This window comes from Dasypus novemcinctus, chromosome 17 (genome assembly GCF_030445035.2).
Source record: "Dasypus novemcinctus isolate mDasNov1 chromosome 17, mDasNov1.1.hap2, whole genome shotgun sequence".
Taxonomy (NCBI): Eukaryota; Metazoa; Chordata; class Mammalia; order Cingulata; family Dasypodidae; genus Dasypus; species Dasypus novemcinctus.
This window is the reverse complement of record NC_080689.1, coordinates 78159442-78231530: the sequence shown is the minus strand read 5'-3', so window position 1 is coordinate 78231530 and position 72089 is coordinate 78159442. Positions and strand designations below refer to the sequence as shown.

The window sequence follows — 72089 nt, the reverse complement described above, 5'->3', positions numbered from 1 at the left end:
GGTGTCAGAATTTGTCAGATGCCTTCTCTGAGTCCACTGAGATTTTCATGCATTTTGTCCTTTATTCTATTAATATGATGTATTACATTGATTTTTGTATGTTAAACCACGCTTGCATTCTTATGGCAAATTGCACTTGGTTGTGGTGTGTAATCCTATTAATATGCTGTTGGATATAGTTTGCTAGTATTTTATGAGTATTTTTGCATCAATATTCAAAATATTTGTAGTTTTCTTTTGTTAGGATGGTGGTGGCCTTATAGCATGAGTTAGGAAGTATTCCCTCTTCTTCAAATTTTTGAGAATAGTTTGAGAAAGACCGGCATTAATACTTCCTTGAATGTTCAGTGAATTCACTGGTGAAGTCATATTATCATGGGATTTTTTTTGGTGTGTGGAGGTAGTTTTTAAATAACTAATTAAATGTGATTATTGATGAGGTAAGATTTATGTCTGCCATTCTACTCTTTGCTTTTTTAAGGTCTCATGCATTTTTTGTTCCTCTATTCTTCAATTACTGCCTTCTTTTTTGTTAAGTATGTATTTCTAGTATACCATTTTAATTCCATTGTTTTTTATCTTACTATATGTTGTTCTGCTTTTTCCTAGTGATTGCCCTAACTGTTACAATTACCATCTTATTTTATTAGAATTTAGTTTGGATTAATACTGAGTTAATTCCAAAAATATACATCAGCTTTGCTCCTATATAGAGCCATTCCCTCCCTGCTCCTTCATGCTGTTATTGTTGTACAAATACATATATACCCATTAACACATTTATAATGATTACTCTATGCAATTGTCTTTAAAACAGATTTGAAGAAAAAGTTACATAAATTACATTCATGTTTTCTTTTGTATTTACCTCTGCCGTATGGATTCAAATTATTTTCTAGTGTATTTTCATTTCATCTTGAAGGACTCTCTTTAATATTTCTTACAGGAAATGTCTGCTATTGACAAATTGTTCAGTTTTTGTTTATCTGGGAATGCCTTAATTTCTCCTTCATTTTTGAAGGATAGTTTTGCTGAGCATAGAATTCTTGGTTGACAGACTTTAACTTTCAGTTGCCTCTGATTGTTTTTGACAAGTCCCGGTAGGAAATAGCTATTCTCATGAGAAAGACTCTGAGCCAGTTTAAATAAAGACAGTCTCTTAACTGTGATCATCTAGGGAACCTCAGACATGTCAAAATGTAACAATTCTATGGAAATGGTACTTTCAAGGAGCTCTAGCACTGTTTTCCCACTCCATTAATTGTAAGGCTGCGGATTGCTACTATGGTTGTGGACTCTTCATTTTCAAGTCTATCTGAATTGAAAAGGAGGGGAGGATAACAGGAAAAATGAAAACATCACAAAGTATGCTGTTCTTACCAACATTTAGTCATTTATCGTGAATAAGTGTTTCCTTGAGTGCTGCAAGATTTCATTCAATTTCTGCAATTCTGAAAAAGCTCATATGACTTTTTTGTGCCTTTGTTCTTATTACTTTTATGGAAGAAATAATTTTCAGAGGTACTTACCCTACCATTGCTGCTGACATCTGACATCACAGACTTTTTATACTTAGGCATTTTTCTTTTTTAGATTGTATTGCTTGAATTGATGAATCAGTGACAGCAACATTAAAAGAAAATGGCAAATATATTCTGGATAAAAATGGCAATTTAAATACTTGCATTCCACTAAAATTAAGGTTAAATGATTGAAAAAATAAACCCAGAAGAAGAGAGCACAAAAACAAAACTTTGAAAATTGAAAAGCAATTGAAAAAATGATCACTGACTTGGCATAGCTAAGAAAGGTGACTCTAACCTGGTAATAGAAACATGTGAGCAGCAACCAGATTTACCCAATGAAACACCCCAAAACACAGGAACTGGTGGCAGTAGATATTGCAGGAATCAGGGGTAAAGATCTACTGAAAGCAGGAGTGTTTGAGAAACATTTTAAGAAACTGCTTAAGAAGTAACCATTAGCCACATAGCTCCTCCATTTCTGAGTGAAAGGTCTTTTTTCACCCTGGCAGAAGACTGGAGGTTTATCTTCTGGGGGGGACAAAAGGGAATGTTTCACATCTGGGGAAACCAATGACAGTTGAAGATAGAGACTTTGTAAGTAAAAGTTTACCTACTGAATGTGGTAAATCTCTAGCTCCCCCTACCAATGTGGACTTCCAGGATTAGATTTTCCAATTGGTATACTGTTGGAAACTTCTCTGGTGATTCTGACCACCCAAGAGGAAAGAAATTAAGATGCTGAAATCCAGAGTTACTTATGAAAATATCCCAGCCCTATAATATACACTGAAGCTCTTGAACAGATCATAAACAATGGGTTGGGAATCCACATTGACTTTATACTTCTCCAGAACAGTGCTGGGAACTTGAAGACAATGGAGGAAAGCCTTAGAAAATTATGTCTTGGAAAATTATTAAGAAATTAGTCAAATTATTAAGAATAGAACAAAAACTTTGAGGCATGTAAGGTCTGAAAACTGTTATTTTCCATGCACACTTTGTCTGGACACTATGAGAAAGATGAGTTTAATCAAAATGTGAGAGTAAACCAAAAAGAGATAATTGGTGAAGGGAATTCCAGGATGATTGTGAGGGAAAGTCTAAGACAACAGCTGTGGAGCAGGCCGAGAGATCAGCCTGTCCAAATTGGAACTTGACAAAAGGCTCCAGGGAGAGGCTTTATCAAGAAGATGAACTTGAACATACGGAGAGGGGTGACAGAGAGGATCAAAGTTTGGGGATAAACCAGTGACAACAACATGAAAAATAAGAAAAGAAGAGTGGAGTTATTGATTTTTTCATGGCAAACAAAATGTTATGCAGGAAAGGAAAATTTATATTACTTTAATTTAGCTCTTCACACAGTTTACTAAGTTATAATAATGTTAACACTAAATACTGACATAACGAAAATTGTAAAGATCTGTTTGGGGCAAGTGGGGAAATGTGCATGTATGTGTTTAGGAAGGGAAGCAATGGTGTGAAAGAGAGAACTCTTCACCTTCAAATGTGGGAAGCCAGTAGCTAATGACCAAAAGATAAGCCAAAAATTCTTAACATAAGGATATTCTTTAGTAAAATGGAGGGAAACATTATAATACATATTCCGTGATAAACACTGAAAGTAGTTGCCCATAGGAGCAGGAAATTTGGGGAAGTGTAAGTCAAATGGCTATTTAGTAATTAAAAAAAAAACTCATTGAACTATTTGACTCTTCAAGCTGTCTATAATTAACTTTGATAAAAATCATAATTAATTTCATTAAAGAAAGATCATAAACATGAGTTTTTTCATCTTTCACTGGAAAAGTTAAAAAAAATTGACAGTTTTTCCATCTGGCTCTTTGCCAATACACATTAAAAATTTAAACCATGTCAAATTGGAAGATTGATATGCACTCATTACCTTAAAAAGAAGTAGATTTTCCAGTTAAAAAAGTAGACCAGCAGCAGTGGTAGTTTCAGCAGCAGGAATTTTTTGCTCATCAATAACTCTCATGTGTGTTTTTAGTACCCAGACTTTCATCAGTTTTTACTTTTATCCACTGAGATAACTAGATCTTAAAGGGTTGCTGATTCCATGTCTTGCACAGAAAAATGTGGGATGGGTGTGGAACATCTTGGTATTATTTGAAAGGATGCTGTAAAGGTGTCCAGGTCTACTAGTCAAAGGCCGTCTGGAATATATTTCAAATATTTAGCTTGCTGAAGCCAAGTACACACTCTAGGGGAATCTTGTGGTGCCTGGATAAAAGGGAGTTGGAAGGGGCATATCATAGGTTTTGTGATTTTGCTGGGTGATTTCATGGAGAGATTGGGGAAGCAGGGACCTGCTCTGGATTGGACGATGTCAGGAAGCTAGGAACCATTCAGCAATTGGGTGTGTCAGGGTATTAGGGTTCTCTAGAGAAACAGAACCAACAAGAATGTATGTATATGTATATGCACATATATTCCTTCACTATAAGGAATTGACTCTTGCGGTTTTGGAGGCTGGCAAGTCTGAATTCTGTGTGTCAGATGGGAGGCTGGGCATTCTGGGAGAAGTGATGTTAAAGTCTTTAGTTCAAATCTGCAAGGGAGGCAAGGGTGGAGTGGAAGGTGTTGTCTCAAGTCAGAATTCCTTCTAATTCTTGAAACCTTCAGTTCTCCCCTTTTAAGGCCTCCAACTAATTGGATGTGGCTCACTCACATTGCTGACAGTAATCTCTTTTACTTAAAGTGAACTGATTTTAGATGCTAATCTCATCTGCAAAATACCTCCATAGTAACAACTAAGCCAGTGTTTGATCAAACATCTGGACACATTAACCTAGCCAAGTTGCCAAGTAAAATTAATCATCACACTCAGTAGTCCTTGTTCAAGGAAGGTAGATGGGATATCATGGGTAAGAAAAGAAAAATCATTCAGGTTATTTTTTCTTCAAGCTGCATCTTGGCCTTGACTATGTTTGTTAGAAATATTACAGTTTGACAGCTAGCAGGGCTGACTTTCACTTTCTCAAGATATTCAAGACAATGCTAAAAGAATATAGGAACCAACTCAAAGGGACACGTAATGGCTAAATTGGTAAAACTTGAACATTAAAAAGAGAATGATAATTATGATTATTTCAAGCAACTTGAGTCTGTTTATGGCTATCATGAAGATAAAATGAAAAGTTAAGGTAAGTATATAAAAGTAAATTTAATACAAAGAAAAGTGAAACTGATGAAATATGTTTAATTTTATTGATTATAATAAAAAGGGATCTTTTTATAGATAGGCATTTATTTCTTAAGATTATGTTAAATTATAAAACATGTATATACAGTTCTGTATTTTTATCTGTAAGCAGTATCTATAGCCAAATAATAGGTCAAATAAAAATTTTTGAGTCAAGTTTTCTAGAAAAATATAGAACTCTAATCTAAAAATAGTTAGGACTTGCTGACTGAGGTGGTCATATAAAATAAAGAAAAGGTAGAAGGAGAGTCCTACAGTGCACCAGCACCCATGGGTTCCTACAGTCACCAGAAAGAAGCAGAATCAAATGTAAGAGCCAATTAAAAGGAGTGTCCTACATTGTGCATCAAGATAGTAAATTATCTAAATATCTGCAAGAGGAAACTTTCAAAGTCCATCCTTACTCTTCAAAGCTCCTAAATCAAATTCTCTAGGAAAGGGGCCAGGGAATTAGTACTTTAACAAACCTCAGGTAATTCTTATCTTCAGGAACTGTGAGACATGAAGATCACCATGATAATTGTATACTGATATATTAAGAAATCACATATAAGTTTCTAAGTAATATCAACAGACATTTAATACCTGACTGTTAAGAAATGTCAGCCATCCAAAGGTTAAATAATCCTTCATTTCTGGGAAGCCAACACATTTCAACAATTTAAGGCCTATCTGAAAGAAACTTAAAAGACTCATTATGTAGCGAGGAAAACTTTATTGTATAAAGGGCTTAGCCTAATGCTGCAAGGCTTGGGTTTATTTATTAATTTCTCTTACAATTTCTTTTCAACCCACTGATTGTTAAGGAGTGTATTGTTTAGCCTCCACACATTTGTAAATTTCCCTCTTCCCTGAATATTACTGATTTCCAGCTTCATTCCATTATGGTCTGAGAAGGTGCTTTTTATAATTTCAATCTTTTTATATTTATTGAGACTTGCTTTGTGACCCAGTATGTGGTCTATCCTTGAGAAAGATCCATGAGCACTTGAGAATGTATAACCCACTGATATGGAATGCAACATTCTGTATATGACTGTTAGGTCTAGCTCATTTATCATATTGTTCAAGTTCTCTGTTTCCTTGTTGACATTCTGTGCAGTTTTTCTATCTAATAATATGAGTAGTATGTTGAAGTCTCCAACTATTATTGTAGAGATGTCTATTTCTCCCTTCAATTTTGCCAGAATTTGCCTCATGTATTTTGGGGCACCCTGGATAGTTATGACTGTTACTTCTTCCTGGTGGATTGTCCCTTTTATTAATATATAATGGCCTTCTGCATCTCTTGAACTTTTTTGCATTTAAAGTCTGTTTTGTCCAATGTAAGTATAGCTACCCCTGCTCTTTTTTGGTTACTATTTGCATGGCTTATCTTTCCCAATCTTTTACTTTCAGCCAATTTGTATCCCTGGATCTAAGGTGAGTCTGTTGTAAGCAGCATATGGAGGGCTCATCTTTTTTTAATCCATTGTCAGTCTATATCTTTTCATTGGGGAGTTTAATCCATTCACATTCAATATATTACTTTAAATGCATTATTTACTTCCACCAATTTATTCCTTGGCTTCATATGTCATATCTTACTTTTGTTTGTGTTTTTACTCCTTTTGTTATCCTTTCTGATAGTCTTTCCTTCTACACTCTCCTCCAAGCCTCTCTCTTGTGCCTTTTCCTTTTAGGATGTAGGGCTCCCTTTAATGCTTCCTGCAAAGCCAGGTTCTTTTTCACAAACACTCTTAGTTTCTGTTTGTGAGTATTTTAAACTACCTTCATATATGAAGGACAATTTTGCTGGATAAAGAATTCATGGCTGGCCAATTTTTTCTTTCAGTATCCTAATTTTACCACTGTTTTCTCACTTCCATGGTTACTGATGAGAAATCTGCACTAAGTCTTACTAGGTATCCCTTGTGTGTGATGGTTTGCTTCTCTATTGCTGCTTTCAGAATTTTCTCTTTATCTTTGGCATTTGACATTCTGAGTAGTATGTGTCTTGGAGTAGGCCTATTAGAATTTATTCTGATTGGAGTATGTTGTGCTTCTTGGGCATGTAAATTTGTTTCTTTCAGGAGAGTTAGGAAATTTTAAACCATTATTTCCTCAAATACTGTATCTGCCCCTTTTCCTGTCTCTTCTTTTTCTGGATCTGCTGTGACACATTGTTGTGCTTCATGTTCTCATTCAACTCCCTGAATCCCTGCTCAATTTTTTCCCATTCTTTTCTCTCTGTTCTCTCTTCCATTTGAGCTGTTCTGTCTTCTGCATCACTTTTTCTTTCTTCTATCATTTCAAGTCTGCTGTTACATGCCTCTAATTGTTTTTTTTATCTCATCTCTTTTGTCTTTTATCCCCATAAGCTCTGTTATTTTTTATTCAGGTTTTCAGATTCTTCTTTGTGCTCACCCAGTGTGTTCTTGATGCCCTTTATCTCTTTGCCATATTTTCTTTCAACTTATTGATTTGATTTAGGAGATTTGTGTGAACCTCATTTATTAGTTGTCTCAAATCCTGCCTCTCCTCTGGGGCCTTGATATATTCCTTTGCTTGAACCATGTCTTCCTTTTTCTTAGTATGGTTTGCAATTTTTTGCTGATGTCTAGGCATATGATTATGATGGTGAGTTTACTCTGATGCTCATTTCTCTCTCTTACATACAGATTAAATGGTGGGAGGCTATGTGTTACTGCCATTCCTTGTTCTTGGTTCAACCTATTTCTAGCATTTTAGGATTGTCTCTGTTTAGTTGCTCAAATCTGGGCTATGGACCCATTAATGGGTTGCATACCCACTTCCAAGGGCCTTGGGGAGGGTGGTTGTAAAGACTTGAAGAAACCTTTCTTATTTATTTACTTTTAGTTTCCTTGGGTGTACTTTCTTGGTATGCCAGCAAATGGCACTCTTCAGCAGACTTCTTAGTACAAATCCTGGTCAGAATATTTTGCTGTAACCCCTGTAGGAAAATATGACAGAGTTTCCTGCCTCAGGTCTATTCAGAGCATCAGAAATCAAACTTTCTCAGAAGCTGTTTTCTAACCTTTGATGGCTGCCCCCTTCCTTTTCCTGGGTAGGAAATAATTCCACTCTCCCCTGTGTCCTCAATAACCAGTCCTGGTCAGTAGAAAGGCTGTTTCAGAGGGTTGGAGCTTTTTTATCCCCTCTTGGCTCCCAGGGCAAACAGTTGTGCAGTGCCACATAGCCTGGAAGGGCTTGTGGGACACAGCAGGCCAAATTTGTTGACCAAAAGCTGAATCACACATAGGGTGCATCTTTTGCTCTCCCCTTTCCTGGGAAGGTGGACCCCTGCGGCCCCCTCTGTCTGTAGCCATGGGAGAATTCAAAGCTGTCTGCTCTGATGGTGGGGTAATGGGTGCTGGGAGCTGCAGGTGAAGCTTTCACTCACAGAATTTTCCCATCAAGGTTTTTTCCTTTGCCTCTCTCTCTCCTTGGTGGTGTCCAACCTTCACCCGATATTCTAAGCCTTAGAGCATTTTTTCCCAGGCCGTTTATGCCTTTCCTCTAGCTACTTTTCTGGGAGAGAAGTGAGTCCTTTGTCTCTGTAACCCTCCATCTTCCAAGGCCTGGGTTTAAATCACAGTGTCTACACAATCAGAATCCTTGGCCCACCAAGAGTCCATTTGTTGGAAAATTCCAGAACCTACAACTTCAGCTAATCTGGGATAGTATTCTTTTTTTGTGACTGGTAAAACTACTTTGCCCTGGGAAACCTTAGTCAAAGAATGAATTTTAAATCCCAGGAGTGAAGATGCCTGAGAATGGGACTATAAACTTAAAATTTCATTTTGATTTGAGCACCTTTGTAACAGGTTTAAATGACAGTACAATAAAAATTGTTTAAAGGCTGTATTAGTCAGCCAAAGGGGTGCTGATGCAAAATACCAGAAATTGGTTGGTTTTTATAAAGAGTGTTTATTTGGGGTAGGAGCTTACAGATACCAAGCCATAAGCATAAGTTACTTCCCTCACTGAAGTCTATTTTCACATGTTGGAGCAAGATGGCTATGACGTCTGTGAGGGTTCAGGCTTCCTGGGTTCCTTCCTTCCTGGGATTTGCTTCTGTTTCCTCTGTGAGCTTACTTCCTGGGGCTCCAGTTTAAGGCTTCAGCATCAAACTCCAACATCAAAACTCCAACATAAAAAACCCCTCAACTCTGTCCTTTGCCATGCCTTTTATCTCACCCCTTGGTGGCCCAATCAAAGCCCTAATCATAACTTAATCACACCCAGGTACAGACCAGATTACAAACATAATCTGTATCTATTTTTGGAATTCATAACCATATCAAACTGCTACAAAGGCATATTTTATTTTTTGTATTTTATGTTTTTAGAAAATATGAACTATTGGAATAATAATTTTAAATTTATTTATAAAATGTTATTAAATAAGATTGTTAGTAATGAATACATTCGGGGAAATCTAACTTAGCTTCTAAGTTTAGATTTATTAGCTTTCAAAATACTGTATGACTAGTACAGTGATTCTGTTTTCTCTTGGAAAAGGATGTTACTTTTTAGGTGAAATCATACAACTAATAAATTGGTGATTAAATACATAGTAATGAATATTCTTCTTTATGGACAGAAACTTCTCAATCATCAAGATTCTACCAACATAATAGATGTCATAGAATTAAAAAGCAAGGTGTTAAAAAAAAAAAGTAAGGTGTTGGAGAATTATTCATCCATTATCTTCTGAGATGTTCCCAAAACAAAGCACCTTCTCTTGAGATCAGCCCATCCACTGCTGAAGGGATGGACCTAACTCTCACAATTCTGACTCTTATCACTCTGGCTATAAATAATTAGGTTAGAGGGGATGATATCTGTTTCTCTTGGCCTTTCCCTTCTGGTCACAAAATGGCACCCACAGGATCAGGCAGAGAGAAAGGGGAGGGGTGACTAGGCGGATTCTGCTCAGAGCTGTCCATAGATGAGTGCAAATCTGGGGAAACTCCGTCAGTGATATTCATCCAATCCCCATATTGGCTCTGTCTATATGGAAATCATTACATTGCAGTACCCTGAAATTCCCAGCCCCAACATGTGGTACAAGGGAATATCTCTATTTGCCAGCTAAGGCACTAATGGGCTGCCACTTACTCTTGTTCACTAGAAGTGTAAGGGAAGTTGGCAGAGTAAGAATTTATCTTGGTTATTGCCAGCTGCAAAAAAAAAAAAAAAAAAAAAAAGAAAAAACTTGCTATGATGGTTAATTTCATATGTCAACTAGGTTCTGGTGTCCAGTTGTTCAGTCACACAAGAACTGGCCTGATTGTTACTGTGAAGATATTTCATAGATGAAGTTGCAATCAGTTGATTGCACCAATGATTGATTTGTTTTTATAATCAACAAAAGATATTTCTCTCAGCAATGAGGGGTATCTCCTTATCTAATCAGTTGGAGGCCTTAAAAGCCAGAAATGAGGATTCAGAAGTCAGAAAGAAGAATTTCTGCCTCTGCTTCAGCCAGCCAGCTTCTCCTGGGGAATTTAAGTTCACCTTCATCAGAGTTTCCAGCTGGTGGCCTGCCCTATGGAATTCAGACTTGCCAGTCCCCACTGTAACAAGAGCTAATTCCTGTAATAAATCTCTTAATAATTGTACGTATATATCTTGTCATTTCTTTTTCTCTGGAGAACACTAACACACTTGTGTTATTTAATAAGGAAGGCAAGAAAAATGGGTATTGGGTGAGCAACTAGCAGTGTTTGCCTTAGGAGTGATCAATTTTCTGAACCAGATGTAATCTTCCAATTGGAACAAAGGAAAGGAAAATGGTTCACAGAGGGAACAATCCCTGGAAATCCTTACCCAGGTAAGATGCAGACAGAGCAGGTGATGTAAAAGTGAGAAGATGATTCCTTTTGTGATTTTTGACTGGACTGGAGAAGATATAGCGATCAATTGTACACTCTTAAAGCCCTTGAATTTTATCTCCTACCAGCAATTTCCCTTTCTTTATCCTCTCACACTTTCCTTGTCTCAGAGGAAGAAAAGACTTGCTGTCTTAAACCCATCCTTGCAGCCTGCCGCGTGGACCCATCCATTCCATCTCTCCTGGGTCCTTGTAATATCCCTGACTCTATCACTTGCTCTTATTCTCCATCTCTTTTATTCTATTGCATTCAGACATTAGTATATTTCCTTTTGTGAGATATGTACCCCAAGCCTGACATTCAGCTCACCCATATATTTTTTTCTATTCTTTGATACCTTAATCTTGTAGCCCACATCCATGGTTTCCTTTTTCTTTCCAACCCTAGAAATTTGGAGTCTCCCATTTCACTAGAATTCTACCTCGCAAAAGTGCATCCTCCCCTTATATTATCATTTTCCAACTCGCTGTTCTCATGGGTACTTCTGACCTCATGCTCTTCTGGAAAACCTTTCTTCTTTCCTTCCTAACCACTTCCTCATTAGCTCTTTTTTCTTCCCCAACCTGCAGATATCCCTGGGGACTCCTTTTTCTACCTTTTCTCTTTTGTCTTTAGAGAATGATCACCCAAATGTTTTACTGAAAATTCCCAACTAATATGCATCTCTACTTCTATTATCCCTCTTCATACTAGTCCCTCATTCTGAGTTGCTATGGGAGGTTTCCACTTAAAGTCCCACAAATATTTAAAGGTGAATTTGTCTCTTGCCAAACCATTTCCCCTTCCTGATGGTTCCATTTCTAACAGAGTGGCATAATGTTTTTCAGTATGAGCTTTGGAATCAGACAAGTAGAAATCCTCCTGTACCATTTACCTGCCAGGGGACTTGGACAAATTACCTAACCTCTATAAATCTCTGTTTTTTTTTTTTAACCTACAAAATGAGGATACCCATTTCAAAGAAACTGGTGTTTTTTTGTGTAGTCATTACTACTGTTTACAAATATTTAGTTTTTCTCTTCTCCCAGGCAAATGCTAGGGCAGTATCACCCTACTCCACTAAGATCAAGTTGGCTATGTGACTTGCTTTGGTCAATGAAATGTGCTCAGAAGTGATAAGTGCCATTGCCTGGCAGAAACTTTAGGGACCATGATCCCTTTCCCTCTGCCACAGCAAACAGCAACATTCCCAATGGTGACTTATTTGCCACTTTGGAGTGAGAACGACATGGAGTGGAGCCCTGCCAACCCTTCATGGATGTGTAATGTTAGTGAGAAATACATTTTTGTTGTTTCAAGCTACTTTATTATTGTAGCATAACTTAGTCTATACTGACTGTTAGATCTCTGCACCAAGAATAAAAGACAGATGTTGTTCTTGACTTTTGAATTTTATAGCTGATTGGGGACTGTAGATACTGGACAAGTAATTACATTAGACCTTTCTGACTGTGGCACTGGTTGCCTTGTTAATGCCATCATAATTCAACATTTAATACTGTTAAATATTTATTGGGTCTTTGACCAACAGGATACCTTTTATTTAATGTAAGTCTCTTTGAGTTGCCACTAAAAATCTTTCTTTTACAATTGCCTGGAGGGTTTGTTGAAACATTGCTGGACTCCACCCTGAGTCTAATTCAGTAGGTGAGGGTGGGACCCAAGGATGTGCATTTCTCACAAGTTCCCAGGGGATGCTGATGCTGTGGTCTCAGGACCGTGCATGGAGAACCACTATTTTACTGGTTCCTGTTCATAATGAAATGGATCATCATCATCTTTTTTATGCTAGTCTTCATGTACCCACTGGCTACTGTGAGGTCAGGCTTTAATCTTCAAGGGTATTGTCTAGATAATACCAGGGAAGAATATTGAGGGCCACTTGGAAAGACAAACCACAGGAGCAGGAATGGTGACCGCTACATTCCCTGCCAGGGTTTGTGATGACAGAGCAAGGCCAACAAAATCTGGAGCTTTCACCCAGGTGCACAGTTCAGCACTGCTTGAATGGGATGGTAGGAGGGCCACATCATACTTGCCAAGAGCTGATCCTGGCAGAAAAAAACATGGTAACCCCTCACCAAAACATTGACCTCTTACTTCCATTTTCTGTTCACCTGAAAGGAGCTGCCTTGAGGTAGAATTGGATCCAGACAAAAATGAAGAATCTGGTGCAGGCTGTACCATATCGATTTAGCCATAAGATACAGATTTGTGGATTTTCTTGAGAAGAAACTGATGATATTGAAGTAATTTTCATTTAAAGTGCAGATAAAAGCCAACTATATCTTAAATGTTCAACTTTTTCCTTGCTGTTCCTTCAGGGACACTAACCACTGATGTTCTTTAATTCTAATAGCACATTTTTCTTCTAAACTTTGTGGCCCTTTGAACAATAATAAAGAGAACTAGTGTTTACTAAATTCCAGACCCATGTTAAATCCTTTTATTGCTCATTATCTTATTAAATCCTATCTTCAACACTTTGATGTAGGCATTGTTATTCTTGTTTTTATAGTCAAGAAAAACAATGCCTTGGGATGTATGATGAATTGCCCAAAGTCAACTTGTTAGTAAATGGCGGCATTGAGGCTCAAACTCTAGCTGCTGATCCCCTTCAGTTAAGCTCTGTGGCTGATAGGTAACAAGCACAAGTTAGACTTACAATCAAACTTAAAGCCTTCTCCTTCCTTCTAGGCATTTTCAAACTTCTTCTCTGGGGTCCAAAGCACTCAGAAGAGGCTCATTGGGCAACAAGATGATTTGTTTCTAAAATGAACTCTTGTTCCTGACTCTAAAACAAAATGGGGAAATCTCATCTTGGAGCTGTTGGCTGGCATTCCCTGACTCACACTCTTTCTTTAAGTCCTCTTTGAGTTTTTTAAGTTAAGGTCAGAATCCTAACCTGAATCCTAGATTTGCCCAATTTCTTGGTAAGAGACTTTAGCTGCAAATATGAAGCTTACCCAATATCCAGTCTGTGAGGGTGTAAGGGCATTATGTCTTAGGGAAATACTTTTTCCTAAAGGCTGCACCTTTCTTCAAACAATGTCTTACATGGTACCCTGAATATAAAAGGCATATATAAAAGGCATAATAGTGGCACTACTGAAGTCTGGCTACTGCCTCTTCCCTCTACTCTGGGACTCTGAGGAGGTGGAGGTTCAGCTGGTCTTGGTGGCCAGCTATCTCAAGACCATCAGCCTCCAGTCTTTCTCACATTGGGACCACTGACTCCATATTAAATGGATTTCCCATCAGGCTTCCTGCTTTCAGTACCACCTTTTCCTCTGCTTTCGGAGCTACCTGTGCCACCAATTCCTGAGCCTTTTGGGGTTCTTCAATAAAAATAATAAAAAAATTCTCAATTGCCAGATTTTGGCTGTTTTGGGTCTACTAAAACAGCTTCCATGTATCTGTCTGCTTGTCAGCTATTATATGTATATATAGAGAGAGATAGATAGTTGTACAAATATATTTAAGTATATAGTTATTCCTCCCATTATTTTGTGGTGTTAGTGCCTTAAAATTCATTCACAGTAAGAGTTGACAGAAGGCATCAACTCTTTAAATCTTGCCTCTCCTCCCATTCCTTCTATTTTCTGCTTCTGTAATACTTTTTGGGCATTTTGTTGTTAGTAGTCTATTCTGCTATGTATATCAACTTCTAATTTGTATTTTTAAATCTCTTTATTCTCTACACTGATATGTTCTAAATCCATTTCTTAATACCTTCTTCTAATTTAGTAAATTATCCTTTCCTACTGAGATTATTTTACTTCAGTAATTACAATTTAATTTTTAATATTTCTATTTGGTTTTAAAAAAATCTTGATCTGTTCTCGATTCATAATTGCTATTTTTGTTGCATAATTTGTTTTTCTTGCTATATGGACATCAGTCATACTAATTTGAAGTCATCTTTTTCAGAAGAATTGTTTAAAATCTTGTAAAGGGGAATCCCCTTTTTTGTTCAGTTTGTGGCTATTTTTTTCTGCCATTGGTTTTACTCACCTGCTGTGCAATTTTAGTTTGTGAGCTCATTTTGAGAAGGAAGTTTTTTGGAGGGGTGTTTATGTGTATGTTTCTCTCTTCTTGTGCTCGTTCCTGTGGTTTCCTCCACTCTTCTCAAAGGCCCCAATAGGTCCGATCAAGATTTTTACTGATGACTTAGAACTCTTCTTCTCTAGGGACATCGCAGATGCAGGTCTAATTCCCAAGTCCACAGGTGACCTCCTCTGCTTGCTCCCACCTTCCCAAGCAGCACTATCATAGGCAATGGCCCCAGAACTGGTCGTAACTTTGTTTTTCCCTCCAGGTAACTGAAGGAGATACATACCCAAGCCACAGTTTTACACCAGGGACCTGGCGTTGGCCTTCCTACATCCTTGGGGACCATTATCTCTCCCAAGCTATTGCTTCAGCTCTTCAGCTTTTTCGTGTGTGTTGTGCTATAGTTGTTCTGGGTGTATCTTATCTGCTCAACAGTGTAAGCACTGTTCTATTTATATTGTTTGTGAGGAGACTTAAGTCTTTCATGTTGTTTTTGGGGCAGGTGAAGATTCTATATGAAATAATAGTGGTAGCTTGTCCAAAAATTAGGTTAATTTGTATTCCTTGTGAAAATATATAAGGTAAGCCTTCCTCTGGAAAATGTATGTACCTTTTATAATATAACTTCTATAATTTTTGAATGATTGGGCTAACAAAGCCATGTCTCTTTACTGTAGATCCCTTCTAGATTCCTTTCTAGGAATAATGTTTAAAATAAATAGATAGTTAATGAGGAAGAAAACTATTGTGACAGAAAATAAGTAATATATTTTAAAAATATATTCTTATATATTCTGAAACATCAGAAATCGAATTTCTTAAAAGAAGTTAAGAATCTTCAGGATACAGAAGAAAACCACAATAGATAACTACCAAGCTTTCACACACCATTTCAGCTAGATGATTTAAATTTACTTAGTGCATTACATCTAAAAGATAATTTTAAGGATACCATCTCATTGAATTTTCACACCACCACCAAGAAGGTATTATTAGAAATATTTTTACAGGTGAGTAAGTTGAGCCTGGGAGTAGATAAATAACTTGCTGAGCATGCAGTGGCAGAGCCAGGCTCCAAATAGAGATGCTTCTATTTCCCAATTTTGTACTCTTATGTCCTTTAAAAGGCAGGATACTGGACAGGGCAGACCATTGATATGAGTCAGTTCAGTAGTTTTTATGGACGGCGATGCCTCGTTAATCTCATATTACCAGGGAATGAGCTGTTCTACATAAGTGAATATTTCATGTAATGGAAGCTTTAAGCACTAAAGCTAAACATAAAACTTAACCATTTTGCAGGGACTCTTTTTGGCTTGCGCTAGTTATTTTCCTTCTGTAGGTCACTTCCTGTGCCAGCCCCATTTTGTTGTCTCCAATAATGTCTGCCATCTGCAAACTCAACCCAGCTCTGGTTCAGGGCCAGTGAAATCATGCGCCTGAGTCCATATGGGTTGCCCTTACTTCTTTGGAAACTGGATCTGATTTGGGGGCTCCAGTGGCTTATTTAAATGTGGATGGATTTAACCTCCTGGATACTTTTATCATCACTGAGCTTCCCCGTCCCATGCTATCATGTGCCTGGATGGTAAACCTTTTCGGGCTTTTGTAAGACCATTTGCTTCGCAGTTACCCCATTATAGTTTATGGAGTCTGAAGTACAGGGCTGATTATTGTGTAGCAGAACTTGAGGTGAGTCCTGGCTCTCGATGGCTGTTTTTCTTAAGACTGAGTCCTGCTTCCACATTCTTCATATATTTAAATCCTTCAGTTTTAGACTTGGGCCCTCACCTGCTATCAAGAAGCACACTCCTCAGAGTTTTTACAATGTATCATGCTGCACCCATTTGGACATAACCCCTTGGACTTTGGTGATGGCTCAGGTCACCCTTGGGTTTGCGGGTATTATCATTGTTCATTTGATTCCTTACTATGGTCATTTTAACTTAATTGCCACATGCTCCACCCTGAAAGTAAGAAAGTGCAGCATATCCACTGAGTTGGGTCAGGCTATTTATGGTAACAGACTTCATTTTTAATGCCATTTTAAATGGTTACCAAAGTAACATTTTTATCAAAATCAAACAATTAGAAGGCTGCCAAAAGCCACACACATACACACACACACACAACCAACAAAGACAGCAGTCCCCAGCTCCGATCCTTCCTATGCTCTTTTGAATTGAGTGCTATCTCTTGATCAAATTTTTATCATTTTTTCACTGTCTATTAACTTCTTATTATGAAGGTGAGGGTTTGGCATCTTTATATAATCCAACATCCTTGTGTTCTCTCCTGTTCTCCAAATATGTATATCATAATTTTTCATTTAAATCAATGTGAAATGTTTGCCTAATTTTCCTCTAGTATTTTGTAATTACATTTCCTTTATTGTTCAAAATATCTTGCTGCTTGGAGTCAATAATTACCTCATTTTCTCCTACCTGCTTATTTGTCGATGTCACTATCAATCATTCTCTGCATCTCTCCAGTAGAATCGCACAACCCCGTGACTCTCCTTTGGCCCTGCTGGAGGCACCAGCCTTTCCTTTTTCTTGGAGATGCTCCTGCAGTCTGGCTCCCATCTGGCTGGGCTCTGCCCTAGACTCGCAGCTCAGCTGTCCTCCTGGCCCTTCCCTTTGTCTGCTTCCCAGCAGATATCTCCTGTATCCTAAACCCTACCTCTTTCAATTCCTTGGCTTACTCCCAGATTTCAGTAGAGGATCCTTCAGCAGCTTCTTGAGAAAACACACTTGGGAAATGTTTTTTTTTTGAGACACTGAAAGCCTTAATATGTATTATTCTAGCTTCACACTTAATTGATAATTTGGTTGAGTGTAGAATTCTGGGGTGCAAATTTTCATTCAAAATTTGAAGCCATTTTTTCATTGACTTCTTGCTTTGAACAAATTGTTGAGAAGACTTCTTGCTTTGAACAAATTGTTGAGAAGTCTGATGGCATTTGTATGTCTAATCCTTCCTATGTAAACTAGTTATTTATGTCCTGAAAATTTCAGTATTTATTTTTTCTTTATCCTCCCGCTGTTCTAAACTTTTGCAGCCATGTGACTTGATGTAGGAATTTCTTTATTCATTGTGCTATGCATTCAAGAGGCTCTTCTAGTCTGAATATGCATGTTTCTTAGATAGGGGAATTGTTTTGTGCATCATTACTTTAATAATTTCCCCCTCTTATTTTATTCTGCCCTCTTTCTGTAACTCTATTATTCAGTGGTTAGATCTCCCCGGGCTGATTAGCTCTCAAATTTCCTCGTATCTCCTTTTGTTTGTCTCTGTGCCTTTTTGTTCTATTTTCTGAGAGATTCTCTTGACTTTAAATTCCAAACTTTCTACTGATTTTTTTTTTGGCTGTCTTTTATTTTAAATATCTTATTTTCAAATTTGAAGAGTTTGTTTTCTACTTCTTGAAAAAATATGGCATCCTGTTTTTTTCATGGATGAATACTTTCCTTTACCTCTACAGATTCGTCACGTACTTTCAGTTTTCTTCTTTTACTGTCATTGTCTTGATTTCCTCTAAGTAACTTTTGTTACTTTGCTTTGTCTTGGCTTTTCTTGTTAGAGGCTTACTTTCAGTGTTTTTTCTTTTATATGTTTATGGTCAAGAAAATTATATTAGACCTGATCAGATGCCCTTATAGGGGAAAGTCAGGGGCTTGTCAACTATAACGTGACTGGGAAGGGATCCATCGTTCACGGGGAGTTGAAAGCCAATGTTTGCAGGTCTTTTCTCAGGGTCTATTCCATTTTCCCAGAGCAGAGCTTTCCAGGGCCCTGCCTGGGAGGGTGGTGATGGGAGGCCTATAGCCCTCCAGCAGCCCCTGTTCTCAGAGTCCAGAGACGAGGCCAGCTGGGGCCTCCCCATTCTGCGGTGGACTTCCATGCCATGCCCTGGTTTTTAGATGTGTGCCTTTCCCTAACATCTGCTGTGGCTCTGGGGCTGGACTTCCTCTGGGTCTTTTTCTCTGTGGAATACATCTCTAGTCTCCTGTCAGGGTAGAAGAAGCAAACTGAGAATTGAGCCACTCTCTCAACAGACTTGAAACTAATCCTCCTGTCGGCAGCCTCATGCCCTCGGTTGGGTGCCTCTGATTTCTGAGTCTTTCCAGGGATCGGAGGCCTGACCTGGCTGCTTCTCACGGGCTCCCTTCTGCAGGCCTGAGCCATTCAGGTGGATTGGCTCTGATAATTTCATCTGACCCTTTCAAGCCTGCAAATATTGGCTGGCTGTCTTCTGTGCATCCCTTCCTCTCTCTTTGTCCTTGTGGAAAAATCACACACACACGCATGTGTGCCACTTTACTCTCATTTTTAGTAGGGCTTTAGGAGAGAACAGAGATAAATACCCATGTTCAACCCACCATGCTTAACCAGAAATCACCACTTACCAGCTTAGTGAGAGCTGACCATGCATCGTTTAAATTTTCTTTGCTGGGTCTTAGCCACCTACATGAGTATTAATTGCTGTGTGTGAAACCATCCTCAGGAAGCTCTTCAGGTGTATAGGGTTATTGTAACCTGTGCTAAGTGTTCCCAGACCACTGTAGCTAAAAAAAAAATATGTCTGCTTTTTGTAGGCATTGCATTGCACTGCATTCATTCATTCATTTAGCACTTATTGGGCAGATACTCTGTGCCTGGCACTGGTTGTACAGAAGTGAACTAGACAAAGGCCTTGCCCTCTCCAAGAAACTGTCTGCTTTCTCCTCTGGACTTTCACTTCTTATGATTGCCAGTGTTCTTACCCATTTCTTCTAATTTCCTACTTCTGATCTGCTGTGAACCTGGTAAATAGGTTTATTAGACCAGTATATGGAGGAAGAATAGACCGATTCTGAGTATGGGCCTGAGAGGTTCTGGGAGGTATGAAATGCATGGACTTTGCACATCTACTCAGGCTCTTCGTAGGTCCCTTCTTACTTTCTTTTTTTGAGCCACTTTTTAAAATTAGGGGATTGTAGGTTTATAGAAAAATCATGCAGATAATACAGAGTTCCCATATATCCCCCCACTCACTGCTAGTTTTCCCTATTATTAACATTTTGCATTAGTGTGGTACCTTTGTTACAAAGAATGAAACAATATTATTAAAATTATACTCTTACTTATCACTCATAGTTTACATTAGGGTCCACTCTTTGTGTTGTACATTTCTATGTTGCTTTTTGTTTTTGTTGTTGTTGTTGCTTTTATTTTGTTTTCTGAGTTACTGAGGCCAGGGATTGAAACTGGCACCTCGTATGTGGGAAGCCGGCACTCGACCACTGAGCCACATCAGCTCCCCTGAGTTGTTTTTTTCGCTTGCTGTTGGCTTTTTGTTGTTTTTAGGAAGCACTGGGGATCGAACCCACGACCTCCCATGTGGGAAGCAGGTGCTCAACAGCTTGAGCCACATCTGCCCTCTATGGTATTTTAAAATGTTTATTCTGGTAACACATATACAACCTAAAATGTCCCACTGTAACCACTTTCAAGTATGCAAGTGAGTGGTGTAAAGTATATTCACAATGTTGTGCTATCACCACCACAAAACTTTTCCATCACCCCAAACAGAATTTCTATACCAATTAAGCATTAACTCCCCATTCCTCACCTCTAACTTGGTTAACTGTTAAACTGTATTCTGGTTTCTGACTTTATTATTATGCTTATTTTAATTTATTTCATGTAATTGAGATCATACGATAGCTGTCCTTTTATGCCTGGCTTATTTTACTCAGTGTGATGTCTTAGGGGTTCATTTATGCTGTCACAAAAGTCAGAACTGCATTCCCTCTTACAGCTGAATAATGTCCCATTGTAGGTGTATATCACATTTTGTTTATCCATTCATCTGTTGAGGGGCACTTAGGTTGCTTCTGTCTTTGGGCAGCTGTGATTAATGCCACTATGAACATCAGTGTGCAAGTATTTGTTTGAGTCCTTGTTTTCAATTCTTTTGAGTATATCCCTAGAAGTGGGATTGCCAGGTCATGTGGTAATTCTGTTTAACTTTTGGGGGAACTGGCAAACCATTGAAAATACAAGGTGAAAATACACAGTGGCTGCACCTTTTATATTTCTCCCAACAATGTATGAGGAGCTCCTATTTCCCTCTATCATCTCCAACAATTACTAGTTTCCCTTTTTTTTTTTTTTTTTTTTATTATTAGCCATTCTAGTGAGTGTGAAATGGTATGTCATTGCGGTTTTGGTTTGCATTTCCTAATGCTAATGATGTTGAGCATCTTTTCATGTGCCATTTGGGTATCTTCTTTGGAGAAATATCTATTTAAGTCTTTTTCCCATTTTTAAATTGGGTTGTTTGTCTTTCTGTTGTTGAGTTATAGAAGCTCTTTACATATTATGGATATTAAACTTGTATCAGATATGTGGCTTCCAAATATTTTCTCCCGTTGTGTAGGCTATCATTTCAGTTTCTTCATGTCCTTTGGTGCACAAAAGTTTTCAATTTTGAGAAAGCTATATTTATCTATTTTTTCTTTGGTTGTTAATGATTTTGGTGTAAAAATCTAAGTAACCATGGCCCGAGACAAGTTCCTGAAGATGTTTCCCTATGTCTTCTTCTAGGATTTTTATAGTTTTGGACCTTATATGTAGATCATTGATCCATTTTGAGTTAATTTTTGTGTTATGTGAGGTTAATTTTTGCATATGGCTCTACAATTTTCCCAGCACGATTGTTGAAGAGATTATTCTCTTGCCATTTTTTTCCTACTTTTGATTCTTGGTTGCATTTTTGATAGCTAAGGGAGCCAGAAAAAGGACTTGCAATTGTGGAAAGTGTTTAGGATCAAAGACTTTAGAGCTGGAAAAGATCTTCAAGGGATGAAGTACAATCTTTTCGTTGCATGGTTGCAGCAGTCCACATCTGGTGCGGCGAGGAGAATTGCTCCAGCTCTCATAGCTAGTGACTGGCTGGTCCCAGGCTGGAGCTTAGATCCTTGGGGGCTCTGCACTAAAAAGTGCCAAGATTTATGATCTCAAGCAGCAGGTGTGAAAAAAGAATAACCAGATAATGGGAAACGACATCTGAGACCAGCCTGCCTCTTCTGAAGAAAGGAAGTAGGTCTCATCAGAACACCAGGGCATCTTCAATTTGAGCCAACCCAAGACCCAAACCAGGAGGGCTTTAGTCTTTGCACTCTTCGTGTGCGTGATGTAATTACATTTTCTCTTCAGCTTAACTGGAAAGAGAACTTGAATTTACACTGCGCACCATCTTTACACGTTTCCCGCTGATCACTGTTTAACAAGGTATTTCACAGGAGAGGTTTGTTAGTTTTAATAGCCCTTAAATTACTTATGGCAATTACCTGCATCACTTTCGACTCCGTGGAGGTTATTAAAATGCTCTCGTGGCAACTGTAAAGAAATATAAAAGTAGGTAAAGATGGAACTCTGCCCTTTCCCTGAAGGCATTTGCTTAGAATGTATTTGCATTGCTTTTGTAAAGGGAAATGCATTGGGTTCAGGAAAAACTATCTTAAGTAAGCCTTGACAGACCTTGGTTTTAAAACTCTTTTCTCACCCCACCGGGTTTACTCTGGCACTATTCTGATAGAGGTAACAGGAAAATATTTTGGTTGAGATTTAATAAGCATTTGCTGGGCCTCCAGCATATGCCAGGTAACGTCACATACGCTATTTCATTTGATCTTCAAAAATTCCCGTGAGCTCTGTGACATTATGCCCACTTAACAGACAAGGAAACTTAGGTTCAAAGAAGTGAAGTGAAAAGCTTAAACTCACATAGCTGATAAGTGTCATAGGTGGCTGAGGGAGCCGAGGCTTTTAGGGACCCCAGAAAAATCATGCCCTTAGAGCTAATCCCTTGCTGAGGGTGTGAACCTGCTGTGGGGGACCTTTTGATTCGGTTACTTCAGTCGGGGTGTGGCCGGGTGGGTCTTACCGGAGTCCTTTATACCTGGGAAGAATATGGAGAGACAGAGAGAAACCTACAGAAACTGAACGAGAAAACCCCTGAGGCCAGAGGCTAAAAGCGACAAAACCCAGCAGATGCCACCGTGGGCCTTGCCACAGGACAGAGGAGTCCCGGATCGTCGGCAGCCAGTCTTTGGGGAGAAAGCTCGGCCCGATGAGGTCTTGATTTGGACACTCTCACGACCTCAGAGCTGGAAGCTTGCAAGTTAATATATTCCCATCGCAAAACCCAATCCATTGCTGGCACATTGCATTCCAGCAATCCAGCAAACTAAAGCAGTGGGATTCCAACTACACCTCAATTCCTGCATGCTTTCTAATATTCCGCAACTGCCTCCTACCAATCAACGGCCTTACCTGGGAAGAGAGCTGTTCGTGTGGGATTGTCTGCAGGATTCACAGGAGGCTTTTTGGCATGCCAGTCTCACCTGATAACAAAATTCCTCCATTCCTTTATTCATGTGGCTAAAGTGCTCTCTTTCTGGGATCCTCTTCTAGAAATCAAACCCCAAGATGGGTGATGCTTTACCTAAGCCTCTAACCCCCCAATGCCTTGCTACTCAAAGTGGGATCCATGGACCTGCACCACCTGGAACATGTTAGAATAGACGAGTAGGAGCACAGGCCCCAACCCAGATCTACTGAGTCAGAATCTGCACTTTAAGGAGATTCCCCAGGAGGTGCATTTGCATACAGTTCTGGAAGCACTGAACTCAGATGAGGGCATTTGTCAGAGACCTCTGTTTCCAACTGTTGTGGGTATTCATCATTTGCAGCAGTGAACAGAGGATCAGAGAGAACTTGAGAGAGGAAGAATCCTGATGCATAGAAGGATGTTGCCTGTGAATCCTACCCACATCCCAATCTTGTCATGCCCTGCTCCAAATAACAGTCAGGAAGGAAGTAATCAGTGCGTCTGCACGTGGGAATTATTTTTGTAAAATGCATGTTTTGATTTTCCTTAGAAATGCTCCATAGCACTTTCATGTGAAATGTGTGTTTTGGCCTTTTGGTATGGAAGACCGCCATAAACCATGCCTCCCTAACCTTTATTTGCCATCCTGGTTTCTTTGCTGAGCTCCAGGCTCTAGTCTGAGCATCATATTTCAAGGGTCTCATAGCAGCTTCCGACTCAAAGCATACCCTTTCCCTCCTCTCCTTCATCGTAGTTGTTTTACCCAGCGGCCAGTTGCCACACTGCGTTATGAATGAATCCATTCATAAATTACTATCCAGCAGGATCTCAGAGACAGCCGAAGGAGATACAACCCCAGGTAGTGGTGCTCCTAAGGGCTACAGAGATACCCAGGTCCTAAGGTTGTGGCAGATGGCTCCAGAGTTTGGTGCCTGGCCACTGGGTCCTACTTTGGAACTTGTGCTCTTGAGTGTGATGGAGTTGGGCTCAGATGTGACCTCTCTACACATGCTTCTTCTGTCACTTTTACTGAACCTGTGGTTGGTGCTAGGGTTGGTGTATGCCCAGGAGTCTTGAATCTCTGGACTGTCCATGTGCCAGCTGGTCCCTGAGCCTCAGCAGAGTTGCAACACCTACTCTCCAGTTCGTTGGACTTACCCAGGTCAGCTGACAGGGAGGGGAGGATGGACAACCACCACACCAGGCAACCAAGAGAGTCTACAACTGCAGACACAGAGTCCCATCCACCAGCTGTGTGGGATCGAAGCCCCCTCTCAAATGAGAGGTGGAGTGGACATCGCCATCCCTGGGTCCTCGGAATGGAGGAATAAAATATGGATTAGAGTGGACTTACTGGTATTTACTATAGAATTATTGTGACACTTGCAATGGAAGAAATTATATCATTGATGTGGGGACAGTGGCCACCAGAGTTGCTGAGGGCAGGGAGAGGGAAAAGGAGGTGTGATATGGAGACATTTTCGGGACTTGGAGTTGTCCTGAATGATATTGTAGGGACAGATGCTGGCCATTATATATCCTGCCATAACCCACTGAATGGACTGAGAGAGAGTGTAAACTACAATGTAAAGTATAATCCAGGCTGCATAGCAGTGCTCCAAAATGTGTTCATCAAATGCAGTGAATGTACCACACTGATGAAAGAAGTTTAGATGTGTGAAAACTGGGGGGTAGGGGTGTGAGGAGTGGGGCATATGGGAACCTCCTATATTTTTTAATGTAACATTTTGTGTGATCTTTGAATCTTTTAAAAATAAATAAAAATATATTTAAAAATTATTATCCAGAATAATTCCACAAAGAGGTATTCTACAGCTGCTCTGAGTTGGTCCTGGAATGGTCCCTGTTCTTGAGAAGCTCCTGACTAATAGGGCAAATGAACAGGTAAACACATAACCACCCCACAATGTGCTGTGCCATTCTGCAGACAGCCACACGTGCTACTGAGCACAGAGTGTGGTTAGTCTGAATGAGATGTGTTCTCAGTGTGAAACACCCTGGATTTCAAAGCCTTAGTATGTGTGGTGGTTTGATGCTGTCTATACCCCAGGAAAACATGTTTTTAAAAATGTAATCCATTCCTGTGGCTGAGCCCATGGTAAGTGGGACCTTTGGATGAGGTCACTTCAGTGCGGTGTGTCCCAGCCCAATCAGGTTGGGTCTTACTCCTGACTGGAGCCCTTCAGACATGAGAGGGGAAACCACAGGAAGCAAGAGGCTGGCCGTGGATGGAACACTGGAGAGAAGGGAGGGACAGGAGATGCCACCAAGTGCCTTCCCAGGTGACAGAGGAGCCCAGGACCGCCAGCAGCCAGCCTCAGCGGGCCGGACTTGGGGAAGAGAGCATGGCCTTGATACTGCCTGGATTAGGCCTGTTTTTAAAGTCTCAAAACTAAGTTAGCTAATAAATTAGCTAATAAATTCCCACTGCTTAAGCCAACTCATTTCACGGTGTTTTCTTGAGCAGCCTAGAACGGTATGAAACAGGATGAAAAAAAGGAATGTAAAACATCTCAGTAATGTTTACAAAATATGGGTTATGTGCTGAATTGATAACATGTTGGATCTATTGGGTTAAATCAAATGTACTCTTAAAATTAGGTTTACAGGATTCTTTTTACTTTTTCTTAACACAGAACATGTAAAATGACATGTGTGGCTAACGTTCTATTTCTGTTGGGCAGTGTTTTATAATGACATGATATAAAAGTTGATCCTAAGTTCTTTGGATGGAAGAGATGAAAAGCAGAACTGTCTGTTACTCAAGGTGGCATGAGCTGCTATGGCTCGGGGCCACGCGGGGGTGGGTAGAGGGACCTGCAGGAAGCGGCTTACCCAAGGGCAAGTCCCGTGGAGTCGGGCAGGTTTCCTGGACTTTTTGTGGATTGGGTGTTTTGAATAATTCTGTGGGCTCTAAGGAGAAGGAGCAGCATCCCTAGATAATTGGTATCTGGCTCTTCTGGCTGTTACATGTGTTTGTAGCCCAGAAGCATTTCAGCCCAATAAGGGAGATGGTTGGGGTGTGGACTTAGCACACTGCCTGCCCTCAAAACTGAGTCAAGACAGCACGGATGAAATATGTTCTAGGCAGTGCCTCATTATGGGTCTGAGGGTAGCGGAGTCGCAGCGTCAGGGAAGGCTTCAAAGGGGTGGAGGGCGCAGGAGAATCCTCTGCGGCTTTAGTGGCCAGGAAAGCTGGCGGGGGGGAATGAGCTGAAATAACTGCTTTTCTGTCACTCGCAGCCAAATTACGGCTAAGAGAGGAGGCTTAATAATGCCGGCCTGCCCGAGAACCCGAGCCGGCTCTTCCTGAAGCCTGTTCCTGGATCCACCCCCGTGCTGCTCGGGTGTGCGCTGCAGGGGGCTGCTCGGGTGTCCGCTGCAGGGGTCTGCTCGGGTGTCCGCTGCAGGGGTCTGCTCGGGTGTGCGCTGAAGGGGTCTGCTCGGGTGTCCGCTGCAGGGGTCTGCTCGGGTGTCCGCTGCAGGGGTCTGCTCGGGTGGTCCGCTGCAGGGGGCTGCTCGGGTGGTCCGCTGCAGGGAGCTGCTCGGGTGTGCGCTGAAGGGGTCTGCTCGGGTGTCCGCTGCAGGGGGCTGCTCGGGTGTCAGCTGCAGGGGTCTGCTCGGGTGTCCGCTGCAGGGGGCTGCTCGGGTGTCAGCTGCAGGGGTCTGCTCGGGTGTCCCATGCAGGGGGCTGCTCGGGTGGTCCGCTGCAGGGGGCTGCTCGGGTGGTCCGCTGCAGGGGGGCTGCTCGGGTGTGCGCTGAAGGGGTCTGCTCGGGTGTCCACTGCAGGGGGCTGCTCGGGTGTCCGCTGCAGGGGGCTGCTCGGGTGTGCGCTGCAGGGGGCTGCTCGGGTGTCCGCTGTAGGGGTCTGCTCGGGTGTCCGCTGCAGGGGTCTGCTCGGGTGTGCGCTGAAGGGGTCTGCTCGGGTGTCAGCTGCAGGGGTCTGCTCGGGTGTCCGCTGCAGGGGTCTGCTCGGGTGTCCCATGCAGGGGGCTGCTCGGGTGGTCCGCTGCAGGGGGCTGCTCGGGTGTGCGCTGAAGGGGTCTGCTCGGGTGTCCGCTGCAGGGGGCTGCTCGGGTGTCCGCTGCAGGGGGCTGCTCGGGTGTGCGCTGAAGGGGTCTGCTCGGGTGTCCGCTGCAGGGGGCTGCTCGGGTGTCCGCTGCAGGGGGCTGCTCGGGTGTGCGCTGCAGGGGGCTGCTCGGGTGTCCGCTGCAGGGGGCCGCTCGGGTGGTCCGCTGCAGGGGGCTGCTCGGGTGTGCAGGGGGCTGCTCGGGTGGTCTGCTGAAGGGGCTGCTCCGGTGTGCTCTGCACCGGTGTGCGCTGCAGGGGGCTGCTTGGGTGTGGGGGCTGCTCGGGTGTCCGCTGCAGGGGGCTGCTCGGGTGTTCGCTTGGGGGGGCTGCTCCGGTGTGCTCTGCTCCGGTGGGCGCTGCAGGGGGCTGCTCGGGTGTGGGGGCTGCTCGGGTGTCCGCTGCAGGGCTTTCTGAAGAATCACCCCGACACCCTGCACCACCCTGCAAGTGGAGACCTCGCTCTGCCCGCAGGCTGGAGCGTGGACGCCTGAAATGAAATTCATTTCCAGTCCAGACGAGCGGCTCAGGCTGCGTCAAGGCTTGTTTGTAACATTCTGTTTTCCCCGCTAAATGGTGACTTAAAATCAATTCTAATCAAATGAGAAGAGGCAAAAGTTGCTGATTCTTGAGCCTCTGGGAAGGAGAGGAGGCCGGGATTTCTCTCTCTCTCATTTTCCTCTTTGACAAAAGCTGGCATTTGCGAGTCCAGGTTTATCGTGTGGTTGAGAATTCTCGGGCGGGGGACACGTTCACAGCAGCGGGACACCTCTACCCAAATCTCAGAATATGGGAACTGGGGGATTGTAGGTGGGAGGGGAGGCCTGTCTCTCAATGGTGCAGCATTTGCCCTCATTGTTTTTGTTTTTTTTTTTAAAGATTTATTTATTTATTTGATTCCCCCCTCCCCCGGTTGTCTGTTCTCTGTGTCTATTTACTGCGTCTTGTTTCTTTGTCCCCTTCTGGTGTTGTCAGCTGCACGGGAAGTGTGGGCGGCGCCATTCCTGGGCAGGCCGCACTTTCTTTCGCCCTGGGCGGCTCTCCTTATGAGGCGCACTCCTTGCACGTGGGGCTCCCCTACGCGGGGGACACCCCTGCGTGGCAGGGCACTCCTTGCGCGCATCAGCACTGCGCATGGGCCAGCTGCACACGTATTTGCCCTCATTGTCACCCGCGGGTCTATCGGGCTCTTCTTTGTTTGGGGAAAACACAGGGTTCTGCTGGGGGACCCCAGACCCACTAAGTGCGAAAGGGTAAGACTGGGGCAAGACCTCCCCAGTGTTCCAACTAATGCTTTCTGGATTCATCTTTCAGCTTTAGAGAAAGCTCCTCTGAGGGAGGGTAATCAGATTTTACCTGTAGATCTGGAGGTTTTCTCAGGAAACATTTATCAAATTATTTCTCTGTGCCAGGCACTAGCTGGTTGGGAGGAAAGGAAGGAAAACACTGTAATTCTGTGAGAGAGGGATTTTTGCCCCCATCATATGGCTGAGAAAACTGAGGTTAAATGCTTTGCTTCAGTTGGCTCAAAACCCAGGTCACTGATCGGAGGTTCATAGTTTTGTCCTTTTCTGGGTCCCAGAGCCCATTGCTTGGCCTCTCCAGTCCCCCTAGGTTGAGGTGACAAGGCAAATGGGGTTCTATCCCCCGCGAGCTGCCCTGTGTGTGCGCGTTTTGTTTATTTTTAGGTACTAGGGCTTGAGCCCAGGACCTTGGGCATGGAAGCAGGTGCTCAACCACGTGAGCGACGTCTGCGCCCCACGGTCTGTGTTTTGAGGGGAAAGGAGAAGGGCTCAGCTTTTGAGCGAGCAGCTCAGCAGATGCTGCCAAAGGTCTCCTCGCTGGGGCGCAGGCAGCTGCCGTCGTGGGTGACGTGAGGAGTGAAGCCAGCGACGGCATTCCCTCCCCTTCACTTCCTCCTTCCGGGACTGGTTGTCCCTGAGACTGGCTACAAATGTGCTCGTGATATAAAGTAGATTTCCCTCTACTTTATGGTGGAACTCGCCATCACCCCTAACCCCCAAAGCCAAACCGAATACCCAGACGGTCCACATTTCGTCTGCACGCCAGTTGCCAGAAGTCTGAATCCAACCCTGAAAGGCTAGCTTTGGGTTTTCAGGAAACAAACTGTGAAAATACTGACATGTAATTTTGTTTTGACTGATAAATCTTCATCGAGTGTATGAGGTATTTTTGTTCAGACAGCTGGTAAGCCTCTCTCTCCTCTCCTCTCCTTCAGGCATGCAATGATTTAATATCTGAAGACATAAAACTGTGGCAAAGGTGGGCGTCAAAGAGAGTGCAGAGTCAACCAATCACAGAAAGTAAGAGACAAAAAGACCGCTGGTTAGCGATTCAGGCACGAACCCATAAAGGACCTGTCCAACCCCCCTCCTGTGAATTTCCTTGTGAAGAGGATCTTTGAGGAGGTTATTGGTGAAGATGAAGCTGAACTGGACAGGGCGGGCCATTGTCCAGTGAGACTCATGTCTTTATAAAGAGAGCCAGAGACAGGAAGACAGACGACCAGGCAGTGGAGGTGGAGATTGAGTTGTTTTTTTTTAATATTTAATTTTTAGTTTTAATTTTTAAAGATGCTTTAGATTACATAAATGTTACATAAAAAAATATCAGGAATTCCCATATGCCCCCCTCCCTCCCCCTCCTACACTTTCCCCCATTAATCCCATCCTTCATTAGTGTGGTGCATTTGTTACAATTGATGAACACATTTTGAAACATTGCTACTAACTGTGGCCTATAGTTTACATTAGAGCTTACACTGTCCTGCACAATTTTGTAAGTTACGACAAAAGATACAATGGCCTGTATCCGTCACTGCAATGTCAGGCAGGACAAATCCAATGTCCCGAAAATGCCCACATATTACACCTATTCTTCCCTCTCCCATCCCTCAGAACCTCTAGTGGTCACTGCCTCCATATCGATGATAAGAGTTCTTCCATTGCTAGAATAATAATAAGTCTATAGTAGAAAGACTCTAAGTCTACTTTAGTCCAGTGTTCATTCCCCAATCTCTAGGATTCTGGGATGGTGATGCCCACTGTGCCTCTAATTGAGAGGGGGCTTAGATCCCATGGGCAGGTGGATGAGACTTCCTTGCTTGCAGTTATAGACACTCTCCATTCCTTGGGATAGGCATTGTCCATCATCATCTGTTGTGGGAAAATAGTAGGAACATGGTTTGAAGTTGAAACGTTTCCATAACGCAGAAAAAAAGTGCGGGCTTAGGAAACCCGGGCATTGACTAGATGGAACACCGTCTGATCAGCATGAAAACATGTTTGTGTGATGAGGCGTTTGAACTTTGTGTGACCTGTGCCTTATTATTGTAAATGTTGCATCCGTTCCTTATTATTGTAAATAACAAACAGCTGCTTGTTAGTTCCTAAATAAATACGATGTGGAAACTAGGGTCGAGGCTCTCAGTTCCGGAAGCTGTGAGTCCCCTGATCCCATCTTTACTTCCTCTCTTGTGTCTCTCTTTCTGTCCTTTTATTTTGTAAGTTCTGTGTCACCTTCCCTTTGAGCCAACCTATTACTGAGCTCAGCAATTATCACCTTGTTAGTTGTCCTGGGTGCGTCCAATGAACTGGAGAGTAGATGTTGCAACTCTGCTGAGATTCAGGGCCCAACTGGCACATGGACAGATGAAAGATTTAAGTCCCTGGGCCATATATTTATCAAGTACAGTGCTAATTATAGGTTCATATAAAGGGGCAGAAGAGCCATGTGTGGAGAACCTATAAATGAGCCTAACTCTGTTACACTAGGGAGCATGAATTCCAAAGCGAGGCCTCCTGAGGGGCGTGGAGTTCCTGAGCTGTCTGCCCTGCTCACAGTGTCTGAATGTCTCGAGAGCCCTCAGGGGCCCTGCTAGTCGAGGCACTTAAATAGTGGCTGTCAGTGAGATCCTGCTGAGACTTGTAACCTCTGGAATGACCTCCCGGAGACTGAGTTTTGCTGCCACAAGCCAAGGAAAGCCACGGATTGTCCACCACAGGTGCCAGGGAGAGGCACAGGTACAGCCGCCCCTTTAAGAGGGGCCTGCTGGCAGCCTGACTTCAGCTCCAGCCTCCAGCGCTGTGGGAAGAAAGTTTTTAACTGTTTACGCCAGCGAGCCTACTTACTGTTGCAGCAGCCCTGGCAAACCAAGACAAGGACTTTAGAAACCCTCCGCTCAGCCCCTGGCTTTACAGACGTGGACGGGGCCAGGAGGGGGGCACGTGACGAGGTAAGGGAAGAGGCGCTGGATGGCGCCAGGCCGGGAACTCTGGGAGTTAGGAAACGAGAACCTAAAATCCCACGGCCCCTTCTGTCAAAGCCCTCAGTCCTTTCTCCAAGCTTGCAGGGAGCTCACGCAGCGCGGGGTGGGGATTTGACATTCAGCTCCACAGTCCGCAGTGGAGGGGCTTTGCTACTCCAGAGGAGGTGCTGGATCTCTCTTAAGTCTCTCTGGGCGTCAGTGGCTGAAGGCCCTGCCAGACTTGCTGGCTTAATCAGGTAAGGAAGCTGTGGAGAGGTGTCAAGAGACCCTTCTGAGGTCCAAATCAATACCTTTCAGGAAACTTGCAGGAAAACAAAGCCGGCTTTGAAGACCCTGAGTTCACAAAGGAAAGATTCTTTTTCTGCTAAGACAAGTTAGAACAATACAGAAATAGTTAAAACTAGTTCAGGAGGGTTTTCCTTTTCCTCCGAAAGTTTTGGTATTGAAAAGGGATTTTCCCATAGTACATCTGGGCATATTTGAATCTGGAGGAGGAGGAAAACAATTTTGAAGGAACTGAATTTGCCTTCCGTTTGCTGATGGCTAATCTACAGAGCTTCCTCTCACCCTGTCCAGGACTTACGTTCTTCTCTGTCCACTGCTGCCTAGTTGAGCACCCCTTCTAAGCATCATCTCTCCTTCTAGAACTTCCTTTCTTTGACCCAAACTCATGTACACTATGTCCACTGCCTCTGGTTTAAAACTGGACAGGATGAGTTTTAATAACTGCAAGTGTCCCCAAAGTTACAGATCCTGTTGAAACTGTCATTAAGAGGTTCTCCTCTCCACTGGGGAGGGGGAAGGTAATAAATGGGGGAAAGTTCTTTATGTTTGCATCCTTGATTGAGTTGTGACTTCAGTAACCACAGTAAACCTATTAGAATGGGGAAGAGGGCAGGTAGTGGGAAGAGTGCCAAAAAGGCAGGCCCATCTCGGGCATATACTTCATTGCCCGTGTGCTTTAATGCCCAGCTTCTTTCCTTGCTAAAACATCAGGTTTCTATCCCAAGGACCTATCTGAGCTGTCTTTTAGAGTGAAGAGCAGTCCTACCAGAAAATGGGGTCTGGAATCCCAGCGTGGGACCGTGGGGGCCCTACAATGACCGTTTCCCCGGCCTGACTCCAGCAGTAGCAGCAAGTAGAACCTGCAAGGGTAAGCCAGAGTCCCCAGGATTCTCAGGAATGCCTCCAGGTGGATGTCACGGGGTCCTGCTCCAAGGGCCCTGGCTGGGCCAGGGTCAGCAGAAGCCTCCAGACCCCTGCCCGAGGATCAGCTGTCACGCAGCGCTCCTGCTCCCCTGGTCCTGACCTGAGCTCCTTCGTGTGGTTTCCCAGCCCTCAGGATTTGCATCGTCCTTTGGATGGTCCCGCCCGTGAACGGGCACCGCCTGGCTCCTTGGATGGCTCGCAGCCCCAGCAGCGCCACCTTGACGAGGCGTGAGGCGCCCGGTGGCCACCAGGTGGCAGCCGAGGACTAGCCTGGCCGGATGCTAGTCGCTGGTGACGCGGGAGGCCCCGCGGGGGCGGGGAGAGGGAGTTTTCTTACCGCAGTGTCACTAAGGAAAGGACAGCGAGTGGGCGGCGATCTTAGAGGACTGGGCGAGCAGGAAGGAGCAGGAAGATGGCGTGGCCCCGAGGGGGACTGGAACAGGAGAGTGACCACCGCGCTGCCGGCTCCCCGCGCGCTGGGCCTCGCGCGAACCCCACGGCGCGCACGCTGCCACGGGCGTCGGGAGCAACCTTATGTCCCCACCGTGGGGACACCGAGGCTCAGGGCAGTTAAGTTACCCGGCCAAGTTCACAGGGCTCTTAAGGGGAGGGGCTCGGGGTGAAGCCAGGCCTGCCTGACTGCAGAGCCAGCGCCTGAACCCCGGGGGCCACTCCGTGCCAGGGCCACGATAGCCCGCGCTGCCCCCACTGTGCTCCCGGAACCCACCCGGCCAGCTGTCAGAAATGCAGATTCTCAGGCCCCACCCCAGCCCTGCCGAGTCAGAAAATCGGGGGGTGGGCCTCCGCAGCCTTCCAGGGGATTCTGACGCTTGCTCAGGTTTACACCGCAGGCGGACGATCAACGCAGCACCCTGCCCACACGCTGGGCTGCGGCTTCCCCTCTGGGCGCCCGCACTCGGGATGCAGGCCGAGCTGGACGCGTCCCCTTCCAGCGTCAGGCCGCCTGGCCCCAGAGGAAGAGGAGTGTCCGCAGGGCGCACCCCAGGCCCACCCCTGACCTGCTAACATCTTTTTCTCCCTTTCCGCTGCTGTGGGGAAATAAAGTCTTGGTGGAACTCGGCACTCTCTCTTCATTAACATGACAAACAGGCTACTTCTATCAAGGGCAACCGGGTGAGACCAGCCTGGAATTTAGAATCTCCTTATAAATAAAGTCTCAGCTCTAAGCATTAATGAAAGACATGGGCTCTTTATGGCGCCATTCATTTCTGATTTGCCAATTCAGTAGCGGGAGAAATGTCTTCTATCTTCGCCCCTGCCACTAATTATGGAACTCTGCCCTGATGTGCGGTGGTGCAGCGTCTTAGCAAAAAACAGTTTCTTAGCAATTAATCTAAAATATGATGTAATATGTATGAGGGGAAGACTCCAAACTGTTAGGATTTGTACATCAGGCTAGGAATTTCTGGGAAGATTTTCACTTGTTTGTGCCTTTTGAATTTTCTTTTTCTTTTTCTTTTTTTTACTTTGAAGTGTGTACAAGTTTTTCAGTAAAAGGAAGAAAATAATAAAGGCTGCTTTATAAACAAGTCTTTGATTCTAGGAGATGAATCTGATAAAATGAAAGTTATGAGCCTGAAATTCCTAATGGCGATGATTTGAATAGGCAAGAGCAGTTTGAAGCTTTCCTACAGTCACTTAAAGAAAAAAAAACCTCATTAACTGTCACTTTATTTGTTTGAAATTTGTAATTATATCCATAGGAGATGGGGAGCCCTTTTAGCTGAGGCTCCAAAAAGATATTAGGGACAGGATACTATTTTGGGGAAATTATTTCCGTGGAATTTGAACCACCTCGACACTGTCACTTACATGCCAGCAGTTGATATGCTAATTAGTCATTTTTCTTATATATTTGTTTGTCAGATTATCTGTGACAGTTTGCAGCTTTTGGTGGATCCCAGAAGAGATGATGTTCTTGTGTGGAACCCTTTGATTGGATTGCTTGCTGGAGTCCTTTAAAAACCCAGGACGGAAAGCAGCAGAGATGAAGAAAGGACCAGGAGCTCAGGGAGGAACCCGGGAGAGGGGAAGCTAGGAGAAGACAGCCAGAGCTGAAGCAACGAGCCCTGGAGGAGAAGCAGATGGCTCCAGGGGCCTTGCGACTGGGAAGGAGTCCAGGATCACCAGCAGCTGACCTTCGACCTTCCGGGCACAGCCTCCCTGATGATGCCTTGATTTGGACGTTTGCACAGCCTCAGAACTGTCAGCTTTTACCCTAATAAAATAAATTCCCATTATAAAAGCCAATCCATTTCTGGTATATTGCTCCCAGCAGCTTTTAGCAAACCAAAACATTACCGATGGAAACACTGTGGCTTAGCACCTGTATCTAGCCTTGAAATCAGTGGGGGCACATATCAGTGTATTAGTTAGACTCTAATTGTGTAGGGTTATTCAGACAAACATGTAGACGACGGCTCCAGGAATTCCACCCACCCCCGATGAGTTGGATGTCTGATGCTGGGACCTGCTGAAGTGAGCTCCTCTTATAAAATGGGCTTCTGGACACCACCAGAAGGAGACAGGTCGACTTGGGGAGGTGAAGACGTTTTAAAGGCAGGCTCGTCACTGGCCAAGGACCCCTGCCTGTGATGTCCAGAAGCCAATATCTGGGCGAGCTGGCTTCCAGCAGGCTCCACCAGCCCTCAGGTAAGCCTCCGAGGAACGGGGGGCCTCCACAGCAGCAGCTGTCAGCTGATCCCCATTAACGAGGCCACTGGGGACCCCCAAGACCCCCTAGAAGGAAGGTGATTCCTCAGCGCTTGGGGGGGATTGAATAGAAGTTGCAGCCAGCAGAGCCTCCTCTTCACAGCTCTGTGCGGAGAGGACCTCAGACCAAAAGCTGTATGTGGGCTCTTTTACGTCCGTGTCTCTTGCTCATCTCCCTCTATTAGAACGTAAGCTTCCTGAATTCCAGACCGGTCTGTCTCCTTCAGGGTTGTATCCTCAGCATCGAGAACAGGGGTTCTTAAGCAGGGGTCCATGGAAAGGTTTCAGGGGGTCTGGGAGCTGGATTTGAAATTCGGAAAAACATTATTTTTGCAGGGACGTGTTGGTGAGGGTGTGGTGTATTTTTTTTCCCCCAAATTCTACTCAATTTATTCATTTTTAAAAAGATATTACATTAAAAAAATATGAGGTCCCCATTCACCCCCACCGCCCCCACCCCACCACTCCCCCCACAGTAACACTCTCCCCCATCATGACACATCCATTGCATCTGGTGAGTACATCTCTGGGCATTGCTGCACCCCATGTCCCGTGTTCCACACCATAGCCCATACTCTCCCACGTTCCATCCAGTGGGCCATGGGAGGACATACAACATCTGGCAATTGTCCCTGGAGCACCACCCAGGACAACTCCAAGTCCCGAGAATGCCTCCACATCTCATCTCTTCCTCCCATTCTCCGCACCCAGCAGCCACCATGGCCACTTTTTCCACACCAATGCCACATTTTCTCGATTATTCACCACAATAGTTCATGAATAGGATATCATTAAGTCCACTCTGATCCTTACTGTATTCCTCCTTCCTGTGGACCTTGGCTTGGTTGTGTCCATTCCACATCTATGTCAAGAGGGGGCTCAGATTCCACATGGATACTGGCCGCCATCCTCCTGCTTTCAGTTGTAGGCACTCTAGGCTCCATGGTGTGGGGGTTGTCCTTCTTCAACTCCATGTTAGCTGAGTGGGGTAAGTCCAATAAATCAGAGTGTAGGAGCTGAAGTCTGTTGAGGCTCAGGGCCTGGCTATCATATTGTCAGTCCAGAGATTCAAACCCCCTAGATATATCTTAAGCCCCAGCACCAACTATAATTCCAGTAAAGTAGCATGAAAGGCTTGTGAAAAGAGATGGTGTGGTGTATTTATTAAACAACACAGTAGAGTGTGGCCTTAGTCAGGGGTCTGTGGTTTTCACCTGACTGACGAAGGGATCCATGGAACAAAAAAGGTTAAGAACACTGACCTAGAACAGAGTGGATCCTAATGAATGAGCACTGAATGAATGGGAAAACTATCACAAATGCTAGGCTTATGGCATTCTTTGACACTTTTGTTATGGTATGGTGATTTTTAAAAAAATTAAGTTTTTTTTTTTTCCAGCAATAACATATAGGACAAAGGTGTCCTTAGGTAACATCTAAAGTGATGCTGAAAAAGTGTTTTCTTGATATAACATTGAAGTAAGAACTGTAAGATAGAAGTTTTCAAACTTGTTTGTTTCTTTAGCAGCAGAGTCCTTTTTTTCTGATGAGAATCTGAGCCAGAGACCCAATATCTAAACAAGATAAAAGTGAAGGTGCTTGGGGAAGCGGGTGTGGCTCAAGCAGTTGGGTGCCCATTTACCACGTGGGAGGTCCTGGGTTCGGTTCCCAGTGCCTCCTAAAGAAGATGGTTGGGTAAAGAAGATGAGCTGATGCAATGGGCTGGTGTGGCAAGATGATGTGACAAAATGACTCAACAAGATGATTCAAAGAGATGATGCAATGAGGAAATGAGAAACACAACAAGCAGGGAGCATGTGGCTCAAGGGATTGGGCTCCTCCCTCCCACTGGGAGGTCCTGGTTTCAGTTCCTGGTGCCTCCTAAAAAGACGATAAGCAGACACGGAGAGCACACAACAAACAGACAGAGAGAGCAGATAGTTAGTGGAAACAATGGTGGGGGTGTGTGTGGAATAAATAAATAAAATACATCTTTATAAAAAAACAGTGAAGGTGCTTGGGTTCAAGGTGAGGACATCTCAGATCACTCTCTTCTTCCTCCAAGGAGTCCCAAAGCACCTCCCTGCAATACCCAAGACAGTGTTTCTCAACCCTGGCTGCACGACAGAATCAACCTGGTGGCTTTAAAAACTGCAGACACCCAGATCACACCCTCTGTGGGTGTGATTCTGTGGTGGACCCAGATTCTCCGTGGGTGAGGCCCAGGCAGCAGGACCCTTCAAAGTTCACCAGGGGTGTCTAATGGGCAGCCAGGATTGACCACTGTGCTACAATTAAGCTATAGTTAGGAAGTGACTGCATAAGATGCACATAAGCATCTTATGGCGATACTTTCAGACTCCATCTGGGACTTTTCAGAAGGACCAGGCTGTGGTTTGTTTTATGTTTTATTTTAGTCTATACTAGGGCCAGATAGTGCATGTTTGATCTTGTGGGCTGAAATCATGCTCTCCCAGGAGATGACCTTGGGGAAAGAGACATTGTCTGGGAAGATGGGTGGTGAGGGGCTGAAGTTCAGCTGCTCTTTTTCTCTCTTTTTTTTTTTTAAGATTTATTTTATTTATTTCTCTCCCCTTCTTCCTCCACCCCAGTTGTCTGTTCTCTGTGTCCATTTGCTGCATGTTCTTCTTTTTGTCCACTTCTGTTGTTGCCAGCGGCACGGGAATCTGTGTTTCTTTTTGTTGCGACATCTTGCAGTGTCAGCTCTCTGTGTGTGCGGGGCCATTCCTGGGCAGGCTGCACTTTCTTTCGCGCTGGGTGGCTCTCCTTACGGGGTGCACTCCTTGCGTGTGGGGCTCCCCTACATGGGGGACACCCCTGCATGGCACGGCACTCCTTGCGTGCATCAGCACTGTGCATGGGCCAGCTCCACACGGGTCAAGGAGGACCGGGGTTTGAACCTTGGACCTCCCACGTGATAGACGGACGTCCTAACCACTGCGCCACGTCCGCTTCCCCTGCTCTTGTAACCTCACCTCCTCTAGCTCCAAAGCCCCTTCTCTTTCTGCCCTCCCTGAACTGCACGTGTTTGCCAAGAGCAGTCCTTCATGATTTCTGTTTCTCCTTATACGTTTTCCTTTGGTGTGCTCGCTGGTTCCCATGGCTTAATTTACCCCCTTGGTTCTCGATGTTTGTATCAGAAGGAGCCACTTTGGTGCAGGGCTTGGAGTTGGGGACCATCAGGCAGTTAACAGACCACTTTCAGAACATTTCCTTAATGGATAATGTATAACAGCCACCTTTCAGCAAGGAGGTCAGAGTATTTGGGACAGAATGGTACATATCCCCATTAGCTGAATGAATGATTAATTCCATCCCTTGTTTGTTGGCATCTGGGGTTCCAGCTTGATAATCATGATTACAGCCATTCATCTGAGATTATTCAGAGACCGGCTTGGGTTTCCAATATTCTGCCCCTTCTAAGGCACCACGTGGTTGGATGTGAGTGAACCCATAATAAGCAGACAGTGCTGCTCACCTCTCAGTGCTCCAGGCAGGATCCATCTTGGCTGCAAACAGCCCCTCCTCAGCTAAAGGGAGGGTTTAGGAAGCTTCGTCGCCCTTTCCCACCCCCTAGCCTGGCTTTGCAAGAAAGAGAGCATCCTTCACAAAGGTCGGAGCCTCCCTTCCCTTCAGGCTCTGGAAACGCAGGCACGGGAGTGAGAAATTAAGTCAGTTTTGTACCTTGTTCTTTACACAACCTGCCAGCAAGCTTGTTTTGTGCACTTTCTCACATCTCTGCGTGTTTCTTGGGACTACAGAACAAGCGTGACCCCAAGATGCCCACAATAATGGGAGGCAAGGGTAAAGCCCTGGGCTGTGGCCTCTTCTTCCACCACGCCGTCCACTCCTCTGAGACACCTTAGCCATCCCGCCCACCCGAGGCCTCCGTTCCTCTTCCGTCCTCAGCGGCAGCCTTCTCACCTTCAGGCTCACGCTCCTGCCACCCGCTCCACGTGGCTCACCCCAGCGAAATGTCTCAAGTCCGACTGCACTTCCGCAGCACTTGTCTTATGCCAAGCCGTGGCCAGGTGGGGGACGGGGGAAGTCTGCCTCGCATTCCAGAGAGCCGTTTTTCTCCTGCCCTCACCAAGAGAACATGCTCCCCGAGGGCAGGGAGTGTTTGTTATTCATTGCAATCGACTTCTCTGTTTAGTGCAGCCTCTCATTGGAGTCCCTCAGTGAAAGCCTATGCAATCGAATTGAGGGAAAAACAAATGAGGCCTCTTGTTCTAGAAAGATGAAACTTTACTTGAAAAACCATGAGTGGGGAGATGGATGTAGCCCAAGTGGCTGAACGCCTGCTTCCCACGTATGAAGTCCTGAGATTGAGCCCTGATGCCTCCTAAAAAACAAACAAATGATGAAACCAACTCTCATAGGGAAGCAGAAGTAGCTCAGTGGCCTGCTTCTCAGGAAGTTCCTGGGTTCAATCTCTGATAACTCAAAAAATAGAACAAAACAAAAAAGCATGAATGTATAGGATGAACTAGACTTACTGATCAAATATAATCAAATCAAGACTCGATTAATCCTTAGAGTTCTATTTGAGAGCATGGACTCATTCTTCAGATAGACCTGGTTTTAAGTTCCAGCTCTGGTGGCCACTTGCTGGCTGACTGTAGGCAACCCGACTCCCTAAGCCTCAGTGTCCTCATCTGACATGGCAAAATAATAGGGCCTCTCTGTGGTAGTCTGAGACTGGATGTACTCCAAAAGTCATGCCCTCGAAGCTGGTGCGTTCCTGTGGGTGTGGACCTACTATGGGTGGGACATTTGGTTAGGTTACTTCAGTTAAAGGCCTTTCAATTAGGTTACTTGAACTAAGGTGTGGCCCAGGGTGGGAGTTAAGCCTCTTATTAAGAGAGTTCATTATAAATAAGATGAATGGGGGGCAGGGCAGGCAGAGAGAAGAGAACCGAGAAGAGAGAAAGCCACAGACGCTGAGGGGGAAAGTCATGGATGCAAGAAGCTGAAAGCCACAAAACCTGGAAGAGAAGGGAGAGACCAGCAGATGCACCATGAGCCTTGCCATTTGATAGAGGAGTCCAGGATTGCTGGCAGCCAGTCTTTGGAGAGAGAGCATTGCCTGGTGATGCTTTGATCTGGACATTTTCATGGCCTTAGAATGGTAAGCTTGAAGCGTAATAAATGGAGCTGATGTGGCTCAGTGGTTGAGTGCCTGCTTCCCACACACAAGTTCCTGTGTTCAATCCCCCGCCCTGGTACCTCAAAAAAACAAACAAACAAAAACCCAATGCATTTCTGGTATATTGCATTTTGGCGGCCTAGTTCTATCTTACATAATTGCTATAAGGATTTAATGAAATATGTCAGTGCCTGACATACTACAAGTGCCTGTGATAGGCTAATGTGTCAATTTGGCCAGGTAATTGTACCCAGTTGTTTGGTCAAGAAAGCACTGGGCTAATTGTAATACAAAGACATTTATGGACTTTAGTCACCAGTGAGTTTACTGCATAGATGGCTGATTACATCTACATCAACCAGGGAGATTGCCATCAGCAATGGGTGATGCTTTATCCAATCAGTCGAATGCCTTAAAAGGGGAAGTGATTTCAGCATTCAGAGAGAATTTCCCAGCTCGTCTTTGGACAGCCAGTGTCTCCCAGAAACTCATCAAGGACCTTCTTTGGACTTTCATCGGAACCCCTGGTTTGTAGCCTGCCTGCGGAACTTGGACTTGTGCATCTCCCCGGTCACTTGAGAGAATTTTATAAAATCTCATAGTATTTACAGACGTCTCCTGTTGATTCTGTTTCCCTAGAGAAGCCTGACTATTACAGTGCCCAATAAATGCTTTAGTGATACTGCTATTCTTATTAGCTATTAATAGCAGACCTAAGGGCTTCTGCCCAATAACTTAAAAAGAGGTAAAATTTGATCAGGTGAAACTAGGAGTAAATTTGTTCAACTGGTTTCCCACGAAAGGGGTTTTATCTTCAAATGATAAACAGGTTCAAAGAAGACAAATTTCTTGATGTAGCATTCAGAGTAACTATTTTTGGCAAATTATATATTCTTGTCCCTAGCCATTAGCCTGGCATATGGAGGGCAACCTTGACTTCCCAGAAACGACGCCAAGCTCTTCTTTGAGAGACAGGCTGCTGCACTGGATGTACCTAGCATGGACCGATCCTGGATGCATCCCAGGGTTAATATAGAGTGGCCTAGGTGTAGCCATCTGTTCCATATTATGTTGTTTGTCACTGGTGATGGATTCACTCATTTCTCTGTCCATCATAGAGCTTTGTAATGGAATGCATGTCAATTTGTTGAAATCACCTCTCCCCGAGTTTGCAGCTTGCTCTGGAAATAAGCAGGTTGTAAGCACTGGGTGACACAACAATTTGGACGAGTATCAGTGAACAGCTTTATGAGGTATGGTGGCCAACATTTCTGCACACACCTATCATTTAGCGCGTAAGTATCGGGTCTGAGCACAGGGCTTCTCTTATGACTGCCCAGATGGAACGGGGAAGATCCTGGTAGAGCTGAGTGTCGCAAGCACTGGGTGCCTCACAGCTTCCCATCCCTGGTCCACCAGCTGACTTGACTCCTTAATGCCACCATCTCTGTGTCTGAGACCTTCTTCTAAAGGTGAGGGAAGTCACCCAGCCCACACCCATGGCAGGCCAGAAATGCTGGGGCATCACTCTCCCCCCCCAGGAGTCTTCAACCCGTGACCGATGGGAGTCGTCGTATCGGTGCCTTGCTCCTTTGCTCCTTGGTGGGGTAATGAGGTTTCCCACCATTCAGGTTTCCTAGAATCTGCCCTCTCTGGTGCCTAACTTAATAACACCCCCTCGACCAATGGTCTTTCCTTCCCACTTACTGCTGATTTTTCCTACAACCCCAGGAAAACCACCTCCCCCCAAACCCTCATCTCTTGTGGGGGAACCCGAGCGAAGACCCTGTGTTATCTCCCTGACTTGTCCTGTAGCCTTGGCTAGTCATGGGACATCCCTGGGCTCCCATGTTCTCACGAGAGGGCACCAACAACGCCTGTCCTCTGTGGCTGTGAGCGTGCAAGCGAGGGGAATTCTTGGTAGAGGCTCCAAGGTAGAGGTGGGCAGTGGTGGTGGTTCGGGGCTCGGAGTTGCTGAGCCCGTGGGGGTGGGGTGTGTGCCTCTGGCCCCGCTCCCTTCCTCAGGACGTGGAGGCAGCTGCTCCTGGGAGCGCACAGACGAGAAAACACAAACACAATTGGAGTCAGAAAACACAATGCTCCAACCCTCGTGCTGCCACTTACCGGTTCTGTGTCTTTGACAAATTACTTTAGCCTCCTCTGGATAAAGTCCCTAAGAGGATAAGGTCCTATCTTGTTTATCACTGTATCTAGTGCCGGCATCTAGTGCATACTCAGTAAAGGTTAGCTGAATTAATGGGTAGACTCTAACTCACAGAGGTGCCACGGGGCTGGATACTCAATGCCATGCATGTCTGCAGTCAGGGATCAGCAAGCAAGTGCTGTCACCAGCTGGCCCTCTGTGCCCAAGATTCTCGCATGCTTAGGGTCCAGTTCCATTCTCACTGTGCCCCTTCCCTTCAGCTGGAGTCCAGAGGCTCCCTGGAGCCTAGACCAGGGATGAGCGGGTAGGGTGAGAAAGGGAGGGGCATGGAATTTGCTCCAAGACGGCTGTACTCAAAGAAGGGAAGAGCAGCTACAGGGAACACGGGAAAGCTGATTTCTTGACCACGGAAATGGGTGCCCATTCACTCGGAGAACCCATCTTACCACCTCTCTGTAGCTTTGCTTGATAAATCTGGGGCGGAAAAATCAGTTCTCTCACCTGGGCTTCATTGCATTCTCTGTCTCTCTGCTGAAGCTCTTATCAGTTTCCCAGTTCTCCCGTCTGTCCCACATACCACTCCAAGCGCTTTTGGGAGTAGAGATTGTGTTTCATTTATTTTTATTTCTTCAGTCTCTAACGCAGTGCCAGCACCTATTAAGTGTTGAATTAATGTTTGCTAAATGGAATTAAATCAACGAAACTGTCTACAAAAGTGCTTATTATAGATACAGGAGACTTGAAAAAACAGGAGAGAAAAATCACTTATTTGGCTGTTAGACTCAGTCATTTGTTTGCCTGCCATTTGCGATATGTGTTGGATTAGTCTAGGTATGTTGAATTTGATTACAAGAGTAAAAAGCCTTCAGAAATTGCCATTTTTATAGCAAATGCAACAGTATTTCTCATAACTTAAAATGAAATGAAAGAATATTGTATACAGAATAAGGCTTATTCTACTTAGAGAGGGGATAACTATATACATCATCTTGCAGTTGATATTATGAGGGCATCTCCCCGCTCCTATCCTGCCTTCTTATAAAGAAAGCTTGGCAGCTCTAACTCTGGGTTTCCCCCCTCCCCTCTATTCATTTCAATCCTGGGGAGGTGGAATGTTTATTTGATGGGTGAACCTGGGAAGAAAAACTACGCTCAGCTCCTTCCATCTTTCTTCTTCCTCCTGGGAACAGCTCTGACCATAAAGAGTTTTCTCTGCTCCGTCTCCATGCTGTTCAGGGACCTCTGCTGTGTAGGGAAGCCTACCTAGAAAGTCTGCCCTAGAAACGCTTTATCTAATCAGTTGAATGCCTTAAAAAGGGAAATAATTTCAGCATTCAGAGAGAATTTCCCAGCTCGTCTTTGGTTAGCCAATGTATTTTTTAAAAAAAAAGATTTATTTATTTATTTATTTATTTCTCTCCCCTCCCTGCCCCCCAGTTGTCTTTTCTCTGTGTCCATTTGCTGCATCTTCTTTGTCTGCTTCTGTTGTTGTGAGCAGCACGGGAATCTGTGTTTCTTTTTGTTGTGTCATCTTGTTGTGTCAGCTCTCTGTGTGTGCAGCGCCATTCCTGGGCAGGCTGCACTTTCTTTCGCGCTGGGCGGCTCTCCTTACGGGGCACGCTCCTTGTGCGTGGGGCTCCCCTATGTGGGGGACACCCCTGCGTGGCAGGGCACTCCTTGCGCACATCAGCACTGCGCGTGGGCCAGCTCCACTCAGGTCGAGGAGTCCCGGGGTTTGAACCTTGGACCTCCCATGTGGTAGACGGACGCCCTAACCACTGGGCCAAGTCCGCTTCCCTAGCCAATGTCTTGAGAAACTCATGAAGTCATTGGACTTTCATTGGAGCCCCTCGTTGCAGCCTGGCTGCAGAACCTGGACTTGTGCATCCCCGTGGTCACATGAGAGACTCTTATAAAATCTCATACTATTGACAGATATCTCCTGTTGATTCTGGTTCCCTAGAGAACCCTGACTGATATAGCATCCATCAAATAAAATCATAAGCCCTAGAATTTCTACATCCCATCTCGCCATCCTCAAATGCAAAGCACAGGGCAGAGGTGGAAGAATAATTAAACATTCTACTTCTGGGGCACTTGCTCAAGAGCAATGCATCCAAGGGTCCCCCAGCTGGTAAAGAGTTGAACCAGTCTGTGAAAATCAGTCCAGGTACACTGCCTAGGACATTCCAGGGGCTCAACAGATGGGTGTAAGGGTTGAGGATTGGGTAGATAAGTTGGTGAGTGTTTCAGTCAGTGTCCCCTAGAGAAACAGAACACTGTTATTATAAGGAATTGGCACATGTGATTGTGAGGCTGGCAAGTCTGAATTCCGGAGGCTGGAAATTCTGGTAAGAGTGAAGTCTTGAGTCCAAATTCCTTAAACTGGAAACTCAGGAGGGAGTGGAGGGTACAGTTTTGAGGCAGAATTCCTTCTGATTCCTAGAACCCTCGCTCTGGCTCTTAAGACCTCCAGCTGACGGGATGAGGCCCGTCCAGTTATGGAAGGTCATCTCCTTTACTTCGATCCAACAGATTGTAGATGTTAAACCCATCTATGAAATATGTCCACAGCAAGAATTAGACAGTGTCTGACCAAACAGCTGGTGCTGTATAACCCAGCCAAGTTGACACAAAAAGTTAACCATCATAGTGCGTGAACAAAAGAAGTCCAGGAAAGAATGAGGGATGCATAGAGGTGAGAAAGAAAAGGGACCGGGAGGGGAGATGGAATCTGGGCACATTTGGAGGGTGGTTGTTCCTGTCACTTCCCATAATAGGTTCTTATGTGTAAAAATGGCTTAACTCACCTCTTAGCCCTTTGTCTTTCAAGAGGCTGAGGACCAGCGAGTTTGCTCTTTAGCAAGGTAACCAATGCAAGATAGAGGGAGAAATTGACAGTCAATTTCTGTGTAAGAACAGTATGATATTTTAAAACTATCTCAGTAGAACAATGCAAATATCAACACAGGGGTTCCAATACCCTTTTTAGCAACCTCTTGAGTGTTGTTATCCCATTTCTTTCTTTTCTTTTTTTAAAGATAAAGATTTATTTTATTTCTGTCCCACCCCCCTACACCCACCCCCCGTCTGCTCTCTGTGTCTGCTTGCATTCTTGTCAGGCAGCACTGGGAATCTTTGTCTCTTTTTGTTGTGTCATCTTGCTGTGTCAGCTCTTTGTGCATGCGGCGCCACCCCTGGGTGGGCTGCATTTTTGTGCGGGGTGGCTCTCCTTGTGGGGTGCACTCCTTGCGTGTGGGGCACCCCTACACAGGGGGCATCCCTGGGTGGCACGGCACTCCTTGCGTGCAGCAGTGCTGCACGTGGGCCAGCTCACCACATGGGCCAGGACACCCTGGGTACAGAACCCTGGACCTCCTATATGGTAGGCGGACGCTCTATCAGTTGAACCACATCCGCTTCCCATGTTATCCCATTTCTTTACCTATAATTTGGAGAGTCTCACCCTGTGAGTGACATTGCAGAGTATTATATTAGTAATATTATCTGGTAATTAATGGTGAGCTGGGAGTTGGTGACCCTTGGCACAGTTTCGGGCTATTAAATGATATAGTCATTAATTTCATGGGAAGGCCCTGAGCTCTTGTCTTTCTGGCTGCTAATGGCAACTATCTTAAGAGAAAGAATAATTTTCTTTGGGTTGAAAAAAATTTTAAAAATTGAGTATTAGTCACAGGACCTCTTGTTAGAGTTCTTGGGTATGTGTGTGTGTATACTTACTGGACCATATTCAAGGGTAGTCTCTGATGCTTGGAAAGATAATGGGTAAGGTAAGAGACATCTTCATCAAAAGAAGTACTCACAGAGACATAAACAGATTATTTATTTATTTATTTATTTTTTTCAGAGGAAAAATGATCTCACCGACCTGGTTAAATTCTGTGGTATAGAGGAGAGGGACTGCTGGGAAGGTGCTGCAGTCGGGGCCACAGGCATCTAGGGGTACCCAACTATGATCACAGCTTTTGTGTTTATTTTCCCACATTGTCCCAGGGAGGCAGATGAGGCACCATGTCTGTTACCTGGGCTCTTAGAACGGCCCTGGAGTGGAGACTGTCCATTGTCAGCTTCACGGCTTCCATTCTCCCTCCTAATAGCATCTTGGTTTCCTTCTAGGAAACTATCTTGTGGCACAATAAATCTTGATGCTGGACCTCTCATCACAGACCCTTTTGAGGGGTCACTGGAGAGCCTGTCTCTACCCTCATACAGCCATGGGGCAACATATGACATACTCAGTCACCTGGGTTTTCTTTCTCAAAATTTTGATCCTGAACCAGAATGATCAAAATGAAAGGAACACTTAGTCTATGGATTCTGGCAGCAGTCTCCAGTAGGGAACAGAGAGTTGAGTGGGTCTTGTCCAAACTTTCTGGAACAATCCCACTTCTGAGAGATACAAGTCTAGTTCTCCAGCTTCCTTTCAACCCTGTGAGCACCTCTAAAGCCTTTTGCATCAGGTAGTCAGAGTTGTATTCTGTTGTTTGCAAACACAGTATTCTAACTGGAGTAGCCCCTTCAATCACGCCCCCCTCTCCCTGCCCCCACGTCTCCAGAAGTTCCTGCACCCTTTTCCAAATTGCTAGTATGACCTTATCATGCCTAGGTCTTGGGGTCTCTCTTTTGCCTGTGGCAGAGAAGCTTCTCCCTACCACTCCATGACGTGGCTGCCATCTCCTACTCATGAATCATCTTTCATCTAGACCAGTGTCTACCTCCTTTGCCCTCTTGTCCCAATTTATTTGGCAAGAACCTCCTCTTTCCAGACTTAGGGAAAGAGTTACTTCCTTTCTTGAACCTCTCTTGACCTTCTCCTCCAGAGAACTGACTACTCTGTACACGATTCTGCTATGATCCTCTTATTTGTGTCTCCATGGCCCTAGTAAATGAAGTTTCTTGACATTGTCTCTATTTATATTTTATTCCCAGGACCTGGGCACAGAAGAGACTTTCATTTTGTATTCGCAGAATGGGTGGATAGATGAATGAGCCTGTCATCCTGAAGACTGCACTCACCCACCGGCCTCACACCTGTTCTTCTACGTGCCAGTTGGGGAGCACACACCTGCCTCATAACCAGGGAAACAGCCCTGATCGTCAGGCTGGAGGGAGTGCAGTAGGCTATCTATAAAGATGGGTACAGCTCTACCTCCTGTCCCAGTGCCCATCTGCCTTTACACTGTGGCTTTACTGCTCCTTCCTGTTTGGAAGTGGGCTTAAGTCTCCTGGCAGCGAATCTTACCTGGCCCTGTGAATTGATTTCACCAATGGAATGTGGAGGAATATTCTGTGACTCTCCAAAGGAGGCCTCCGGGAGCCTTGCAGCTTGTGCTTTCGCTCCTTTGGATGGCTGACCCGACACCGCCAGGGAAAGATGTTCTGTCCAGCCTTGGAGAAAGGGATCCAAGGTGCTCAGCCCACAGCCAGCACCCATGGCCAATGGGAATGAGGCCACTGCTGGCTGAGCTTCCGGGTGACTGCAGGTCCGGGAATGACCTCCAGGGAGGTGAGCAGAAGTGCCGCCCACGAGGTCTCGACCAAAATATGCTGACCCCCAGAGTGGTCAGCAAATAAGTGGCCATGGTTTTAGGCCTCTAAATTTTAAGTGGTTTGTCATGCAGCAGTAAAGAACTGCAGAAATCTAGGGGAACTTCTTGTAACGAAGAACAGGGTGCATTGTTCCCTTCATATCCTCTGTTCCTCAATAATTTTGACGTTTTGCTTCTGGTTCCCATTTATGATGCTTCTGGTTCCCATTTATGATGCATTTATGATACTAGAGATTACAGTTAATCTCTAACCCTTTGCTGCTTCAAGTCCCAGCCGCAATTTATTTTACTGTTTGCTTTTTGCCTACGGGCAGTTTGAGACACGATTGTGTCACGCTCTGACTGACAGACAATTAGGGGGCCAGGGACTAGGCCAAGTAAAAACCATAAAAGAACTGAGGGGGCACAGGTCCACCTGTCGGCTTCCCATCTGAGCCCCATGTCCCCATTGGCTGAATTCTGGGGTTGACTACGCATCTTCTGGAACCATACTGCAAAAGACAAGGAGGGGCAGCAGCAGGTAGGAGTCCAGCCGCCTGTGGAAGCCACCAGCAGCTGGGGCCACGGCCACAGGGGGAATGTAACTTTTGGCAAGCCCTCGAGAAGAATTGCAGACTCCCATAGTTTGGAGAGAAGCAAGTTGCTCAATTTCTAAGAACCAAATTCCAAGGCCCTTAGCAGCCAGCGCTCAAATGGAGACAATGAAGCTCGAGGCAGAGGTGGTGGCAGGATAGAGGGTGAGTGCCCCTGTGTCTGTGGATGCTTACCTTGGTTAATCAATACCCACATAGTAAAGGAGGGATTTGGTTAATAAAATGATGTCCATTTCTGAAGAGTAATCAGTTAGTAAGCATTTATTGAACATTCGCTACCTGTGAAGCTCTGTGTTATGGATTCTGAAGAAAGATTCTAATCTTAACTCTTGCCTTCTAAGTAATTTCTGAAATGCCTGAGTTGACGTTTCTGCCTAATTAAGCCTCAGTTAGATTACAAGCCTGAATCTGATGACTTGGCTCCTATATGTCCTGGGGTGCTAATTCTTCCTTCCAGCGATCACTAGGACAGGGCCGGAGCTGGCATTGGAAAGACAACTGGGCAGTATGTCGATGGAGCCAATTCAGTCTTTCATCTGATTATCCAACCAGCATTTATTGACGATCTTATTATGGATGCCAGACCTGTGCTATGCATCCTGAGATCTGCAGAGACCGTGTGCCAGGGTTCATGCGCCGGAGAGATTGCAGTCCACGGGTTGTTTAAAGAGTCGACCCGAAGTTGCTCAGTTGAGTCAATTCTTGCTAATATCAGCGTGCACTGCAGTTACGTGCGTCATTCTAAAAGTGGAGTTCAGCAAGGATTTTCGTTAGTTAGTACCAGTTAGCTTACGTGAAATGTTATATACACAGTGTACACATTTAATTGTGTCACACATCTGTGTATGTGTACATGACTGAATACAGTGGTCAAATGCTTGTAAGGAGAATTAAATGAAATAGCATATATTAAGTCCTTATAATTAGAAGTCTTTCAATGACTATTAACTCCTTTCATTTTTTTGTCCTGAAGCCACTTTTGGTGTCTTGAAAACACCACCCAGTGACAGGAAGAGGACATGGACAGATCCTGCAGTGTTCTTCCAAATTCAAATGTGCATCCCCAATTGGTAAATGCTGAAAAGCTTTTCTCTTTCCACCACTTTCGGAGCTATTTAACTTCCCAGGGAGCATAAAAATTATCCAGGGAGAAATGAATTTCACATCTCTCTGATCTTAAAGTCTGCAGAACTAGATGTGCCCTCTTGGTAGGAGGCTGAGGCACCTGCAGATGGCAAGCGAAGCACATAAATATTGACACATGCATTAAATCGTACACTAAAAAAGAAACTTTTCAGGCAGATTGTTTATCACCACCGCGCAAAGCCTTGCGGGGTCCTGCTTCTCTGTGTTGTTGTTAGGAGGTGGGACGAGCTGATCAGGGGGTCTGAGTGAGCTGGACAGGAAATTTAAGGGCAGGAAAAAGACATAGCAAAGATTTATAAAGCATCTGGTGTGTGCCAGGTGTTCTTTCTTCCAAACACTCTTACATTTATCAATTCATTAAATTCTTACCAAACCCTACAAGGTAAGGAGTATTACAGTTGGGGAAACAGAGGCTCAGAGAGGTTAAGCAAGTTCTTAGGACCACCCAGCTATGGAGTGGCTGAGCCCTGACTCAAGCACCAGCAGTCTCCTCTGAGTGAGAAGCCCATCATGCTACAGCCCCCACTGTAACTGGACAGAAAAGTTCCAGATATTTTCAAATCAAGTTCTAGAAAGATGGGCCTGAATGGAAATGTGGAGCTATAAATCTTTTGGAAGAGAATGTGGAACAGTGTCTATACTCTTGGGGTAGGGAAGGATTTCTTAAATAAGACCCCAAAAGCACTCATCCTAAACTGAAGACCGATGGATTCAACTGTAATAAAACCAAGAAGCTCTTTTCTGCCAAACACTTCCAAGAAAGTGAACTGACAAACCCTGGGGTGGGAAAGGTATTTTTAACAATTATAATTATGAAAAACTAGTGCCCAGAATGCATTAACGACTTTTTCAATCAGCAAGAGAAAGACGAACAATTAAAAAAATAGGCCAACGGTCTCAACATACTCTTCATAAAAAGGAAATCGAAATGGCCAATAAGTACGTGTGAATGTGCTTACCCTCATTTGTCATTAAGGAAACGCAAAACGCAACCACCAAGGGAAATGATCACAAACCTACCAGAATGGCTAAAATAAAACACTCTGAAATACCAAGTGTTGGCGAGACTGTGGGGCCGTAGAAATTGCTACTCACGCGGCTGGGAGCATAAAATGGTGCAATCACTGTGGGGAACTACAGCCAAAGATATTTACACCCTGTGGTCCAGATGTCCTTTTCTGGGTATATACCTGGAAAACTGGGCATAAGTGTACCAGGAAATATGTACAGACAATAAATAATGGTCAGCTCAGCTTTGTTCATAATGGCCCCAAACTACAAACAAGCAGTGTCTGTTAACAAGGGAACAGATAAATAAATTGTGGTACAGCAGGGAAAGGAATGAACCACAGTCACACCCAACGGCGTTTGGATTTTACAATCACAGCCGTGAGCCATGGGCGTAGGGAAACAGGCCTCACTCCTTCCATCGCCAGTGCCGCCGACTACCCCTCCCTTCACCTGCGGTAGGGGCAGGAAGCAGCTTCTGAGCCTCACCAGCCCTCAGGTGTGTGCGGCTTGGGGGTCTCCAGGCCTTTTCTCCAGGGCCCTGGGCAGGTTCTGTTCTCTGCGAGCCGTACAGGCAAATACATGCCCCCCCTGTTGCTGGGTTACCGGTGCCCTGGACAGTAGCGTATTTACATTTCAAAGGAGTCTCCTGGAGAAAATGCACATGAGCATCATCTGAGGCTAGTAGAGAAGAAGTGGCCTTTTCAGGCAAAAAGAAGGACTTGCTGCTTGTGAGGCTGCAAGACCTTCATGCTATCTATGGTTCTAAAATTTACATATTACTCAGTTAACATAAGACAACAACTACAATGACAGTAAATCTGCCTTAGTCGGCAGTTACACTCCCCCCCTTAGTTTTTGTTCATTCCTCCCATGTTGTAAACAGGAGCTCAATCACTTGAGCCACATCTGCTTCCCAGTAGCACTTTTGTTAGAGGCATTGTTTACGGTGGCAGTTCGTGAAATCTGCATAAGCATAAGCATAACCTCTGGAATGACCTCCTCATTCACTTTGAACTCTCCTAGCCATAACATCTCTATTTTATTTGCTATTCCTCCTTCTTGATCATGGTCTTTCTTCAAACGCATCACTGATTCTGCTGTTTATTGATCAACTCTCAGACCAGGTTCCAATAGTTGCAATTTGAGACAATTACTCTGTGCCTGGGAGTTAAGAGAACCACACGTGGTTGACTCTAACATGGCAAAGCGTTGGCTGAGTTTTTTGTGTTAGACAGTGCTCTCCGAGCACATAATTTCCCAATTGGGTCCAGGGCCAGCCAGGTGGTAAAAGAGAGGTTTTGTGTGTTGAGGCTTTGTGCCTTTTGACTTCGTTTCTAATATTAAGGGGACTTACTATTAAACCAGGGTGGCTCAAATGTTATTCACAAAAGGTTGCTGTGACTTGATCCTCTGTGCGTGGGGCAGACATTGCTAATCCTTGGTGGTGCTCTTTTCTAAAATGCCCAAGGACGGCTGGAAAATCCTTCTCAGCACAACTCTCCATTTGACTCGGTTTGCTGCACAAGCTGGGATCCACTTGTCATCTTTGAGAAGGAGGAAGGTATTTGAGTTTAACTCAGGTGGAAAATCTAAGTATAACAGAGTTTTGCCCCAAACTGCATGGCCTGGGGAGACAGAGCCTCCTACTTGGTTCCGTGAATTCCTGAGGACTTACTTTCTCAGGGTGCCTTCTCCTTCCATTTTCAGGTGAAAGGGATCTAGTACCCACCTGTGTCAGTTTGAAACTATTTTATGAGTCCCCAAAAGAGAAATATTATGTTTGTAAACTAAATCTCTTCCTCTGGGTGTGATACCCTTTGATTGCCTTAAATTCATTTGAGGAGCCTTTGATTAGATGACTTGATAAGACTGATTTAGGGCTTTTGATGGACTACATCAGTGAGGCATAACTCAGGTTGAGTCTCTGCCCCCTTGCTGGATCTGATATATATAGAAACAGAGAGAGACTCACTCAGACAGACAGAGGAAAAGGAAGCTGCCACGTCGATCCTGTTTTGTAAAAGAGGAGATCACTTAAGGACAAAGCCACAAGAGGCTGGGCTTGTGAGCCCAGAGGGGAAGGCTGAAACTGTGGCAGAGAACGGCAGCCATCTTGCTTCACCACGTGGCAACACGCCAGGATCAACCGTAGCCAACTTTGGTGAAAAAGCATATCTGATCGTGCCTCCGTTTAGACTTTCACAACCTTACCCCAAATAAATACCCTTTATAAAAGCCAATGCATTTCTAGTACTTGGCATTGGCAACCCTTTGGCAAACTAAAACACTACATTTCATATTTTCCCCAATAAATAAACATCATAATTTTACTTAGGGAATCCTGGTGGCAGTATCACATTTCTGAAAAAGCTTCTGTTGTCCCTTGAACTCACTTTTTCTGAATTCTCTGACCATTTCCCAGCCACCTCCTCTCCAGAAAGTCACAGCATAGCAGTTCATTGAAAACTTCCTATGGGCCAGGTGTTAGCGTTAGTTCTTTGCATATATTATTTCATTTAGTCTCCACACAATCTCATGGGGGATCTCTTTCATTATTTTCATTTTGCAGATGAGAAAACCAAGTCACAGGACAGTTAGGTAACTTGTCTAAGGTTACAAAGCCCTTAAGTGGCAAAGCCAGGATTCAAACCCAGGCAGCTGGGTCCCAGAGCCCCTGGTTATAGCCCCAACACTATACTCTCCCTTGATAAAGCATTCTTCTAGATAAATATTGGCCTCTCTTTAGGGGTTACTTTGGTGAATGAAAACCTCTCCATCTCTTTCCATACAAATGCATATTTTAAAAATTTTTATTGGATAGCCAGTATGGAAAATACTACATTTCATAGATTCTGAGACACCATTGATGAATTATTTTATGCATCATTTGAAGTATGACACAAGTTCTTCATGATAGTCTTGTGTACCTCGTGAACCGCTCACATCCACCTCTCATTGGTTTGGAATTTCTTTCATAAATTCCAAAGGTTGTGGCAAATTCTCCTCCCTTCAACCTCAATAACAAAATATTGGATGGATTCACTTACTTGTAGGTATCTTTCTTTCTCAGGTCCCAGAAAGGGCTTGGCTGTTATTTTCTAAGAAAATGTGAGATGGCAGTTATTCCTTTAATGTCAAATATTTATTTCGCTAATATCACATTGACACCCCACTGCTCTGTTTTCCTGCAAACACAATAAACATTTCATTTCAGTGCTGAGTGATTGTCTATTTTGGAAGATTTTTCTCCTTTTTTAGCAAGGACGTTTTTTAACATATAAGAAAATGCAAAGAATAGAAGAATGAACTCCCAGGAACCCATCATCTAACTGCCAGTCTCTGCTTCTCTTTGCCTGCAGGATTCTCTAAAAGAATACCGGATGGCTACTCTACCTGCACCCTGTTTCCGCAACTTCAACTAATGGCTCTGGGGAATTGGCATGTAAACATCTCAGCTCCCTCACTCTTTGGGTGGGATAATGCCAAGGCTTGTATTCTACTCCGTTTCCAGAATTTAATCAGGGTAATTAGGTCCAGGTGCCCACAGTGGTAGCTGGATTGATAACGAATTTGTTATTGACTGCCTTCTCTTCTTTGCCTCATTTTTCTGTTCCTCTGACAGTTTTCTTGCATGTCTTAAATAAACGCCTTGCATATGAATCCTTGTTGTCGAGTTCTCCTTCTGGAGGAACCCAAGCCAAGGCACTACGTGTTGAGGGTTGAATCTTGCTCCCCATGAAGACAGTTTCAAGTCCTAATGCCTAGTCCTATGGGTATGAGCTCATTTGTAAATAGAACCTTAGCAGGTGTTACTAGTTAAGGTGTGCCCACACTGAATGATGGTGGGCCTTAATCTAACAGGGCCGAACTCCTTATAAGCAGAGGAAGTAGGGCATGGAAATAGAAGCCAGAGGAAGGAGGCACGAGGAGACAAATAGCCAGGCAACCAAGAATTGCCAGAAAGACATCAGACTTCTACAACTTTGGAGAAAGCATGGCCTTGCTGACACCTTGAATTTAGACTTCCAGCCTCCCAAATTGTGAGATGATAAATGCCTGTTGTTTAAGTCAACCCATTGTGTGGTATTTGTCATAGCATTCCCAGCAAAACTACCATGCTAGGCAAGAGAGCTGGGCATTTCATTTCTTCAGGCCATGGATTGCTCATTTGCTAGTGATTTGGAAGCTCACAGATGTACTGTGATAGAATTACCCCTGATTTTTGCATGCCCCACCTATTTGGAGCTCAGAACATAGCTATGTTTTGTTGTTCCTGTTTTACAGAAAACAGGACCTGAGAGTTTTTGTGAGATGTGCACCCAGCTAATAGGTTCCTAAACTGAGCCTGGAATGCAATCCTTTGGAGACCATTTCCCTTTCCGGTATTTCTTGGCCTCTACTGATCCTTTCTTAAAGTTGTCCTTATATTCCTCAAAGTCCTAGAAGCAAAGAAATGACAGTTCAATGTCTGTGACAGGTTCCCTCATCTGGACTTTGACTTTTGGGGCAGTGGTCAGCCTTGGCTAGAGGAAGTGCTCTGAGTGTCTCTTGTACCCAGGATGTGCTCAGAGCCTCCTCAACAGGTCTCTTGAGGGTGCTGAGCTCCTAGGACCATGGAGCCTTAAGGGATGCATTTGCATTTCATTATATCTCACTCTCTGGGCAGGAACCTGTGGCCTTCTCCAATCAGCCTGCCCCATTGTCTCTAGTGTCACAGTTGAACTCAGAAGAACAGCCAGGGCTGCATTTGGTTCATATTGGTTCCAAAAGGTCAGCACTTCTCCACTTGGCTGAGTCCCCCTAGCAACATTAACCAACTCTTGGTACTGACTCTTGGCAAGTTGTTTCTTTTTTGACATCCTGGGAGGACAGAAAGATGGACCCCAAGCCCTAGAAGAAGGAGTCAAAATTTTAGAGGTAATTTTCCCCAACAAGATAATAGCCTTTGCAGGAGTATTGGCCCATCCTAGAGAGAATATCTTTGGATGTTGTCCACCCTTAGTCTCACATCTCAACCAACTATCAGGCAGGAAAACAAGTGTTGGTCTCTGTAACCTTGTCAGCACCTGTCTTGGACTTGTTTGCATCTCTTTCTTGTTCGTTTTTGGAACATCCCTCCACCCCAGCTGTGTTCCCTATGAGTCCCGTCCCTCATTCTCAGTCTCATGCTTTCCCTTAGTGTTTGAAAGGAGACAACATTTAGCCAATGCTACTTGGACTTGGCATTCCTCAGGACGGGCTCACCTCCATCTGTTCCTTTCTATTTCAGGTAACTGCTTCACCAGAGCCAGCTCTAGCTGCCAGGGACTCATCCAGTGTTGATTTCTTGGCCAGCACCCAACGAGAACTTGGAAGGCTGACACTGACCACTCAGGTTGCCTTTCTATGTCTGGACAAAAACAGCAAAGACTCTGCTGAACTTTTGGAAACCCAAATGCTTGGGTACCATTTGGGCTAGCTTTCTTCTCTTTCACAGGCTCTCTTTAGTTCAAGAGGTATTTTTGGCCATCCACCACGGCCACGGTCAGACCTGATGGATGGGCAGTGCTGCCCTGATAAAGGGAGTTAGGCCCACCACAGTGCAGTAATGCCCTCTTAGCTGCGGCAGGACTGGACACTCGCATCACCGTGGGGCGGCTTTTATACCTAATGCTGGCAGGGAGGGGTAACGCTGGAGTCACGTCAGCCATGGCTTGGAGTGGAAGCTACTTCCTAGGAAGGACAGTGATTGGATTAGAATAGAGAAATTGCCTAGCGAGACATGCTGAGGGGGTGGGGCTCAGGACAGGTGAATTGCACGGAGGGAAGGAGTCGGTGAAGTCAGTGCTGGGGCCACTCACATGGGCAACACTGAAGAGATGTCTCCTTTAGCGAAGGGGCAGGATGAGGGCACCGGAGAATGGGGGGTGAGGAGAGGAGCATGCAGAGTAGCAGTAAGGGCCCGGAAAGGCGATTCTTCCCAGGGTTACCTCAGGTCACCTCTTGCCTTGACCGGCCTGGTTAAACTTTAGGGCAGTCTTTCTCATTCTTTGTGGGTTGTGACGCCTCAATTTTTATTCTTTTTTTAAAAAATTTATCAGAAGCAGTGTGGGATGGTGCGAAGAGCAACTGACCCCAAGTCAAGAGATACAACTTAAACTCCGCGTCTGTTTTTTCTTCAGTATTACAGGAGAAATGCAGAATTATTGCAGGGATCAAATAAGATCATGCGTCTGAAGTATTTTCTAAACCGTGAACCCCCTAGGCAAATGTCAAATTGAATTGTCTCGGAAAATGCCTCCCTTCACATTCTCAGTCATGCTCAACTTTCGAGAATTAGTCAAAGGTTTCACCAGAGCTTCCTGAGGTAACTGGAAGCCTTTTGGATATTGCAAAACCCGAGTGAAGGAGTATTTCAATAGGCCTTGAGGCAGCATTTATTATTTTCCTGTGGAGAAGCTGTCTGGTGTGTCCTCTCTTCAGAGATTGAGGGGAGAGGATGCCGTGCCTGAGGAGCGAGATGGGGCCAAATCAACAGCCCTTCAGACATGAGAAACCTGTGCTACCTGAGGCCTTTTGTTGGGTGATTTCTCAACCCGCAACAAAAAGCCTTTCTCAATTTGTGGGATTCGGCACCTTCCGTAAATGTCAAACCTATTATCAAGCTGAGGAAGGCAAGGTTTTTTTGAACTTTCCCCTCAACTTCTGCCCTCCACAGCCACAACAGGACTGCTTGTGCCGAGACGAACTTTCTGCAAGCCCTGGTCAGGAAAAAAGCTGTTATCTCCAAAGAAATCTGCTTGGACGGGAGCAACTGAACTCAGGAAGTGTTTGTTTCTGATGTCCCAGTGTCCTCTTGCTGCCATCATTTCTCACTGTCAGGGGGAGGGCTGTTTCTGTCACACTAGGTCTTCATGCAGGTAAGAAAAAGGAAAACAGCAGCAAGAAAGGTTGGGAGAGGTGTGGGCCAACGCTTTGAATGGCCTTGTGACTCTGTAAAGATACTCCAACTTCCATTCTCTTAATTTTTAAAAATGAATGGATGCGTTTTTCATTCCTCATCTCATCACCCCTCTCACCTACCTACCCTTTTTTAACCCTGAATTCTCTTTGCCTTCCTCTATGGCCAAGCTTCTCAAAAATGTAGTCTATTCTCACCAGCTCTTCTTTTTACCTCCAATCACTTCTTCACCCACCTAGGCTGCCTTCTGCCTCCATGGGTTCTCTGGCCTTGACCTTGTTATTGCACACGTGGTTTCTCAACTGGATTCTGTTTCCTCTCTGCAGCCCAGCTTCTGCTATTTCATTTAGACCATGTCTGCTGGATCATTTCGACAGCTCCTTAACTATCCTTCATAGCTCCTAATCTTGCCCACTTCTAGTCCATTCCCTTCACTGCAGCCAAAGGATCCTGCAAGGCTCTTGGGGGCTCTCAGGACATCCCAATTCCCCTTCTCTGGTCTGCTAAGCCAGTTCCTTGGGAGCCGCAGCCCACCCTACTGCCTCAATGCCTGATAGTCCCCTCTCGGATTCTGCCCTCGGGCCGTATTGGTTTATTCGCAGTTTCCCTAACTAGCTCTGCTGTTTCTCCTCCAAGGATCTTCCCATGGGTAGCTCCTGTTGCCCGGCTGATTCCTACTCATCCTCCCAGGGCCAGCACAGACCGCCCAGTCTCCTGGAAGCCCTCTCTAACCCCAGGGGTCTGGTCCTGTGTCTTCCCATGCACTCCCCAGCCCCTCATTCTTCCCTGCTGAGCTTGTCTGGCTCCTCTCCCTTTCTAGGGAGTGAGCACCCTGAAGGCTTAGATGGAGGCTCTAAATGAAGATTCATGTGCAAATGATTTTATTAAGGAGGTTCTCCAAGAGGAGCCGAGTAAGGAGTGGGGGAAGAGGAAGTGAAGGGTGGGAGACCAAGCAAGGCTGTGTGTCGGTGATGTCCTGGAGAGGTCAGCTCCAGTCTGATCCTGCAGGGGTCTATGGGATAGAAATTATGCCTCAGAGTTGCTTTGGTATCACACCTATCAGTCATGGATCAAGGGCTGCCCAGGATTCCAGCTCTCTTCTGGGTGTGAGTGGACAAAGCAGCTTAGTAGTTCAAGAGGAACTGCAAGTGTTGGGTCCAGAAGCAGAGGCATACTGAAGGGTGTGGTGCACTCAGTGGCAGGAAGTCGTTCCAGGGGGCCTGGGTGGAGTCTTGTTATGGTGGGCTATGGTGTTTTCCTTGTGTGGCTTGTCTCATACCTTTACAACACCTGCAGAGCCTCCTGGTACATTTTTTTCCCCTCAACTCATGAGCAATTTTCATTCCTCATCTCACTGACTTCTTTGTGAGCTTTTCCACTATTCATGGCTCCTTTCTTGAAAATCTCTCTTCCATTGGCTTTTTCTTTTTCTTTTTTTTCTTTTTTAAGGATGTGCTAGGGAATGGATTTGGGACCTTGTACAAATGAGGCAGGTGTGCAACCACCGAGCTACACCAGCTCCTTTCTTCTGTTGGCTTTTCTTTTATTTAAAGATTTATGTATTTATCTCCCTCTCCCCCATTGTTTGCGCTCAGTATCTGCTCTCTGTGTTCATTTGCTGTCTGCTCTCTGTCCATTCATGATGTGCTTTCTGTGTCTGCTCATATTTTCTTTTAGGAGGCACCAGGAACCAAACCTAGGACCTCCCATGTGGGAGAGAGGTACTCAATCACTTGAGACACCTCAGCTGCCTGCATTGTTGAACCTCTCATTGTCTCTCCCCTTTGTGTCTCCTTGTTGCATCAACTCATCTCACCTTCCTAACATGCCAGCTGGCTGTATTGCTCATCTTCTCCAGGAGGCACTGGGAACTGAACCTGGGACCTCTCATATAATAGGAGGGAGCTCAATCACTTGAGCCACATCCTTTTCCCTTCCATTGGCTTTTGAGATATTACTTTCAATATTGCTTCTCTTGCTTCTCTTGCTTCTAATCTGTCTCCTTTCTTCATCCTTGCTCCACTCTAAGCCCTGGTATTCCCAGGTATTCTGTCCACAGCCTTCCTCTGGGTTCATGCTCTTAAGGTTTCAAGTATAATCTATATGCTGACAATGCTCCAATTTATATTTCTTTCATCCACTTCTTCATTCATTTAACAAATATTTCTGAGTGTCCAGTATGGGCCAGGCACTGTTCTAGATTCTTGGGACACAACACTGAACAAATCATAACATCTCTGCCTTTGAAGAACTTTCATTCTGGTGGGAGGGTGGGAATGGGGACAGACAATACACAATTGACAAAATGAACTAAGGAAATTATATAATACAGTAAGATGCTTTGCAAAAAGGAAAAGTAAAGCAGAATAATCAGAATTGAGAGTGCTGAGCACACCATGGGCTGGGGGAAGTTGCAGTTTTAGATGGGGCAGTCAGAGTCATTCTCATTTAGAAGATGATATCTGAGCAAAACTTTGAAGGAACAAAAAGAGAATGAGTCATGCAGCTATCTGCATTCAGGCAGAGAGAACGTCAGTGCAAATGCCCTGAAGTGCATGCTTGTCCTTTTCTGGCAGCAGCAAGGAGGTCAGAGTGACCAGCGTAGAGTGGTCCCAGGGAAAAGTAGGAGATGAGGTCAAGTGAAATGAGGACTGAGCAGATCATTTTGGGCCCATTGGGCTGTGATAAGGACTTTGGCCTTTGTTCTGAGTGAACCAGAGAAACTTGCAGGGTTTTGAGCAGAGGCATGACCTACCTGATTTATAGCCTAGACATCCCTCTTCTATTTCCAGAGTGGTCGAGTCAATTGCTTGTTGGATGTCCCATGGGTATCTTAAGTTAAATATATAAAACAGTGAACTCATTGTCTTTCTTCAGGACAGAATCCTTTTGTATTATCACCTTGATTGATTGTTTTAGCTTCACCATTCATCTGATCACCCCTTTCAGATAGAATTCCCACTTCCTCACATCAAGTCAGTTTGAAGCTATCCCTTAAATATCTTCCTCTCCTTTTCCATTGTCACAGCATTTATTATATTGACTTTTTCCTGGTCTGGTCAGATACTGGTCAGTGAGTTGTATACAGAAGTTACTGGGTGGAGCTGATGGGAAATCTTTTAAAGGGGATAGACCTGACTGGCATCAGCCTTTTGCCCTGTATCCTTTCATTCCCCTTTGTCTTGTCTAGGACATGATTTTGATGCAGCAGTCATCTTGCTAACTGTGAGAACAGAAGCTAATCGCTAAAGATGGTGTTTCAGTTGTCTATTGCTGTCTAACAAATCAACCAAAACTTAGTGGCTTAAAATAACAGCCAATTATTTGATCATGGTTCTGCCATCTGGACTGGGCTAAGCTGGTGGTTCTTCTGCCAATCTTGCTCTGAGGTCACTTACGTGGCTGTAGAAAATTTGGAGGTTGGTTGGGGATGATTGGTCCTAGATATCTTCAATCCCATGTTTGGAGTTCAGCAGGGATGCCTGGAAAGGCTGGGTTAGCGGCGCCCCTTTCTCCACCTGGTTTTTCATACTCAAGGAGGCTAGGCCTTCCTTATGTGGTGGTTTCAGGGCAAGACAATGAGAGCTGATGGTGCAAGGCTTCCTAAGGATAAGGCTTGTAAATCACATAGAGGAACTTCTGCCGTATTCTATCGGGCAAAGCAAGTCACACAGCCAGCTGAGATGAAAGGGCTTGGTTCATGGGGTGGGAGCAATTGTTGAGGGCATCTTTGCACTCATTCTGTCACAGAGGGCAAATCCAGAGGATGGAAGGAACCTGAGTCTCCATGGTTGCTGTGAGCCATGACACTAGCACTGAACTGTCTACCTCTGGACTTTTTATCATAAATGAAATATAAATCTCTTATTTGTTTAGCTACTGGAGTTGGTTGTTTTAGTCAATATGTAGCTGAACATACTCCTAACCAGTAAAAACCTATCCTAATGATGATGTTATGGTACCCTGGTGTTTCTAATTAGTTGTTGAAATCACACTGGTAATTTATTACCAGTAACAAAGTGCCAAATTTTGGGAATGACTCATAGAGCTTAAAATAGTACTTTGAAGTGGATTCAAGGTTCCACTCTTGAATTATCCAACATCTTTGTCATGGAATGAAAGCCAGAGATGCAACATGCTATAGGAACAAGTCCATTGTCCTTTGTCTGTAGCTAATGCCATTTTGCTAAATTTCATAAGGGACTCTATCTTCTGGTCCCCACTGGCTCCCAGGTGTGCTTCCATGTATATGCAAGTTATTTTCCATCATTATTACTGTAGCTTCCTGAGGCAGGACCTGTAGTCCCAAGGCCCTGACAAATCCCGTGAGATACTGGTCTGAGGTGGGTGTTTTCTCCTTGATGTTGCCTAGAAATCCACAGGAGTGGAGGGCCCTTTGATGCTCTTCCAACCCACCTTCCACCACCAGCTAGCTTTTATCACTCCTCCTCTCACCACCAGTGCATGTTAAATATCCCTTGGAAGATGCTCCTTTCTGTTTTAGAATTGAATTAGAATCTTCCAGCAAGGCAGCCTGAATGCAAAAGTTTTACAGTGGGAAACTCCTCTAGTTCTGCTGGTGTGAACTGTGATGAGACTGCCTCTCAGATGCTGAGGGACCTCAGAAGGGCTGCTCTGAGTTGGACCTTATTCTTGACTCTGTCTGTCACCACCCCTGGAACTGAAATATCTGCTCCACCACTGATGGGATTTTACTCCAGTTCAGTGCCGGCAATCACTCAATACCTAAGGAAGTCCCTGTCCACTGAGAAGAACGTTCTCTCTTTGTTTTATTCACGGGTATTCAGCAGTGGTGCTGTGTTGATCCTGAATATTTCAGGATTAGTGATAAAACTTTTTCCTTTAAGAATAAATATTTTTTAAAAAGTATTTGAATAACTACTTCATGTATATAATTAACAAAATCCAAACTTCGAAGCCCATGTGGCTCAACAACAATTGGGCACCTGCCTACTGCATGGGAGGTCCTGGATTCAGGCCTCCTAAATGAAGATAAGCAGGTGCTACCTCCCTCCACAATAAGCTAGACTCCGTCCCTACAGCAACAAGCAGATGTCACAAGCCAGCAGATGCCGCAGCCCACAGGGAGCAGATGTGGCTCAGGCTGTTGGGCACTTGACTGGGCACCTCCCGGTTCAGTTCCCGGTGCCTGCTGGAGCAGGTGAACAAACAATGAGCAGATGAGATCATCCAGGTGAAGGGAAGATAAATAAAGAAAAATAAAGGAAATAAATAAATCTTTAAAAGAAAATCCAAACCATACGCAAAAAGAATACAATCACAAAAAGCAAATCTCTAATTCCTAAACAGCAGTTCCTCAGTTTCCTTCCCTTGAACAAATTTCCAGAGTGGTCTGTGCATACTGTTGGGGAAATGTAATAAAAAACAAAATCTCCTCCCAACCCAGAAAACCTCTCCACAAAGGTAAAAAAAAGAATCAATTTTATTATTGAATAACGTTACACCAGAATGTGATTCATCATAGCCTATCTGCTAAAGAGATAGTAAAGAAAGACTCTCACCCTTTTTTGTGGCCAAACAGCTACAACCCATCCATGCTCTCAAGATAAATGAAGGAAGAGGACTTGATAGCACTATTTGTCACCCACAGTCCATCTTAAATTCACCTGGTAATTGCAGTGGTCTTTGTGTTAGCTAATTGCCTCTACCAAAGGAATAATATAAATTCTCATATCTCTATGACAAGTAGATATTTACTACTTGGAGACAGATGCCTAAGAAATGGGAAAATAAGAGCCTTGATGCCTACTTTTCATAGAGATGGCTCTTAGGTTCTTGAGAAAGACATTCCTGGGTTGTAAAGCTGGCAAAAGGCTTATTTAGCTTTTAAAAAGGCTTATATATATTTCAAAGGGGCAAAGAAAAGATTTACAATGACAAGTTTTCTGAAGAATGCTCTAGAAAGAGGGAAGCCAGGGGTGGTGGTGGTGGGGTGCCGCCTTCCCTTTTAGCACCTTGACAAATTAAAAAAAAATATATATATATATATATTTTTTAAGTTTATTTTACCCTTATAATGCTCATGAATATTTGATCCAGGCATTTAAATTCACAAACACATTCTGGGCTGAACTGGGGTACTTGGGTCTTGACTGACACCTCACGACCCAACTCCCTGTCCACTCTGAATCTCGTGTTCCATTTGACTTAGCCAGCTTCCTCCTTTCCTGATGGGAACTTCTTTATTAGTCTTTTTATTCCATCTGCCCTCTTTTTAGGTCACATCATGCATGATTGCACATGTTCAGGCCTCAACAGGAGACAATGTTCAAGTATTTTATCCGGAGGTTCTTGAGGCCCTGTGTGAAGTTGAGACATCACCTTACTCCAGCCCTCAGATATGGTAGAGACTGATTCCCTCTGCCTGAACCTTCTTCTCCAACAAGACCTCCATGCCAGTTCCTGCCAGAGCATCACTCAATTCCTCCAGTTCAGAGGTTTCAAGTCTCTGAGTATTTGCCAAGACTTTCCCTTTTCCTGAAAACCCTTTCCTTTTGTTGTCTTTGGAAATTCCTCTTCTTCTGTTAAGACCAAGACATAATAAAAAAAATATTTTAAAAAGTATTTAGACACTGAGGAAGGAATGGAAGAGATTGCCTTGCCACTGTACACATGGGACAACACCTATTACAGTGATGAAAGGCATAACATCAAAATAAGTTCTATGATATTTTTCTTTTTTAATACTCTAATTTATTTTGTACTTTATTTTAGTTTTTCTAAATTGTTATGTGTTCTATTTCTAATCTTTAAACCTAATCATTAATATTTCATTTTCCTATTTATTGAATTTGGCAATATATTAGGCTTCATTTTTGAAAAAGTTTTGGATCACAGAGGGGTTCAACTCTGGCAGGGGAAGAATGCTGGTGTGGAGTGTCATTGATGGGGGATGCATGGGTGGGAGGGAGTTCTCCAGGGCATGCATGTAGTATATATAGATATGTTCGGATATTCATAATGTCATAATGGTAGAGTTACACACAACAATTAAGAGAGTGCTGAGTTCCCATTCTGGGGAGCTCTGTCACATTTCCCAATGGAGCAGCAACAAGCCCCCCAAGTACAAGGGCAAAAACCAGTGAAGAAGCATGGTTCAGTGATGGTCCCCTGATACTGATGACTATGCTTATGAACCTGTATGCTTAAAATTTCAACTAGGCCTAGAGCTGCAGGGTGCCTAAGAGTTACCTCCTGAGAACCTCCATGTTGCTCAAATATGGCCACTCTCTAAGACAAACTCAGCATGTAAATGCATTACCTTCCCCCCAGTGTGGGACATGACTTCCAGGGATGAGCCTCCCTGGTGCCGAGGGATTACTACCAGTCACCAGCTGGTGATGCAACTAGAAAAAGACTTTGAATAAAAGGGGGAAATGGTAAAGACAAATGAGATTATATGACTAAAAGACTTCAAAATGAGTCAGGAGGTCATCAGAGGGGTCACACTTATGTACATCTCAGCAGGATCCCAGAGACAGCCAAAGAAGACACAACTGCAGTTAGTGGTGCTCCTGAGGGCTATGGAGAGACCCAGGTTCTACAGTCATGGCAGATGGCTCTGGAGTTCCGTGCCTTGCCAGTGGGCCCTACTTTGGAATTTGTGCTCATGAATGTGATGGAGTTGGACTCAGATGTGACCTCTGTACACATGCCTCTTCTCTCACTTTTACTGAACCTGTGGTTGGTGCTGGGGTTGGTGTATGCTTAGGACACTTGGATCTCTAGACTGTCCATGTGCCAGTTGGGCCCTGAGCCTCAGTGGAGTTATAACACCTACTCTCCAGTTCATTGGATTAACCCAGGTCAGCTAAAAGGGAGGTGAGGATGGGCAACCATCACACCAGGGAACTGAGTGAGTCTACAACTGCAAGCAGGAAAATCCCACCCATCAGCCATGTGGGATCTAAGCCCCCTCTAGATTTAGCGGTGGAGTTGATATCACCATCCCAGGGTCCACAGGATGGAGGAATAAAATATGGATTAGAGGGGATTTACTGGGATTCTACTACTATAGAACTATTGTGACTCTAGCAATGGAAGAAACTGTATCATTGATGTGGAGACAGTGGCCACAGGAGTTGCTGAGGGCAGGGAGAGGGAAGAAGAGGTGTGATATGAGGAGGACATTATATATGCTCCCATAACCCACTGAATGGACTAGGTGAGAGTGTAAACTACCATATAAACTATAATCCATGTGGTGTAGCAGTGCTCCAAAATCTATTTATCAAATGCAATGAATGTGCCACACTGATGAAAGAGGTTGTTGATATGGGAAGAGTGAGGGGTGTGGGGAGTGGGGTATATGGGACCCTCTTATATTTTTTAATGTAACATTTTGTGTGATCTATGTATCTTTTAAAAAATACAATAAAATAATTTAATAATAAAAAAAAGATTAATTGTCATCTCCTCTGTGAATGTCTAACATGGTTTATTTCCCCTCCTGATCTGTGATTTGAAATCATCTTGTCAAGGTCTGTCAATGCTGTCCCTGGCACTTTCGTTATTCAGCCTGTCATCACATTGTGTTGAGTTTCGTTTTGTTTTGCTTATAGTTCTCTCTCCCATCAACACTATGTGCTCCCTTCAAGAAAGTACTTGACATCAACATTTATGCATGGCAAATAGATGGCATTCTACAAATGGTTCTTAAATAAGCTTATATAGAATAGATTATTTTTGGACTTTGGCAGCTCTGGTGGTGTGGAAAGGGTTTTGAATTTGAAATCCAGTGAAAAAGGCTGGGACTGTTGTCCCTGCAGGCTACAGCCCAAAGTCCTTTGCATGTAAGCAGGCTTCCCTGTATCAGGAGATCTGCCTCTAATTCCACACTGACCTCGTAACTATGAGAGTGGAAAGTTACTCAGTCTCCCTTTGGTTTGCTCATCTGAAGAAAGAGGCTTAGACACATTATATAATCTAAGAACTGATTATGATTAGGAGAAGCTGCCAAGAAGTGTACCAGGTACATACTGGGACCTTTAATAAATGTTCATTGAGTGAATGAATAAATGAACAAATATATTAATATCGCTCATGTTGTAGAATCAGACATCTTGCCTATTATTCCATCTACAGGAGGAAAGCTTGCATAAATTCGACAGGAACCCCAGGCTGATTTCTTAGTGTTTTTATGCACGTCTACGTTTTATTCTTGCTTTCATGTATACACACATACATACATGCATGTGCTCTCTCTCTGTCTCTCCCTGTTTTTGCATATTCAGTTCCTGCTTTTGTTTGCTGGCTACACAACAAATCTTCAGGTAGAAGCTTTGCAGGTGTCAGAGAAGCAGAGGAATTGTTGGCTGCAGTTTTGATGCTGTGCCCAGCGATATTTCATTTTATGCTTATTTTTCTCAAATCCAAGGCTGTTGCACACCCTTCCTTTCTAAGTGCAGCTGGTTCATGTTGCTTTCTAGGGTTTTGCCAGCAGTTTTGATGGCCTGCTGACCATGGTGGTATTCTATGGGCCTAGGATTTCCAGACTTCATGGAAAGCTTATGTATAGGTTGGAAGTTGTTTTCATTGCTTACTTTGCGTCCATTTTTAGGAGTGATTGAATTCTGTAAAGCCTCTCGGTAAAAAAAAGTGTTTTGATAAGCACTCGAAACCCTCCATTTGCCAGATGTCCCTATCATTTGGTGTTTGGAAACCTTGTACCATATAGCCAGCTCCAGTCTCTTAGTCTCTCCCGCCTTCCCTCTCTCCCTCCCTCCCGCTCTCTCTCTCAAGCATATATATCATGTTTCCCTTCTCTGCCTAGTCCTCAGCTCATGTGATGACAGGGCGTACCTACTCCCAGTCCCCTCTCCATCCTCGATCATGTTTGAGAAACAGTGGGGTTCTCTCGTGCTTCTCCCTAATTGATGTGTGCCGAGCTTGTTTCTCCATGTCAGGCTCGGCTCCATGTTAGGTCTCAGCTCTTGGTCACTTATGGCCTGTCCCTTAAAGGCACTGTCCTCCCCTGGTAAGTTGTTGCTGCCCCACTCGGTCCCCAGGAGCAGAGCGTGTTGGGGGGAGGGTCTTGGTGCGTAGGGAAAGTCACATCCCTACCCGTGTCCTACACACTGCTTGTCCCTTAATCCTTCTTCGTACCACTGACACCAAGGAACATTCTTGGACTGAAACCTTGTGGCTACCAAGAAGAATTGTAGTATAAAACAGAAATATCTTAAACCAGTATCTCCAAATGGACTGGTTATCACTCTCTCCCTGATCACCTCTCCCTTGAGGCTCTAGCCAGCCTTTGGGTTGGGGAGTTGGAGCTGCCTTCTCAGATGCCTTCTCCATTCTTCTTTGTTATTCAATTCAGAGCTCCAAGCCCCTATCGGATGGTCAAAGGAAGACTCAGATCCGAGTATCTTCCCTCCGTTTTGACCAGTACATTCTTAGGCCCTAACTTTCACGACCCAAAGTCCCACGATGGTGTCTTCCCAAACAAATGGGCAAATTTCTCCTTTCCTCTTGGATTTTGTCATTCCCCTCAGAATATGAGAATGATTACAGTTAGTTACTATATTTAGAGGTAGTAACTTTATTCCCCTTATGGACCCGGATCTCTTCCTTCTCAAATACTCATCCCCCACTTTTATATTCTAAACAATCTTCATTCAGTAAAGGATTCTTCTTTTTAGAGTCCCATACCAGGGATAGTATTTAGCTGGTTCACACTAGGCAGCACACATTTTTTAAAAATAAAATTTTATTGAGGTACATCATTCACACATGAACATGCATAAACAATAAATGTATAGTAAAAAGTTGAGAACTTACAAAACAAGCATGCATATCATCACGCAGGGTTCCCATACATCACCCTACCACCAACATCTTGCATCGTTATGAAACATTCGTTACAAACTATGAAAGAACACCATTAGAATATTACTACTAACTATAGCCCATATTTTATATTTGGTGTATTTTTCCCCCAACCCATCCAATTAAAAACACTCTGTATTAGTATTATATATTTGTTATGGTTCATGAGAGAACATGCTCATATTTGTTCTATTAACCACAATCCATCTTCCACCACTGGATTCCTTGTGTTATATAGTCCCATGCTTTGTACAATCCATTCAAAGTGCACACTCACTGGCTCTCATTTTCATCACAGAATTGTGCTGTTATCAACTCAGTCAATTTTAGAATGTCTTCATTACTTCAAAAGGAAAAATCCCATATCCCCCTTATAACCCCCATTGTTGTCCCTTAGAATTCATATATCATTTTTGCCACTGCTGCAAAATATTACAATATTACTGTTAACTATCATCTATAAATTACATTCATTGTAATCTTCCTATGTATCATCATATTCTTAACACTTTGTAAAAGATAATTCTTACATTTATACTATTAACCGCAATCTTCATCTCCCACCGAAATCAGTTATACATACCCTAGATTATTCTCTAGCTTCCTTTCAGTTGACATTTATGTCCACAGACTACCCCTTTCAACCACAATCACATTTATAAATCAGCAGTGTTAGTCATACTCACCATAATGTGTTAGCACCAACTCTATTCATTTCCCACACTTTTATAATAAACCTTATTAAAAATTCTATATACATTAAGCATTATCTCCCATTCTCAACCCACATTCTATCTCCTAGTAATCTATACTCTAGTTTACCTCTGTGAGTTCACTAATCATATTTAGTTCGTATTCGTAAGCCCACGCAATGTTTGTCCTTTTGTGTCTGGCTTATTTCAGTCAACGTAATATCCTCAAGGTTCATCCATGTGTTTTAGGTATCCCGATTTCATTTCTTCTTATGGCTGAATAGTATTCCATTGTAGGTCTATACCACATTTAATTTATCCACTCACCTGGTGATGGGCACTTGGGCTGGCTCCATATTTTGGCAATTGTGAATAATGCTGTTATGAATGTCCGTGTGCAAATGTTAGCTGGAATCCTTGCTTTCAGTTCTTTGGCTACATTCCTCGTAACAGGATGCAGGATCATCCGGAAGTTCTATATTCAGCTTCTTCAGGTACTGCCCAACTGTCTTCCATAGAGGAAGCAGTGCACATTTTGATTGGTCCACTGTGATTGTTCTGACTTATTGTTATCTCGATAAATAATTTTAATATGACCTCTGCTCACAATCATGTCTGGCATCAAATAAACATTTGAAAATAAAATCAGCCAAGCTTCTAACTACTTGGAGTAGCATTAATTTATTTTAGTAACTGGATTAGTTTACTGGAACAGATACTCAGATATCAGAGCAGACTTACCGAGTGTGTAGAACCCCATCCTAAGGGCTGGAACTTAGTGCTCAAAGAACTGACAACCTGATTGTATAGACAGAACCACCCCACATAAAGAGCACTTTGTGCTTTCATGTGCTTCTTTGCTATGCCTGACACACTCTTGGCATGGTCTTGGCCTTGGCTGATGGTGACAATTGTTCTTGACGCTGATAATCCCCTCAATTTGATTCTCAGGACTCTTCGTGTCTTTCTTGGGTTGCTGGTGGCTCATCCATTTCCTTAGTGCTAGTTTATTGCTCCTTGGTGGCTCCTGTACATTTTCCTGCCCCCATTCTTCTTATCTTGTCTGAATGGCCCTCCTGGGTTAAGAGGAAATCCAGCTTGAATTTGTGACTGGAACAGAGCTGGGTGGCAGATATAGGCTGTAAAGCAAAGGGGAACAAAAAGCAGAATTCCAGATGTAGCATTAAGTCCAGTGAAAAATTTTAAGACTGAGTAGGAAGCAAAGTCCAGAGCATGCTGATGAAGGAGCTCAAGCAGGAGAAAGAGCCAGGAATTTTTGAGGTAATGATCTGTGGGGGGTGGGAGTCTTTCGTGGGGCTTGTGGCCTTGGGTGGGAAGGAACTGTGAATGACCGGTGATCTGCCCCGTTCTTTCTATCATCGTGAGCATCTTCATTCAGCAAAGGATTCTTTCATATCTCCAGGACCCCACTGCTCCTCAAGCTGGAGAGCTCCCCCAAAAGACTGCAGCTCTTTTCTCTATATGCCATGACCTGATAGCTAAGTAATAATAGCTCCCAAGTCTTGTACCTTTAATTTTTCTATCCTTTCTCTTGAGAAACTTCACACAAGTTTTAAAGGGAGATTGTCCAGGGGAGCCTGTGATATCACCCAGAATTACCATCACCCTAATGGCCCATATTGGGTCACACAAATGGAAAACTGTTGTCTCCTATTTCCAGTGTGCTATTTAACTTTCTAGGACATCTCCTTTAGTGGAGTCCTGCATGCGGTTGTGTAGCTAGAACTTTCCTGTTGGTCCCAAAGTCATAATCCCAAGGTCCTAGGGCTACACCTCCAGTCTCCAAGTCCTGTTGACCTGGCAGCACTCTTGCAAAGAGTTTCCTGGAGTCCTTTTCTGAAATCTTGGTAGAGGTTTGCAGATCGGTCTCAACTCTGACACCCCAGATGGGACACAGTTGGAAACACAAGAGTGAGCCTTCAGGGACTGCCAGGTCTGAGGCTCTGCTGTGTCTCTTGATGTCGAGGCTTGTGGTTCTGTCCTCTGGTTTGGTTTAGAGTTTGGCTGCCATCCCTGCCCCCCTCTCTGGCCCTAGCTCTGGCTTGTCAGCTGGATGAAGAGACATTAGCGCAATTGTCCCCTCCTTTCTGCCTTTGAGTAGCATGTCTGCATGTTAATAATGCTCCTCCCAGCAGGGGCAGGGTAAAGAGTTTTCAAGACCTGGCCCGCTGCACCTTCAGCAGCTGCAATGCCGGCCCAGCTTGACAAGAGCTGGACAAATGGTCACAGAGCCGTGAGCAGGCCTGTTGCTTGCTGTCCGTTAGGGGCACCGCACTTCAAAGGACAATGGCACTTCAGCAAGGAAGGCTGAAAGGACTATTTTCCTTTTGTTTGAAAATAACAAAATTCAGCTTATCTTTGTGCTATGCGGTGAACTGTGTTTCCCCCAAAAATATGTTGTACACTTAATCCCTAGTATCTCACAATATGACCTTATTTGGAAACAGGATCCTTGAAGATGGAATTAGTTAAGTTGACATGAAGCCATATTGGAGTAGGGTGGAC

The 72089-nt window shown here is 44.1% G+C and overlaps 1 long non-coding RNA gene across 1 annotated transcript; it reads left to right on the top strand.

Annotated features, from left to right (window-relative positions):
• Nucleotides 1-31178: 31178 nt before the first annotated feature.
• On the top strand, nucleotides 31179-51555 carry LOC111766885 (uncharacterized). Its single transcript, XR_002798819.3, has 4 exons — nucleotides 31179-31430; nucleotides 32497-32616; nucleotides 34560-35345; nucleotides 47690-51555. It is a non-coding gene; the product is annotated as an uncharacterized lncRNA (long non-coding RNA).
• Nucleotides 51556-72089: the final 20534 nt, after the last annotated feature.